We start from the raw sequence: 71,072 nt of genomic DNA, 5'->3' as shown, positions 1-71,072 counted from the left end.
ATCTGGCTTGGCCTTAGAAAAATCCCATTAAGTTTTCCAGTTTTAATCTAATGCAAACTTTAGATGCAATCACTGAACATCCAATGGAGGACAAACTCATAAAAATGACTAATAGCTCTAAGACTTAAAGTTAATTATATTTATAAAAAATTAAAAAAAAAATAGCTGCCCTGAGGGAGAAGCACATGGTAACCTTAACTGTTCTTGTTGCACTATGGCAGTTTGTAAGCACTTTGGATCTTTAGACCGGCTTGTGTCTCGAGTATTGCTGGGTTGAGACGACCGTTCTTGCAATGTGAACCGATGCTCGACCACAGTCGGCCATAACACTGGAAGGCTTGGGCTGACTTCATCCACCTCAAGCAATTTCACAACATCCCACTCACACATACAGACTCCCCTTGGTTCAAATCCCTTGTGTCCTCTCACTGCTCCTCATGTTAACTGCCCAGCTGATGAGAATCTATGCACGAAGACCTGCAGACAGATCATCAGGGTTGTTAAGCAATGAGTTTCAAAAACAGCCAGAAAAAAACAAAACAAAACTGTGGTTATCAAGAGACTAAGATGGAAGCCTCACCTTTGTCACAGGTACTGCTCTGCTTTTCCTGGGCAAAGTTTAGCCTGTTCTGCTCCACTGCAGTGCCGTTAGATTCGGGGCTGCTGCTGCGTGACGGGCTGCTCTCCTCGTTCTGGTATGCCATATCCAGATGCTGCTGGGCCAGTTTTAGGTGCCTGCGCAGCCTCTCCAGCTCCCGAGACGATGCCTCGTCCCCGAAAGACTCGCGACCTGAGTCTCCCAGGTTATCTCGAAATCCCAGTTTTCCAGATGGATCCTTCTTCAAAGCAGTGTGATAGCCTGGAGGCGCAGAGGGCTGGCGGCAGATGGAGGACCTCTGGCTGGCCAGAGCTGAGTGTCGTGGGGTGGGGTGCCGGGGCCGTGGCGTGCAAAAGCAGTCACGGATACCACTGATGCCAAGGTGCAGGATCTCCAACAGGGTAAAGAGGAGACACAAGGCGCTGACGGCATACATTATAAGCAGGAAGATAGTTTTCTCTGTTGGGCGTGACACGAAGCAATCCACTGTGTGCGGGCAAGGGGAACGTGTGCATACGTACGACGGTGCCACTTCCAGACCATAAAGGATGTACTGTCCAAACAGGAAGGAGGTCTCAAAGATGGCACGTGATAACAGCTGGAACACGTAGACCTTCATCAGGCCATCTCTCTTGATGCGACGGCGCCCGTCGTGCTTTTTCTTGGGCTTTTCCGCAACCTCCTTTTCCTTTTCTGGCTCAATTTCTTCAATGATCATAGGATCCTCCTCCCCATTGTCCTCCGCTTCCTCATAGTCCCTGTTAGCACCACGGCTCACTATAGGCATCCTCTTCCTGCCCTGGGGCCTGTAGTCATCGTCATCCATGCGAGCAATCTTGTGCATAGCAAACCCAAGGTACATGATGGTGGGAGTGGTGATCATAATCACCTGAAACACCCAGAAGCGAATGTGCGACAATGGCGCAAAGGCGTCATAGCATACGTTCTCGCAACCAGGTTGCTGCGTGTTACACACAAATTTACTCTGTTCATCGTAGTAGATCGACTCTCCTCCAACAACCGTCAGCACAATCCGAAAAACAATGAGGAGGGTGAGCCAGATCTTGCCCACAAAGGTGGAGTGATTGGAAATCTCATCCAAAAGGCGTGTGAGGAAGCTCCAACTCATTTTGTCTTTGGAACAGGAACACAGCTATGTCTGTGTAAGAGAAAAAAAAAAAAAAGCATATATCAAAGTTAATTTCTGGATGTCTTTACCAAGAAGCTGGCCCAACAACAGAAAGCGCGTGAAGGAATATGGGTCACTAAAATATGACCAAAAAAAGAAATACAGTAGTACTTAACATTTAAATACACTGTAGTAGGTGTATCATGTTTATGCAACACAAGGTGGTGCTATTATGCCACCCTCACAGTAGTACCCATTACAGCCATGAAGTAAAATCTGCAGGCATGTTCAGGCAAGGATCTGATATTGTCTGAATAGATGCAATCAAAATCATGTAACCACAGGCAGACTGCGATGTGCAGACAGTCTAACCAGCAGACATGGTACATGGTGTTTATCACAGCAAAAAAAGAAAGAAGAAAAAGCCCTGAGGTCAGACATTAAAAAAAAGAAGCATGCGCGTGTTAGTGTGAGGAAACTTCAGCAAGCAAAATTTCTGTCAAGCACCACATTTCCATGTTACGACACTGCTGTGCAAAGACACTGAAAGCTGTCTTCATCTTTTACAGAGTTCAGTGACATTCACAGAAGTTTAAGAAGTTACAAACTAATTCAGAGCCATGTGTGGTTGTTCTTAACTGAATTTTAGTAATCTGACAACAAGGTAGTAATGAAGAGCGTGAGTGGTTTCACACCTCATAACTTCAGCTGTGTAATTATCCAGAACTATAAACCAAGCTGCTGCACTTCAACCAGCTACATAAGGTACAAGTTTCTATTCAAACTCTTATGCTGCTTTTTGCCTCTGCCTTGAAACGACTCTGTTCATGTATCGGTCATAAAGACTGAAAAGCCTTTATTCAACTATATGAATCATAAAATAAAAAGTAGCGCTGTGCGAAAACCTCAAGTCAGCCCTCATTTCTTTAGTTGTTATCATGTGATGTATATACACTATATATTAAATATAATGTTTTGTTATCTATGTTAATAGTGAGATCAAAAGTCAATTGTTGTTGTGACCACCTTTATTCTTCAACACAACCTGAACTCTCAGGCTGAGACATTTCTGATGACAAATCCGTGCGCAGCAGATGGATCAACTGAAGGGCCAGATCCCTCTTCGCTGGATTTTTCCTATTTCTCAAGGTCATAACTTACAAATACTGTTAATCACCTGGTTTTTTTTGCCCTTTTGTCTTCCCTTTGACCAGTTTTCTCAATTTTTTTTAAGCTGAAGCCCAACGTATGCAAAGTTTTTAGCTTAACAGCCATGTGGGAAGCACTCTGTTGCTGCACAAACACTATTTCTTGTCTGTTGAACTTTTATCTGTGACCTTTTTCATCAACTCGACTAAAGAAATGGGAAATGACTTTTAACACTGTGTCATCATTGTTAGTTTTGTGCTTTTTATTCTTGACAAAGAACAGCTAGCACCCTACGGCAACATCAGCACAAAGGAATGGACTCGACTGATCCTGACATCACCATGCATTCTATTTATACTTTTTTTAAATTTATTTATTTCCTGCTCAATGCAACTAATTTATATCCAAATCTCCACTGCCAGGACATGGATGTGAGCAGAGAAACACGGCTGGAATGAAAAAAGCAACCCATGAGCTTGATGGAACAGATTCTGGATTTCCATCCTCCCATCCCTACTGTGAATATAAAAGCATGAAGTTTTGAATAACTTATATATTATGGTTACAAAAAACAAACAAACTAAAAAAAGAACATATTCACCACATCATACCACAGAGTTTATATAACATCCAAACATATCTTTAGAGTTTAAAAGTTGAAGCCAACTGCAAGTACCTCAAATCGGCATTCTTTCAAATGCCCAAAAGGGGGCGCTCTCTATAGTTTTAAAAAGATGGTTGTATTGAAGTCTGTGTGGAAACTACTCTCAGCTGACAAACTGCTCAGTTTTTCAGTCAGATCAGCTCATGGGTCATGTCGTCTGTGTGAAAGAACTTCCTTAGCTTGAGGTTTCGTGAGACTGTGCCAACGAGTGACGCCGTTATGCCGTGAAAAGAAACGCTGGACATGAAAGCCTCAAATTATTCACCCAGCACATTTGTAGGATTTATTCATAGCTTGGATTATGATACTTTTCCATCTACCCCCATGTTTTTAGCAGTGAGGGAGAAATCACGTTTAACATCATTTAAACGTTCATTCATAACTGCTGATTAAAAGTATACATGCACACCTGCAACAAGCCTTTTAGCTGATAATATGCTGTGTGGCTAAGAAAAACTGCATGCATGAAAAGACCAACTAGATCAAATAAGGGAAAAGTGACCCGAACGATTCCAACACCAACTACCACTGAAAAGCCTTCTAAAGATTACTCTCCTCAGCGCTCCAGCTCAATAAGTGGTTTGTTATACTGGGCAACTCTCCAGTGTGAGTGGTACTCATGTTTGACGCAGGGTTGGCAAGGACAAAAAACAAAACAACACAACAACTTCCCTAGATAAAGAACATTTTGCATTGTGCAGGAACAACTGGGTAATGACAATCAGATAAATGATCAGCAAGTTTGACGATTCAGTCTGAAACATTAACTACTAAATCAAACAATTATCTTCCTGCGTTTAGTCACTGCTCCCCTGTCAGTATCTCATCTGTGGTTTATGTTGTTGCTGTATGCAGCCATTTCATTTCTACATGCAAAGAGATGCAGCAACACAAAAGTGTGGTATCGCAACTGTTGGGTTTCCATGGAGATAACACATACTAAATATTTGTGAGAACTACCTTTACCCTCCATCTAAACTGAGCTATACTGTAGTTTTGTTGATGCAAAGCCAGAAGGACTAAAGGTCAAGATGATCCTCAGCTGCTTGAAATGTAGGTTAATAGTTAGTAAGAACTGACATTTTGTTCAAGTCTGAGTGCTGCCTCACAAGCAAGCCTAAAGCAAAAAGCTGGAAGTAGAAAGAGCTGAATTATGTAACTCTCAGCTGCTCTTGATAATTGAGCACTGGAATCAAAGAATGGTATGTAGATGGGCCTGTTGCTCATATCCTTATTTTTAGTTTTACAGCTCCTTCTCAGCACCACTATTCACTAGTCCATCACGTGCGAACTGCTAAGTTACTCAACAATTTATCAACTTTTACATAACAAAGATTGCCTAACAGAAATGCAGGACCTCGCTGGATCAAATTCCGAGCAGGGATTGGGATGAATAACAGACTCCATCAAAAACAATTTTTGGAATCGAGCTTATCACTTCCACTCATCAATGCTGGTACACTGCACATAACAAAACAAGGGACCTGAAGTCACGGCAGCGGAAGTGTTCATCCAAATTTTGATGAGTTTTTGTAGCGTTTCTACCCTGCTTTCAGTCTCCTTCAGCTGTGCTGACTCTGAAACCTCTCATGGGCCTACCCACCTATCAAAGAAACAGTAATGTAATGTAAAATCCATCTGCTTTCAATGACCACATTTTATATAGCTTGAACCTTACATATACTAGAGGGGGTGATGCAAACATCAGTATTAACAATTAAGATTTTGCAGAGACTCCCTAGATGCTTCCCACTCATCCCTCAAAAGACAAATGAGTTTCAGCCTTGTCTGCAGAGCCAGCCCGGGCCTGTCTGTGTGGTATTTGACAGAAAACAGGCTGCTTTCACCCAGTGGAGATTCAACACTGCTGCTGAACAGAGAGGGTTTTGTGCCACATCTGGGAGGCTCGCTGCAGTTAACCTTTCGGTACCCCATAGAAGCCCCTGTCCTGAAGCAGGGGGGAGAGACCGACAAGTAAGCAGGGACCGAGCAGACCTGAGTAAGGAGTGACTTCCGGTTAAGTTTAACGATAGAACCGGGTTTGGGGGAGAAAAGACATCCCAAACCATCCGCCCATCACAGCACAGTGAGTCACATCATAAAACCTACTTAATTAGTAAAACTGAGGAAGAGTAATGACAAGAAAACAAGAAAAATCATTTAAAAACCCAAATCCACGAATTCCGATATGAAATTTTAAGGAAGCTAATCCATTTGCAGGGAATAAAATTCCTCCTCGTGGCCAACGACTGGACACGTCGTCAGCGCGGTGCCCCGCGTGCTCCGTTAACGTTACCGACTGTTATCAAAGCAAACCGGTGGGCGACATTGTTTTTATAAATCCTGAAAACCGTTAAGAAAGTATCGATATTGCAGCTAATATCCCACATAAGCGTGTGTGGGCAGATTCCAGGGGGGAAAAAACCAGACGGTTCCTGACAGTCCAATCACAAAGTGGATGCAGATAAAAGTCCCGTTAAAACGAGATAAATAGTCCGCGTGCCAACGCAGCTGTAACTGCACATTCTGCTAATTAGATATCTTTGCCTTAATGTGCCGTAAGATTCCCCTTTTCTCTCTTTAATTAGCGCTCCCTGCTTTCACACTGTGCGCGTAAACTCTCGTTTAACGGATTTGTGCTGTAACGCACGGCTTATTAAAAACGCTGCAGTGACCTCCGACGCTTTACAATCACAGCCACCGGCGGACAGGCCCGAGAAGTTGAAGATAAAAGTCTAGTTAAAGCTCTTATTTGTTAGCCAAAGCTAAGAGAAGATGCTCCCGCGTCCCCGCCGCGCTTTGTCTGTGAGGTGTTTTACCTTCAGTTATGATTCCAGGTCTTCCTTTTCATTAAAGTCGTGGTCTTACGCAGGGTTTCTCTTTTAAATCAAAGTCCTCCCGCTCTTCATATTAAGCCATCCAGGTTTTTCTTCTTTTCCAACGAGGAGCTCGCGTCGTTTCTCCAGTTGTGTGTCGAACTGCTGGGCGAGGACAAAGAATATTCCCAAATCCCCCCTCCCCTCTTTTCTTCTCCTCCCAGTTCCAGCCAGGCACCCCACCCCCTTTCTGCGCAGCCTGGAGAACAGCATTAAACTGCCAGCATTCCTGATGCAATCTTTGCTTCGTCTTATAACTCCAGGCTGCTCAGGGTGAGAGGACCGAGAAATGTGTCGCAGGAGGAGCATTCTGGAAGCAAAGAATAAATCAGTTTTTTTACTGGAAAAAACAGAGAATGGGTTTAGTTCGCCGCTTAAATTTTGGCCTCGTAAAAAGGCTTTAATTGTTAACAACAGAGACAGCTTTATTGGAGGTGCTTGAGCCTGTCTGCAACCTGCAGAAGTTTCCATTTCTGTCCAAACTGGATAATTTCCAGGTATCCAAACTGAATTAAATGTCTCGATTTAAACTCCAAGTCAGAACAAACAGTTCCAAATCAGATGAATTTAAAACAGGCTTTAGATGTAATGACTCAGTCCATCTCTGACTCAGAGGTCCAGAAAAAAAATCAAACACACACACGTACAAACGAGGACTGACAGGTTCCAAAAAATTATAATAATGTCACACAGAAAAGCAGATGTGCAGTGCCTTCAAAGCTGAAAGTCACAGTAATTCAAGTGTTTTAGATATCCACGTTCAAGGAGCTGATTAAACACATCCAACAGATGCCAAAGAGATAAGATACCCATTGAGGAAGACATGCATCAGTTTGTCTCACTGTTCAGGTTAAACATGTCCACACATACACTGCAGTGTATTAAATCAGATCCCACAAAAGCAACTGGCCTGCAGCTAGAAGTCTGCAAACAGGATGATTTTCCTTACTGTCCTTATTTTCCCTTCAAAAAGAAATTTTTTGTACAAACAATGATTAAATTAAACTATGGCACAAGGAGCGATGCGTCACTAAAGCTTGTGATGCTTAGAAAACACTGCCATCGCTAGTTTCACAACTGACATCTGGACCTAATGTTGTGTAGCAGACCAAACACAAATCTGTTTTTTCACAGCACAATAACGTAGAAAAATATGTGAATTGACGCAAACTCTCTGGACACTGAGACACAGTGTCCAGCTGTGATTCTGCCAATGACTGTGGATTCTCCTTATGCCATAGGCAATTACGAATGGAGGACAAACTCAGCGTCAGCATCTGTGGGCAGATAGAGCTGAGTGCTTCATCTTCACTTGAATAAAGAGACAGAGCGAAAAGGGGCTTGGAGACAAAATGAGTTTTACTTCTCTATCTCCCATTGGCCGTTAGGGCTGAATATGGACTATATTTTCCATATGGGCTATGGAAAATATAGCATATAACTGGTATCCTTCATACATTAGAAGTTCCAGCAGCAGTATCGTAGTGTGCCATGAAAAAAGTGGCATCAAGCCATGAAGCAGCTGTCAACCATTGTTTTTCTAGAACAATACAGCCTGTTGAGAGTGGGTGCACCTCTTCCTGCTGATGCCAGCATTCGGAAGTTGTTGCTATCATAAGCCCCCTTCCTTTGTGTCACACTTTCTTTGCTAAGAAAAACATGTGTTTCCTGAGCCCTCCTTCAACACTTCTTTGAACCCACAGTAAACAACGTCGATTAGTCGACGTCAAAGGAGAGTTAAAGCTTTTAAGCCATGTTGTGTTTAAATCAAGACCTTCTGTGTGCCCTAATCTGACATTGGCTCTAAATGTTCTTATTTTATTTATTTATTTATTTTTTTTGGGGGGGGGGGGACGCGACACCCACCACGCATTATTGGCTTGCACTTAATCAAACCTGCTGAATTTGCAGTTGGCTGATGCTGCACTTTCGATACAGAAGTGACATGAATGAGGTATGCACGGTCACCCAGATTAAATATCGCAAGCATGCAGTCAGCATCAGTCTCCCAAGATAGTCACTCAAACTGAATGATGACATTGTTCTCCCTGGATTCCCTGAAATGCTGCTCTCCGTCGCTTCACCGCACCTCTCCAGAGAAAAATGCAGACAAAGCACATCTACTCTACTTTCTGCATCAAAGCTGCGAATGCACCGTCAGGCTGGGGGACAGTTGGGCTTCGTCTTATCTCTTTGATAAGTGCTCGCTGCTGGTGAGAGCAAACAAGGAGAAGGACTTATTATTTAATATCTGCTGCAAACAGAAGGTCAGTGGAGGAATGCAAAGCCCTTCCCCCTTTTCATGGTGAAGCCCGAGCTCTATTGTGAACCACAAGCATGCTTTTATTCATGGGGTGTAATGTGGGGTGCTCTGGGAAACTACATTGCAAATGACAGTGAGAGATAATGAGGAGGCAAGGAAGCCTGCCCTCACGGCCCCTTCAGACCACGAGCTGATGCTTGTCTTCTTGTTAAGCAAACATGCATGTCTGCATCAACAGAAAGCACCAGTGTCTGTTAAACACATTTGCAGTGTGCCTGTCTCTCTTCAGCTCCTTGGCATTCAGATGGGTGTTCACTCCTGTCCGGTCAGCTGGCTTGATAGCAACGAACACTGAAAATATTTGGATTTAGTATCTGGGTGACAATAAGTCTGCTAGGTGCTGAGAGCGCCTCGTCACATTTTAAAGAAGCATCTGCAAGCCAACAACACTGCCACAACACAGGAAGTGAGGCCTGTTAGGGAGTCACAACAGCTGGCTGTCAGTTTAACTGAGGCTCTCAATTTTCTGTAGATTAGTAAGCTTGCTGCTGGTTCTGCACTAGGAGTGATGCTACCAGTATGAGCTCTATCACATGAGTTAAAGACAATGAATTACAGGTAAATCTGGACTGGGATGTACATCCTCTCAACATGTATCATCAAAACACACAGACCCAGTTCAAAGGTCCTTTTGAGTTGGTAACAGCAGGTAATGTTGTCATGTAACTGATCAGTTTTGAAACGTATCAAAGCACTTTTAAAAGTAACTTTAATCAGTGCTGGCTAGGATCAAGGTTATTATAGTGAACTCAAACTAGACATGAAAAAGCATCATAGTTAATTCAAATAAAAATAAAAATTATGCTAACTGAAAGAAATGTGTAAATAAATAAATATGTAGCGGATTATTTTTTTAGTTTGAGCATCTTTAATCTGAAAAACAGTGTTGTTTCCTACCTGACGAGGTGTTGATGAACATGTATGTCCACTGCTCTTTTGTTCTGTGTTTCTATTGTAATACCTGTCCTTATCTTCCCAAATCACAACCCTGCTAAATGCCCTCCATACAATAACAATTAAAAGCTAAAAACAAACAAACAAACACTGAAACTAATAAAAATAAACTGAAACTGAACATTTTCAAAAATAAAAACTAAAGTGAAACAAGATAAAACTCACTCTGGAAACTAACACAAACTAAACGTAATTAAGAACAAAAAGTCAAAATGAAATAACAACGCAACAAAACCACAGCAGCACTGGTTGGAATACATCCTACAAGTTTGCAAATACAAACTGTAGACATTTTTCCATCCACGTCAAACATCTGTTGCCATGTTTGCCTGTAGAAACCGAACTTTTTCAGAAACAGTGTAGAAAAAAAGTGTTTGTCAGCACTTTTTCTGTGGATGGAGAAACTGGTCTCAGAGCAGATCTTGATTTACGGCTTAAAGCTGCTTGCTCAAGTGGCCTTTGATTACCCAGTGGGGGAGACTTGAACATTCCTGTGTTGTACTGCTGTTACAGTGTGGGCCACATGGTTTTTAAAAAACACAAATAGCTCTAAGTAATTAATCCGCACCCTTGCGGACAAGGTCTTACACCACTTGTTTATCACTGTTGTTGGGCTGTGCGTCTGTCCACTGGCTTTGCTGAAAATCTAAAAAAAAGAAAAGAAAGTAAAACACACACGCAGTCACACGCACGCACATACATCCGGCCTTTTGGATGTGGTGTTGCAACATAATATTCAACTCAAAATGTGAAAGGGCTTTGCTCAAGAGTTGCCCTCTTGTTTGCCTCAGAACCTGAGCCACTCTGAATCATACTCTTGTGATATTTGCTTTCCTGCCACAAACGCACACACGCACATACACTTTTGATGAAAGGGTCAACCCAGACTGGTTTTGTGCTTGAACGCTTGTGTAAGTTCAACTTGGTGAGCCATACTGTTCCTCTTTTGGGCAGTTTTAACAGAAAAAATATGTGTCACTCGGCAGGGTGCACTGATAAACTGTACTTGCTTATTTAACTTTTAGATCAGTTATGTGCAGTTAACCATCTTATTAGACATCCAGAGAAGAGATTCCCTTTCCCTCTGCATTAGCACCACCCTGACAGAGCAGATAAACCACAGAAGCACACAGACCCACACCATATTAAGGTCTTGTTAAGAGTTTTGCTTGCTGCACGCCCTTGCTGGTTTTCATTTTTTAAATCGCATTCTTGTGGCTGTCTCCCAGCTACAACACACACACACACATATACACAGAAAAATGCACAAGGGCGCGACTCATTTTATGAAATGGCATTAGCGCAGGGTTAACGTGGCAACCAACCAGCATGACTTTGGAAAAATAACCACCCTGTCTTCAGTGTGGCCCAGAGAAGAATTCCAGTCTCCTACAGCCTGACTGTCAGCTGTGTAACCTCTTTTGTTTTCTTCTAATAAGTAAGAAATGGTAAGTATTAATTCACTGCTTTTCACTCTCTTTCATACTCTGTGAAACTCTCTTCAGGTAGCTGATCCACTTGCACCTGTGAGGTTTTGGGCACTTACTTAAAATGACCCAGAATAATTCATTCCAGCAGTACCCAGAGTCCTAGCTGTAATATTATAATTCACAGTACAACAGGGAAGTGGAGCTTCCTGCCAAGAAGACTAATACTTTCCATCTGTGTGTTGTTTAGGAGCCAGTGTATCCCAAATAGTGCCTAATAAGGTTCTGCCTCAGATCAGAGTAACTCACTTCCACTCCACCTAATAATGCATCAGTAACAGAATGACGAGCTTATTAGCACCGGACAGGCATTTTAAAAGTTCACAGTTGTGCACATCAACATCTTATATGCATGCATGTGCACAACCAATGAAACAAAAAAAAGGAAAAAAGTATGCAGACAGGCCTAAAACTGTGCTGTATACCACACCTACGGCCCCATACATGGCAAAAAATAACCAGCTGTTAGTGCCAGGCCAAATGTAATTACAGCACCATGGCCACAAATTGCTTTTGGAATTAAAAAAGAAGAAAAAAAAAGTAGGCCTCGCTCTTGAGGCTGACTGGAAGTAATCAGCGTGTGCTAAAAAAATATGTGTTATGCCTTAGAATTTTCATCTCATTAATAAAATTAGATCAATGTGCTGTAATTGTATTCATTTTTAAGGAATGCGCAATTGAACATTGTTTTCGTTTCACATGTTTATTGATTTCGGTGACTTCTGAGCATTTGTCTTCACAGGTACTGCTTACTTCCTCACAGGTACGCAGCTCCTATCTCTTCCTCTCATCTCAGTTTAAGAACAATGCATTTTTGGGTGGTGGTGGGGAGGTAGAGTGACCAAGCACCCTGGGTGGTAAAAGTGGGGGTGGCTGGGTTTCATTTGCGAGGTCACCTTGTCTTGCTTTGGGGGGAGGGGGAGTGATGTTCTCAAAGTGTGGCTCTTTCTCAGGTTTTTCTTTTTGTTTTTTTATATCGAAATCTTTCCAGAATCTTTTTTAGAGGCGAAATTACCAAACATAAAATTCCTGAAGACACAAATCCCATTATGAAACCTCCTGTTTCTGTCATACAGTCAACATGAGCAGCACGCCTCGTCAGCATGGTGGGGTTACAGTTGGAGCAGACTGCACGTGGGACACACAAAAGAAGCCTTACGGAGGAGGGGTACTGAGTTACCATGGAAACAGACAGCCCTACCCCGGAGCAGATGGTGGTGGTTAGGGTATCAGGGGCTGGGTGTAGTGATGGCGGGATCCACAGATGATTATCTGTCCTGGGTTTCTGTTCTCAAACAACAGCTTCTGTGTCTTCGTTACAAAACAGGTGGCTCAGGTTTGTGTTATATTGTTAATGCACAACACGCACAACTTCATTGCATTTTACAATCTTCAACATACTTTATTTTTAATTTGAGCTAAAACTGGTTTGTCACTACTTGGAAGATTTTCATGATTCATTTTGGTGGATTACTTAGATTACTACAAGGAACTGAGAGCTGGGCTCACTGCTCTTACCCTGAAGAAATCCTTCTTTTGCATAACAACACTGGAAGATGCATGAGTCATCAGTTGTTGAACTGAAGGAAAGTTACTCACTGAAAAAACTTGCAGTCAGGAACTTGGAAAAAAAGAGTTTCTGTTTCTCTGATATGCAAATCTGCCTTTTACAAATATATATTTCTTCCTTTGCTTCCCTGACAGGCTGTATTTTATGGATAATTCACATTAAAAATAGACTAACTCTGAAAGCCATACAGTGATTACTAACTAGTGAGGCCTGTAGGGAATTTTACAGAGGAGCAATTGTCTTTAGCTGTTTTCAAGAAGTCAGGATGAAAATGATCAATCAATGAACACTGTAATTATACTGCCAACCTCAGGGATACTTCAACTGTGGGTATAGACCCATTTCAGGTGGGGTATGGCTGACTAGGGGAAGAATAAGAAGTTAATTGAAATCAATGTTATTTATATCAGAAGAAAAACTTATTTCACTAAAATTCAGCTTGGATCCTGTTTTTTGTCAGTGTTAACAATTCTGGCCTTTTGAAGTGAAGCATGTCTGAAAAGGTTTGGAAGAAAAACTGGTGTTTCTCAATCTCAAAATATTATATCAGAATCAGAAAGACTTTATTTATCTCCAAGGGGCAATTAAGATACAACAGAGCAGCATGACGTTGAAGATAAGGACAGGGCATAAACAGGCAATGTATGCCACACATACTTATGATAAACTCTAACTCAGCTTCCTACATGTTATATCCAACCAGTGCATGAAACGACATGCCCGGGGGATAGAGGGGGTAATCTTTTGGTGCCAAAGGCAGTCATTTGTAAACACTTCAAGGTGCTGGTGAGGATGGCCTCTGGGCTCTGCTGCTGCTTACGACACTCTGAGAAGCACGCTTCCTGCCATTTGGATTTTTGGCTTCCCTAAATGTAATTAAATGAGATAGAAAAAAAAGAGAATTGGTTATATGAATGAAGCATCATGTTAAATGTGTTACTCGTGTTTTGTTTTTAAAGCATTTTTAAGTGCAGCTGTGTGCATATTTCATCATTTGAAATAACTGAGGGCAAAAAATGTTATGGGAGTGTCACTTATCAGGCAGTTACCTCCATGCACTTTTGCATACTCTCCTTTAACGGGGCAATTGTGGCTCAAGAGTTGGGAGTTTGCCTTGTAATCGGAAGGTTGCTTGTTCGAGCCCCGGCTTGGACAGTCTCGGTTGTTGTGTCCTTGAGCAAGACACTTCACCCATTGCCTACTGGTGGTGGTCAGAGGGCCCGGTGGCGCCAGTGTCCGGCAGCCTTGTGTGTGTGTGTGTGTGTGTGTGTGTGTGTGTGTGTGTGTGTGTGTGTGTATCTGTAAAGCACTATACACAGGCCATTTTAACAGATTCTATTTGCACATTAGTCTGGTTTGGAGGACATTTAACTGTAAATTGTCTCTTTCTATATCTCTACGCACTTGCATGTGGTATAAATACCAACCAACTCCTTTGTCAGGTGGTGTGAGCAGAATCATCTGCAGCTCAACGTGGCAAAGACCAAGGAACTGATCGTGGACTTCAGGAAGACCAGGAAACACTTGACCCCTGTTTCAATTCAGGGGGTCAGTGTTGACATTGTGGAGGACTATAAATACCTTGGAGTACACATTGACAATAAACTGGACTGGGCTAAAAACACCACAGCACTTTACAGGAAGGGCCAGAGTCGTCTCTATTTTTTGAGGCGACTGAGGTCCTTCAACATCTGCCAGAAAATGCTGAGGATTTTCTATGAGTCTGTGGTGGCCAGTGCGATCCTCTATGCTGTTGCATGCTGGGGGAGCAGGCTGAGGGTCGCAGATGCCAACAGACTTAATAAACTAATCCGTAAGGCCAGCAATGTTGTGGGGATGGAGCTGGACTCCCTCAAGGTGGTGTCGGAGAGGCGGATGCTGTCCAAGATAAAGACAATGTTGGATAACACCTCCCACCCACTCCATGACATGCTGGTCAGTCACAGGAGCTCGTTCAGTGAGAGACTGAGATTACCGAAAAGCACCACTGAACGACACAGGAAATCATTCCTGCCTGTGGCCATCTCCCTGTACAACGCATCCACTTAACACACTGTTTGCTGCTACAACTACACATGTTTCTTTTCCAACTATTTATTTATGAGTGACTTATGTATGTATGTATGTATATATATGTATATATTGTACTATTCTTAGTTAGTGTATTGTCTGTCTTGTCTTAATGTTGGTTTAAAATGGAGCACTGTAACAAAAAATAATTTCCCCCAGGGATCAATAAAGTATTCTGATTCTGATTCTGATTCAAATAGCAAACTATGCTAGTAATTTTCCTACATTGAGCCTCTTAAACTCCCCCACATTCTCGTCACTCTGATGGCGTCATCATGACTGTGCAAAAGACTCAGAAATGCGTAAAAGTATTTTTTGGAGCAAGTCTTTGAGTGTGGCCAGACAGTGAGGAATTATGAGTGGGGTAAAAATGCTAAGATCACCCTTGATTCAGCAAGTACAGAACCTCTCCTCCTGGATGACAGGAAAATGGGAGCATCAATCAAAGCAGCCGTGCGGGATGGCAGAGGAGCAGAGGATTTGTGGCTACGGAGCCATGAAAATACAAAAATGAGGCCAAGCTTCAGTATCACTGCCAAGCGGAATAAGTCAAAATTAAATTACCCTGTAAATTCCTTGTCGTGCATGTTGGGGTAATAGTTAATATCAATCAACCATTTCAAACATGTCTGACTAATAAAGAGTGCTTATTGCCCTTTAACCTTTTTTTTTCAGGTTGATATCCAGTGACTGATGAGATTTCCGGTGATGAGATGCATGTCCGTAGAGTTATGGGTAGCTTGGACATGGTTTCTGTATCGCACATGTGTTTATTCCATCTGGCTCTGCTCATGTCTGAGTGGTGATGTCATGATAAGAGGCCTTTGGGTCTCACAGCTTCTTATTACACCATAACGCTGGGTCAAAGTTAGACTTTTGGAAGGTTGTGTTTAAGTGTGGGCAAAATTACAACGTTGAGTTACTTTTCCAAGTGGAAATAGTTCTCCCAACTGTTGGAGGACATGACTTGGGACATGAGCACAGCTGAAACTCAGGGCTCTGCCCTTAGTAAACAAGTGACTGAGAAAGCAAACAAAAGAATACCAGACTGCCTTTTTACAGTTATTCAGTGGGGATCATCCTCACCCCGTTGTTGCTGTAAGTGCAAACAGGGCAAGAGGTGTTAAACCTGATTCTATGTAAATGCCTCATCTCATTCTCATTCCTCTAAGCTGAAGTAAACATTACAGCAGAACCCTCAGAGCATTTTTAAGAAGAAGGTGAGGAAACTTGAAAGATGTGTCCAGAGCAGGCAACTGGGCACTTCTCAAGCCCAGATAAAATCCAGTTAATATACTGTAAGTGTAAGTGTCCACTGGCCAAGTAAGCAAGCATTAAACTTGAGTAGAAATATGCCACCAAAAACACAGTGACTTCCAGATGAGAATGGGAAATTCTTGTGGCCTTCTTTCAAGCTTTCCAGCCTGCAGAGACCTAATTGTCTGAGGATCCCATAAAAAAACAATACCCAGCTTCTCTTAAAAGAGAAGCTGGGTATTGTTATTCTAATTTCAGTTTACAAGTGTTTTATGCCTTTACAGAAAAAAAGTGCAGATTGACAGCACAAATGCAGAAAGGAGACGCGGAAAATCACTTCCTTTCAGCTCACAACAGCCAGTGGTCACCACATATAGCATGCTTCTCCGGTGATCACAGGAAAAAATGGAGGGAAATGCAACGCAGCTGTCAGCAGATTCAAATCAGTACGTGACCGAGCACAAGTGAGTATGCTGTCAAAAATGTGTTATTTGAGGTTTGAAACCCTCCTTTGTTTGGAAGTATCGGTTGGCCAGTTTCATGCTGTCATCCCACCAAACTTTTTGATAATAAAGTAAAAGCAGAAATTCTGCTTTAAATATAAAGTCATGGCCATGTAAATTAAAAGGGTAAGCAACAAGTCATCAGCAAGTGTGAGGACTTCTATAAAAGCCCAAGTGTTGACAGTTTGCTGGTCTGGAGCTTTCTGGTGTGAGTTAACACAATGCCACAGAGCAAAAACATCAGCAAGGAGCTTAGAGAAGCGACTGCTGTGGCTCATCAATCTGGGAAGGATTATGTAGCCTTTTCCAAACAATCTGAAGTCCATCCACAGTGAGAAAGATTATTCACAAGTAAAAGGTTTTCACGACAATTGCCAGGATCCAAGTTAGATGTCAGACTCTACAGGCCTCAGTTAGCATGTTAAATGTTCAATGATAGCTGTCGCACAGCTGACTGTGGAGTAAAATGTAAATAAATGCAGAATCCAATCATTTGCAAATCTCATAAACCATCTTTTAGTCACAATAAAACACTGAAGACATAGAAGACCGAGCAGTCCTGGGTCTTCTATGCAGTATTTGTTATTTCATGATGATCCTCCAGATGTTTTCAATTGGTGAAAGGTCTGGACTGCGGGCTAATTCAGCACCCGGACTCCTCTACTACAAAGGCATGTTATTGTAACAGATGCAGTTTGTGGTTTTGCACCCTCTTGCTGAAATACGCATGGATTTCCCTGAAAAAGACACCATCTGGATGGGAGAATATTTTGATCTGAATCCTGAATAGGTCATTCAGCAGGTGCAAGCGGCTAATTCTATAGGCGCTAACCACCGCCATGCCATCAGAGATCCAGACTTCTGAACTCATCCCTTATAACATGCTGGAAGGTTTCTTTCCACTTTAATCTAGAGAACCTAAGTCTACGAGTGTCTGTGCTTTCCAAAAAGAAATTCAAAAGAATTTCAGAGTTCAATCCGTTCAACCACAGAGCTGTTTTCCACTTTTCCTCTGTCCATTTTCAACGAGCTTTGGCCCAGAGAAGATGGTGGCATATCTGGATCATATGTATGCTTTCTGAAAGTGGTCCTGAGCTCACACAGTGATTCCCATGACAGAATCTTGCCTGTTTTTTTAATGCAGTGCTGGAAATACTGCCTGAGGGCTTGAAGATCATGGGCATCCAATATTGATTTTCAGCCTAGCCTCTTCTACACAGAGAATTCCCCAGATTCCCAAAATCATTTGATAATTTAATAGACCGTAGACGATGAGATATCCACAGTCTTAGGACCGTTATTCTGAAATTGTTCCACAATATGTTGAGGTGGGGTTTTTTATACAGACTGGTGAACTTCTGTCCATCTTTTCCTCTGAGAAGCTCTGGCTTTATAAGATGCTATTTTTTTATGCTCACTTACTTTAGCGATCAACTTACCGATTTAGTTGGAATATGTTCTTCCAGCAGTTTCTTTTGAGAACCACTTACTTTTCCATGAAACAGTAAAATGTCTCATTGTAAATATTTGATTTGTTTTCTTGTTCTATTGTGAATATTTTTTTTAATTTGTTTTTTTAAAAATTGAGGTTCCAGAAAAAGAATGAACAAGTATGGCTTGTTTGGACGGGTTGTCATGTGAAGGCCTCTCCTCTCTAAAAGGAACATGGCAGCATAACTTAGGTTTGCAAAGTTGCATCTGAACAAACCACAAGACTTAACAAGAGTGAACCATGAATATCCCTGTACGCCAGTTCTAGAGTCAAACATGTGGCGTCTGTCTCACAGCTAAAACTGGATCATGCAACAGGAAAATGATCCCAAGCAGACCACCAAATCTACAAAACAATGACTGGAAAAGAAAGACTCAAGATGTTGCAACGATCCAGTCAAAGTCCAGACCTCAAACTCATTGAAAGGCTGCAAAGGAACCTTTAAAAAGTTGTGCATAAACCAGTGCCCATAAACCTCAATGAAATGAAGCAGGTTTGTAAAGTACAGTGGTTGAACAGTTCTCCGCAACAATGTGAGAGACTGATAAAGTCATGCTGAAAAAGATGCTGTTAACTACACAAACTTCTATAAAGACCAGAAAACCTTAAAGAAACTCAGTAACTCAAAACTACAGTTCAGACTCATTGTCTGCTAAGGTAGGGAAAATATTAAATAGCTATATATGTGTATAATTACTGTGTTTAGTTAGTTTTGATGGTTAGTAAAGTTCCTGTCATGTCTGTGTGGGTACTCGGGCTTCTTTCCACAGTCCAAAGACATGTAGTTAGTGGGGTTAGGTGAAGTGCTGATTCTAAACTGGCCTCGGGTGAGAATAGTAGCCTTGATGGATGAATTCTGTGTTTAAGTATTTCTCATCAGCTGATCAATGGCAATGAACTTTTGTTCATGTTCATTCAGTGGAATCGATCTACGACAGTCTGAATATGTTGTCACATCTATGAAATGCTTCTTTCTTACGTCATTTCTGGTCACCGTCCAAATGAAAGTCTGGTGGTTCAGAGACAAGCAGAGTTTCCAGGCCAGATTGTCTAAGCCACCATGAGCAACCGTGGTCTCACCATGTGACTAACGCAGTGGGTTCATATGAGTTAAACACTTCACGCTTTTATATAGTCATGTGGAGAAGTTTCACGTAAGTCAGACCAACGAGGGGAGCAGCTGTTTATAAAACATCAAAATAGCTTTATAGTCACCACTGTTTCCAGCTCCCGAGCCTGTTTGTACAAGGAGTTGTAAAGTCAGCCTCCACTGATTGATTTTTTTTCCAAGTGAACTGAAATCCTCCCTGTTTAGTTTTCACAACCATTCAAACAGAGCCAACACTAACACAATATTTCCTGTGAGATTTAAACAGGTTGACTGGAGTACACAAAGAAGGGGGAGATTCGAGCCCCCCTTCGGTGTTAGTATTCTATATATATGTTATGTTATGTATGAGCATCTAAGACAAAGACAGAATTCAGCAAATTTGAAATGAAAATCTAATGTAAACAAAAAACAGGTTTGTGACTCTCCCTTACATGCTGATGATCTGGACTTTATGCTTGTTATCCTTGCCCTTTCCATTTCAGTGGTGTTATTCCTGATGACACACACCTCAGCGCTGATTCAAGTGGACAGTATTTTGTAACCTCCTTGTAGAGCGACAGGTACACTGGAAAAACGTATGAGGTGCATAAGCCAGCAAGCAGACAGGTCTGCTGATGCACCTGTGATCCATCACGGCGGCAGCATTAAGCTCCCCAGATGGCACAGCACCAACCAAGGGAGACTGGAGCAGCAAAAGATGAAGTGCATCTGTACAGGTCCACTATAAGGTCAGAGCAAAGTAAATCTTCAGCAGTTATAGACGAGGCTCTGTGTGGATCCTCAACTGTGGAGCGTCAAATGTCCTTGCTTTTAGAGCAGGCTAGCAAACAACAGCTAACTGAAACTAAGCAGTGTTGGTCAAGTTACTTGAAAAAAGTAATCAGTAACTAATTACTGATTACTTCCCCCAAAAAGTAATCCCGTTACTTTACTGATTACTTATTTTCAAAAGTAATTGATTACTTAGTTACTTAGTTACTTTTTAAAAACACGATTTACAACCTGAATAGGTGATAAAGCGATAGATCTTTCAGCCCAATTCTACTTTTTCTACATAATCCATCATACAAAATGTAATCAAATGGAAAAGTCTCTTTTTTAAAACTTGTTTTATTAGTTTTAATCTTTTAACTTTATGCATCAAGCAAAAATTTAATTATATGCAACATTCTCTGACTGGAAGAAATTAGTTTAACATTTAAACTTATTTTCTGCACATTCCAGCACATAAAATATATATTTTTTGTGTTTACACTCAATCTTTCAAATAGATGCAAGTAAAACACAGCAGAAAATAAATAAAGTCAAAGACTCAGCGGTCCTGTTGCTCTATTTTCACCTGTAAAGCAGGAGTTGGGTAGGCGGAGGTTTACCCTGGTGCAGGTGTGCCGCAGCGGTCAGTGGAAGAATCCGCGAGTTTCTCTGTGAGTTTCCCATTATATGTTAGCGCACTCGGTGCTTGCTTGGAAGTTTAGAGGTTTTTTCGCTGTAAAAAGAAGTTTTCTTCCCACGCACAACAGACACTAATGTTTTTGTCACTTTTTATGGAATCAAACTCAAAGTAAGGTCAGTACTTCCACGCTTTAAGCGCTGCACGCTCATACTCTCTCCCACAATCGATATGTGATCCATTGTTGATCTGCACACAGCTGTTGTCACGAACGTCACACTTGCTTATGTCACTGTCATGAGACATTCTCGCAAAAAAATCACGGTTTTAGTAACGCAGTAACGCAGCGTGCGGGAAAGTTACGGTAATCTAATTACCGTTTTTGCAATAGTAATCTCTTACTTTACTTACGTTACTTGAAAAAAGTAATCGGATTACAGTAACGCATTACTGCCCATCTCTGCTACTCAGTAATCAATAATACTCTAGTGCTATATTTTTGACTTACATTCAAATGTATAGTGTACATAATATAACAAACTCACATGCATCTGTCCTGAATAAGCTGCTAAAGGCTGATAGTGTATGGAATTATGTAGGGACTCATACGGTTCTGATTTTTGTGCATTCTTTGTGACAAAACCCACTTATTATGTTGAGTTTGTGGGATAAAGATTTTTAAGCAAAACCAGCTAACCCAAGACAAGGAAGGGTAGAAAGCAGCAATAGAGGAATTTAGTAGAGGGGGGAAGCAGGTTAACCACCAAAAGTTCACTAACTCAGCAAAGTACTGGGAAAATCAACAAAAGAGAGAAAGAACAAAGCCCAAGAGACTCAAAGGCACACAGACTAAATATGCACAGGGAAGAACAATGGCAGGAAATAAAACACACACCAGGAAAAAACCTACAGAATAAAATAACTTGAAGCACCACACAGACATACACATGTAGAGAACAGGCAGGTAGGAAGCACAAAAATACGAAAATAAAAACTAAGAGATACTTTTAAAACCACCGAATGTCTCTCATTCTTTCTGTTTGTTTTTGTGCCACCCTGACTGCAAAAACATCTTAGTGATGATGTTGTCTTTCACCTTCCATCTACTGAAGTTTAACTGTGGAAATGTCGACTTATATCAAAGACTGAACGGCATTATTAAAACAAATTGGGCATGTGTCCTTAGAATGTGATTCAGTGATAACATCCCTATTACTCTATTCAAGCCTAGGTTTTGGTAGCCAACAACAAGGAGCAAACATGATTATAAGTTGCACAAGAAACACCTGAGGCTCAAACAAAAACAGCTGTTTTGACTTTGATTCTTGGGAAAGGAGTGTGTGATTAAGTGCCTGTCTTTCCTGAGCTTTTGTAAAGTGGAAATTCAGGAATTGTGCTTGAGCAAAGTTAATATAGAGGGACAAACATGTAACTCTCACAGCATTACCGCAACTATGAAGGTGTGAAAAGTGCATTGAGAAAAATCCCCAATTACAGCTTGCAAAGCAGAGGTGGGTGAATTGATCCAAATATCAATAATATCGACACTAATACTGGTATTGGTATTAAATCGATATTAGTGCACTAGGATCAATAGTTTGTTTCTATCCTTTAAGTTCAAAATGTAGCCCACTGGACTGTGCTACATACAAAATATGAGGTTTTTTTGAAAATAAAAAAATAATCCAGAATAAACTCGTGTTCAGAATTTGCAGATTAATGATGCTCCATCTCATAAGTCACAACAAGCTACCTTTATAAGTTAAAAGTATCAGTATCTCTATTTTAATTGAATGAATATCAAAATTTACACTGTTGCACACCACTACTGTAAAGTTAAGTATCAATTAGTTAAGGAGCCCCAAACTGACTGTTTCACCAACAGCTGAAAAATATGGCAAAAGAATAAACCATGCATTAATGCAGATATTACTGTGTAAACAGTCAATATCATTCCAGCACAGTCCGAACAGTTTTAGGAAGGAGGAGGGTCCACGGAAGAATGAGGCTTCCAGGTCAGTGACTTAATCTTGCTATTAGTCAGATGGATCTTTTCCTTCTGCATGTCCTCTGGCACAACATGGGATTTATTGAATGTATTTCTGCAATAATTTATCGTATGTGGAGCGAAAGAGTCCACCACATGTCTGACTTTTGTTCTTTTGCCAATATCAATCATTGCTGAGTAATCTGTGATGAACTCAACTACAGAGGCACGACATATTTGTTTTATCTCACTCAGAGAACTACAATATCATGTGACCTGTCAGATTAATGAGGCCTGCTCACTCAGTTTACTGGCTCCCAAACATGGCTCCACCCACCATTATAATGCCTGTGCTCTGACTGCACCCTTTAGGGCAGGGTGTCAAACTCAAATACACAGTGGGCCAAAATTCAAAACTGGAACAAAGTCGCGGGCTAACATTAATATTTATTAAAAAAAAATCTTCCTCCAGATATAGGAATGAATCTTTTCTTATGGACTCAAATAAGTTTTGCTGGAAAACTGAATATGGAACAAGCAAAGCTTAATACTAAACAATATATATATTAGCTGTATAATACCAGTAGGCCAGCTCTAATAGTAATTTGGTATGGCTTCGTGGGCCAAATGTAATTAGGCTGCGGGCCAAATTTGGCCCGCGGGCCAGAGTTTGACACCTATGCTTTAGGGCATATTATACATGTTCACTATTAACCTTCTCACACTGAACATCAAAACTCCTTCCTTCTCACAAAATCCGTGCCACTTGTTTTTGTTTAGCGGGAGACATATGGGTGGGACAGCTCTTTTCTCAGTCACCTGACACTTTAGTTATGCGTTTTAGATGAAAGGTTGGGGTGAGGTCTCCAGAGAACCTGATATTATTTTTACAAACATGTTGTTCTAAGTCTGTAAAAGGATACTTGTGGCTCTGGATGGGACAGAACTAAACATTTTCTTCCTTTGCAAGCTCTTGGAAGAATTTGGCTCCATAACTGCACAACAGCCAATTTTTAAAAGAGTTTTTCAAGTGTTAAAAGTTAACATGTTGTATATAACTTGAATTACTTAAGAAGAAGAAGCGAAATGAGGCAGGGCTTACTCATTGTGCCTGTCAGCTCTCAAGACCCTCTTTGCTGCTTTCAAAGGAAAGAGCTGTGGGTTTTGTGGCCTGCCGATTCTCTTTTCATCAGCTTGTTTCCAGCTGTTTTTAGTAGAACAAACTTCTAATAAACTGACTGCTATAAATTGACAGTAAAATTATGCAATTAAAATCTAGAATTACTGCCTTGTGGTTGTATGATTTAAACAGGCAGTCAAATGCAGGCTTAAATTTATGTCTTGACTTATTTAATGGTCAAGGACCTTACTTAATTACTTGCATTGCAGTTTTTCTCAGCAGAGATGTCAATGGAGGAAGTGACACGAGGAAGGGGAGTCAAGAAATGTCTCACATGCAAAGTATGATCACCATTTCCCTTCTTTTCTATCTCACTGATAAAATGTGTCCTTGTCAAACATATGATGTCAGAGTGAAACTGTCCTTTTGTGACATTTTGTCACAGTTCGTGTTTGAATACTTGAAATATGAACAAAAGTGTGTTTGTGTGTTCCAAGCAAACAATTATAACATAATAACAGATATAACCATACAGCAGATGTTCCTGTAATCTCACGTTTACAACAACTAGACCACATTTTTTTGTGTTAACAGTGACTTTGATTTCCAATCTTTGATCATCAAAATGTAATCAGTTACTTCTTAACTCCAAATGAATGACTACCAGATTTGAAATAATTCATTTCACTATGAAGTGAATGATGGAAACACTCAGCGTCCTTTAACAGTAATATTCACTTTTTGTGAATCTGCAAAAATGGTGTTTTTTTTTTTTTTTAAAAGGGTTTTTTTATTTTTTGTTTTTAGTAAACAACTAATTTAGGGTCACTTTTAGTCACTTAGGGCCATCATGTGACAGTATAATCTTTGAATTTGGACAGTTGTCTGGCTTGGAAGGAGGACATTCTGGATCCCTCTCTTATAACGTGATAAGTCATCTCTATTAAGGCGTCACCCTTACTGTGCTGGGTCACTCGGACTAAATCATGATATATTTTAATCCTCCATGAAAGTAAAGATTAAAGCTCTCTATAAGCCTGTTGTGGGAACAAAGAAGTGGACTCATGCAGTTGTGGCAGTTCGTGATGCCTGGTCTGTACTGCATGTTCTGTACTCATAACCGCTACCAGCAGTTTGGAAATCATCCTACATCCTTCTCTGTGAGGACTGCTTTGTAAAATGACACACCAGTTTGAGTTACAGTGCAGGCAAAGCTCTGGCTCACTGCCACACTGCGAAGCTAAACCTGGAGAAACAAAAAGTGTTTACGAGTGAGGACTGAGTTGGGTTTAAAGTGTCCAATCACTCCGCATCGGTGTGCAAATGGCTCTAACAGGACATACACAACAAGCCTCAAAGCCCTGAGTCCCAAAGTTTTCCTATTGCTTTGAAAGACAATGGGACGCTCCCGACACCATCCCCCGTGACACCATCCAGCGGCTCCAGTTCACCGGCTTCACCTCCCCCACCAACCACAGCAGGAGCCTTTGCACAGCTGGCCACCTCAGAGGCTTTATTCAGGCTGAGTGTGCCTAAGTTTGTGTCAGGTAAAAACTAAACCTGTTGTTACACATGCACTTCACTTTTTTAGACATGCCAAACCAGAGCACACTTGAAAACCTCAAATGTGTAATACAGCAACTAACAGTGTGCCCTTTTTTATACACAAACATGTCAGAAATCTTCTTGTAAACACCCAAAGGAAATTTATATGTGATGAACATGATCTTAATACATCCATCTGACAGCAGTGTAAATCTGCAGACTATTGCAAATGAACTGAAAGTTCGTAACAAGGCAACAGTGTCCCAAATTCTTTCTCTATGGAACCCCTAACCTTTGTTAAGGCCCTTCATCAAACTTCCACACATATATCCATACTCAAGACCAGTTTACAGCCTAGCATGCATGCCTTTGCACTGTGACAGGAAACTAGAGTAACCCAGACCAAACGTCTGCAGGTGCAGGAAAAACATGCAAACCACATGCAGCGAAGTGCAGACAGGATGGAAAACTGAACTTTCTTACTGACTGAATGTTCATTTATTGGACCTCTAAAACTCAGATCTATTACTGCTTCTTATTTATGCATAGCTCCTGTATCTGGGCTTGCAAAAGTTTGTGAGCTAAGATCAATGACTGTAGAAATGGCTAAGATAAGATATTTTAGACTTAATTTGAATGGCTGAAAATACCTTTAATAACAAAGTAGTTAACCTTGGTTAAAATATGTTTCTGGATGTATATGCTGTGTCAAACTCAAGTTCAGTGCACAGTTAACATGGAAATCTACCCACTGCCTGAGGCATCTTGTGTGCATATCTTTGCGTTTGGACTTTATTATTTGTTGTTCCAAATATGAATATGGCAGTGCAAAGCAAAACAAAAACTCAAATCCTTGAATGATAAACAAGACTCTATTTCATGTAATTAAAGTCTTTAAATGTGTCAGTGGATTTGGCTAAAGAAAAAAATATGAGTACACAGCTATGATACCTATTTGCACACATTCAAACATATTCTATTTAAAGCTTCACTGTGGATGTTTGATCTACTAACTTCCTTTCTGGCTGTAAGTACGCTCTTTTTACCATCTTCCTGTATAAACTTGTTTGACGTCCGACACTATTTAAAGTCATCATGGCTAGAACATAATACTTACTTGGCCTGGCCCTCATTAAAAGACAACATCTGTTGTCTTTCAGAGAAAACAAATATTAGAGCAATTTTTGTATCACTCAAATATCTGCTTCCAATATGTTTTTCAAATTGAAGCTTTACATCTGACCTAACTTTATTCCTTTGAAGTTTGAAAAATGTCTACTGTACATCCCCACATGAAAACAACTTACATAACCATGAAACTGGTTATATAAGGGAGGGCCATATCGCTACAGAGGAAAACAAGACAAAGCTCAGCCACTTTGTGCAATTGGTCTGCACCCTGCTGGACTGTCTTCCAACGTTTCACTTTGAAAAATAAGGCGAGGGCTGAAGTTTTGCACAGGCATCACTGTGTCACATTTTAAATACTTCCACATGTAAATGTAATGAAAAATGTAAAATGTAACTACGACACACTTTAGCTGTACATCAATGTGCAGACCTGGAAGAAAGAAGCATGAATTTTGTTGTTGACTGGATTTACAGGACACTGCCGTATCACACGTGGTAGTCAGTAGGAACCAAAAAGTGAGCCGTCACTGTCACAACAAAGGTTTTACCGATGAGGGGGAGTGTACTCGTGCTACTGTTTTAAAATCCAGCTTAACCCGAGTTTAAATAGACACAACCTTTCGGCAGTGTGGTCACAAGCTAATCTCCAACCATCACGCACACAAAAACATAAGCAAACAGAGCAGGATGTGTAAACAGGAGTTCTGTATGGATGGTCTTATTACAAACTGACAGCTCATTAGGCACACAGGCCGCTTTGTGTGCTGGATTTCTCTTTTGTGACGTATCCTAGATTGAGGTATTAAAATAGCAAAGGTCTCCGTATGCCCTTGTATGGATCCTGAACAGAAGGGTGTTTTGTGACAGCTCCCTAATGTCACAGCTATCAGGCTAGAGCCCCTCAGAGATCAAGTATGGTAAGCAAATAACATCAATCTGGTCTTCAGTATCTTTAAATACAATTATGGTGACAAATGACCCCTTTTCAAACACATCTAGAAACAGAGTTAGTAACTTGTAAGAAATGTAACGGTAAAGGGATAAACTCATCCAGACATACTTATTTGTTTGTATTTGAGGTGTGTTTTCCTGTTGGCAGCCTCCAACATGTTTACTTGTGTGGGCCCGTCCTGGGAAAAATGCAAATTGGTTGACAGGTTTGGTTACTCCAAAAGAAAACAGTGATTTTAATGGTTTAAAGTAAAGAAATGAAAGACTTTTGTTCAGTCAGTGCAAACAAGTTTAACTGTACATTCAAAATCCCTGGAATATCTTAACATATAAAAAAGAAAGAAATTTCAGGAAAAATCCGTCAACACGAATTCCTCTCATCATACATTCATACATACACACATTTTTTACTTCTTATCTTGGACCAGCTCATAGGGGCAGTGTCTGAGCAGAGACGCCCAGACTTCCTTCACCCCAGCCACCTCTTCCAGCCCATCCACGTCATTCCCAAACCAGCTGAGAGATATAATCTCTCCTGCGAGCCCTGGGCTTGCCTCCATCCGATAAGACATTCCTTAAAAACCTCATCTAGGAGGCGTCCAGGAGGCATCGAAGTCAAAAGTTATGGTCAGGCTATTATAGACAAGACATGTGCAAGAAGGATATGTGCAAATGTGCCAATATAGTACAGGAACAAATACCCAAACCAGGTCAACTGGCTCCTTTTGATGTGCAGAAGCAGCGGTTCTACTCTGAGTCCCTTTCAAATGACCTCACTCTAAGGGAGAGTAGAGCCAACCTTCAGATTCTTTCAGTCACTACTCAGAGCTCATATCAGTCTAAATTCATAATCTCACAGGTGGTTAAATTGACAGCTCCATTTTTATGCTCAGCTCTCTCTCTCCCACAACAGATCAATACATCCCAGTTGCCCAGTCAGTCAGTCTGCACCAATCTGTCTGTCAGTCTCATGCTGCACTCGTACCAGCTTTAGAACAAGACCCCAAGGTGGGCCATTTACCCTTTTCTGGCTGAGAACCATAGTCATGGTTTTGGAGGTGCAAGCTGGAAATTTCCACCTGATGAAGCCAACAGAACCACCTCATGTGCAAAAAGCAAAGATGAAACGACTGCAGTTGTGACCGACTTAGCTTATGTGTGGAAGAAGAGTCAAATGACGTGTAGAAACTCTCCCTTTCTGTGAGTGCCTCATTCACATAGTCACAACAGCCTCAGTCAACGCTTTTATCTGACTGAGGTTTCAAGTTTTGTTTAATCTGATAACACACAAAACCCTGGCTCTTAAGAAAAATAACTTGCTACATAGTCCATCTCCCTGTGATGCTCTCCTCGTCTGTCTATGTTTGTATTTGCGCCAAGTTTGTGAGTTCTTGTGTTGCAGGGTTTTAATTGTAGTAGCAACTGGTGCAGTGGAGGTGGAGTATTAGTGTTAGTGGATTAGTGGAATACCATTGTATATTTGTCTGCCATTCACACCTTACGTCAGGTGACCTGATAGGATGAGGCAAAATCTCACAGTGGTTTCACCCCAGATCTGTGGCGATAATGACCCGAACGTTCCCCAAGCATTGGCTTATGTGACAAGGCGCATGATTAAGGGTAGGTCAACACCCATTAGGGTCTAAATACCTGTGATTCTCCAACTTCTGGTTGTAGAACTGAAGAAGCCTCTTGATGAGAGGTGTAGTGTCTTTACATAACTTAAACTCCAGTCACATTTTTTCCAAGCTCCTTACACTACCATGCTGTGGATGACTGAGAACCTACACAGACATTTTATGAGCCTTCATTACTTTTATCCTCATGTACCAAAAAACATGTTTTGTGTGAGCGTTGTATAAGTTTCTCGGAGATGGTGTTTTCTCATAAAGAAAACTTACTGGTGATCATCAGCATAGTCACTGTTTCTGAACTGAGGCTCTGTGTGTGTGTATGTGTGTATATATATATATATATAAAAAAAAAAAAAACACCCAGCACGCCCCTGCGGGCGGTTTATCCTTCAAGCTCGGGTCCTCTACCAGAGGCCTGGGAGCTTGAGGGTCCTGCGCAGTATCTTAGCTGTTCCCAGGACTGCGCTCTTCTGGACAGAGATTTCCGATGTTGTTCCCGGGATCTGCTGGAGCCACTCGCCTAGCTTGGGAGTCACCGCACCTAGTGCTCCGATTACCACGGGGACCACCGTTACCTTCACCCTCCACATCCTCTCGAGCTCTTCTCTGAGCCCTTGGTATTTCTCCAGCTTCTCGTGTTCCTTCTTCCTGATATTGCTGTCATTCGGAACCGCTACATCGATCACTACGGCCGTCTTCTTCTGTTTGTCTACCACCACTATGTCCGGTTGGTTAGCCACCACCATTTTGTCCGTCTGTATCTGGAAGTCCCACAGGATCTTAGCTCGGTCATTCTCCACCACCCTTGGGGGCATCTCCCATTTTGACCTCGGGACTTCCAGGTTGTACTCGGCACAGATGTTCCTGTACACTATGCCGGCCACTTGGTTATGGCGTTCCATGTATGTCTTTCCTGCTAGCATCTTGCACCCTGCTGTTATGTGCTGGATTGTCTCTGGGGCATCTTTACACAGCCTGCACCTGGGGTCTTGCCTGGTGTGATAGACCCCAGCCTCTATGGATCTTGTGCTCAGAGCTTGTTCTTGTGCTGCCATGATTAGTGCCTCTGTGCTGTCTTTCAGTCCAGCTATATATATATATATATATATAGCGAAATGCCCCCCTGGTGCATTTATAAGAATATAATCTGAAAGAGATCTAAATCTAGGAATTAAAAATAAATAATAACTTGCTAAATTTGGGTAAAATTAGGAGATAAATAGGTTATACAATACTATAATAATAACTATACAATACTAACTATACAAAAAAGACACGACAAAGACACTACGAAGTGGATTGTGCAGTAGGTATTGAATACTAGGTTCAAGTTATGGTCAGGATATTGTAGACAAGACATGTGCAAGATGGAAAATGTGCAAATATAGTATAATTTAGATGTGTGTTCTGTAACTATGTGACCGAGTGCAAATAAGCATATTGTTCCCAGGTCCAGTCTGTAGTGGGTTTGTGGAAGTTTTTGTTGTTTTTAAGTCTTTTGGTGAGTATTGTAAGGTGTTTGTGAAAGTCTTTGTGTATATCAGTCCTTCGGTGGTAGTTAGTTGAGAGCTCTGACTGCTTGGGGGAAGAAGCTTTTGCAGTGTCTGGCCATTACGGTTCTGATCCTGCAAAACCGTCTGCCAGATGGAAGGAGGGAGAACAGTGCGTGTGAGGGCTGGAAAGTGTCCTTCACTAAGCTGTTCAAACGTCGGATGATGTGTCTGTCGTAGAGTTGGGAGATGGATGGGAGAGGGCCTCCAATGATCCTCTCTGCTGTCCTCACTATCTGCTGCAGAAACTTCATTTCAGCAAAAATGCATTTCCTGTACCAGAAGGTGATGTAGCAGGAGAAGATGTTCTCAGTGGTTCCATGGTAAAATGATGGGAGGATGGGAGGAGGAAGACTTGCCTTCTTCAGTTTCCTAAGAAAGTAGAGACGTTGTTGGGCTTTCTTCGTGATGGTGGTGTTCAGGTTTCAGGAGGAGTCATCTGATATGTGCACACCCAGGAACTTCACACTGTGGACCATCTCAACAGCAGACTGTTGATGTGCAGTGGAGTGTGGGCCATTAAGCTCTTCCTGAAGTTAACAGCCATCTCTTTAGTCTTCTGAACATTTACAGGCAGGTTGTTATTCTGACACCAGTCCACCTGGTGTTGTACCTCCTCTCTGTGTTCAGTCTCAGTGTTTATATGCCTGGAAGTGTTTGATGTAACTAAGAGAGGCCTTGTTTTCTACTTTGTCATGTCAAGTTCTTGCAGATGAAGTTCTATAGAGCACGGCAGAAAAATATATCCCTATTGCCAAAGGATGTACTGAAAGGTTTTACAGTTTTAACCACTGTAAATGCAAGATTGTTTAACTATCTTCTCTGGGCATCTGTTGGGTTTTGTGGTCAGTGTTTCAGGCTAGAATCTGCTGATTAGACCAGCATGTGGTCCTACAGGTGGAGAAAGTCTTTAAATTGACACAGCAGGGTTATTATGGGAAGCGTTTAGATTTAGTATGTGCTGAGTAGGTAGAAGGGTGGTCAAGGGTCACGAGGATTCACAAGTGAATGAGCTCTATGGTGGTGATGTCAGAACACTCGAGGAACATCTGTGGTGGGATGGGCCTCCTAGATAACAGTGCTATTATTCAAACTCTCATTCGACTTTCGTTTCATGTGGTCACTTTGTGTAAGAACCACAAAAGCATTGTTTAACAGTGATACTCCTGAGTGGCTAGAGGTCTCTCATTAGTCATGTATCTGTGGATCAGCTTGATGTTCCATTCAAAGGTCAAAAAAGGAACAGAATCACATTTTCTTAAAACAGGGAACTTTGTAGAAACCTTCAGGGACTGATGCAGTAGGAGCTGCCTCCACCTCAATACAGCTAAAACCAAGGAGATAGTGATGGCTTTTAGAAGATCTAGGCCATTCCAATCATCAGTCTCCATACATGGGCAGGACACTGAGGTGGTGTACTCTTATACACCACCTCAGTGTCCTGACCACCACTCTTACTGGTGGTGGTCAGAGGGCCCGGTGGCGCCAGTGTCCGGCAGCCTCGCCTCTGTCAGTGCGCCCCAGGGTGGCTGTGGCTACAATGTAGCTTGCCATCACCAGTGTGTGAATGTGTGCGTGAATGGGTGGATGACTGGATATGTGAAGCGCTTTGGGGTCCTTAGGGACTAGTAAAGCGCTATATAAATACAGGCCATTTACCATTTACCATTTATAAATATCTGAGGGTCCTATTGAAAGACAAGAGGCCCAAGAGTACTGATTCTCTTTACAAGAAGGGGCAGTGCCACCTCGTCTTCTTGCAGCTGCTGAGGTTTTTTGGTGTGTGATGAGATACTGAATATGCATTTGATCATACTGTGGTGGCCAGTGCTCTGTTTTAATGCTGCTGTGTGTTGGGGCCCAGCTTAATGGTCAAAAACACTAAGCAACTGGGCAAGCTGGTGAAAAAAGCCACTGAACAAACTGAAATCTATAATGGACAATGTCAGATTTAAGTCCTTTTAAACATTATTTTTTTCGTTTATTTATTTATGGTTATGACTGGAGAGATGTTTGTGCATGGATGGAGCAGCCGGATGTTTGAATTTCGACTTGGGGATAAATAAACTATCTATCCTAAGAGTTTGAAAGCACATGATCTATTCTCTGAACACAGATAAGTGCTGCCCCCTACTGATGAAAATGTCAAAATTTTAAAAAGCGCACCAGTTCAAAAATACTGTATAATGACAACTTATCAAAAACATACTCCAAACATACTCCAAATGTTAAGTTTTAGATGATGATGATGATGAAGATGAACAAAGCTCCAGAATCTATGGAGGAGTTTCTGGATGTAAAACATTTGAAAACTTCACAGACTCTCATTGGACTATATCAGGCGCTCAACTTGTTTTTTGTTGCCCATATTGGATACTAAAAGTGAAGACAGGAAGTCTGGGGTTAAAGGTTTTATTTCTGGGGTTGGATTGCATATTACGTGAAAATTCAATAAATTCAACCACGCAAATGCAAAACTTGTGTGTCATTTGACATCCCCCTGAATTCTTAGTAAATTGGCAAATCTATATAAAGCAATATTGCAGAAGTTCTACATTTACACAGCTTTTGCTTATTCACAGTATTACATGTATACTCATGTACCAATGTGTGGGAAAAGAAGAAAGAAGAAAACTTAAATTTCTAGTGAAGTAAAGGTGAAAGATGTGCAAAATAAGACGATTCCCAAGGCCGCAGACATGCACACGGTAACTAAGCATCAAACAGGAAATACTAAGTTTAGAGGGGGTTTTTTTTTTGCCCTTGCTTGAAACTTCTAACAAGGAATTCCAAACAAGGCATTTTCTCTGATAAAAACACGTTACACAATAAAACAGAGGCAATGATAAGTTTCCATTTTGTGGGAAAAACCCCCAAATGAACAATTTTGAACTTCGATGGTTAAATGCAACATGGAGTGAAAGGCAGCACTAAAATGGAAACTGAGCTCCTTATCTGATGGGGCTCTGGTGACTGTATTAATGTAGACAATGTATTTTGCACGTGCAAATTATAAATAAATAAATAAATAAATAAATAAGAAGAAGAAAAAAAAACAGTTTATAGTTTAAATTATCTACATTTTCTGCCAAAGGATCAAATTAGACAAAGTGACTTTTACATAAAGTGCCTCACTGGTATAATGTTTCCTGTCTGACATTTACCTGAGAGATCTGTCAAAATGGTTTAGAAGACAACCTGTTGTCATCTTATTCATGTAGATCGCCACAGGCAGATAGTGTGTGTGGGTTTGCCCACTTCCCTTGAGCTGAACAATTTGCTAATAAAGCACCAGCAACACAGCTCTGCACAACCATTTCACAAGGACTTTAACCACATCTCTGAGCAAAAACAACACTCCTGACAAGGTGTTCAACTTGTGCACATCACAAAGAAACGATGGAGCAACAACTTTTCATACTTTTTGTTTTGAAGTGTTTTGTTCTCACCAATCAAGCTGTGAAAGGATCAGAGGTAATCAGTGGATATCTTTGACATTGGTGCACTTGTTGTGAATGTGAGCAAAAGAAAAGGGGACTATGGATGTGTGCTAGACTAAGAAATGGTTTTCTTGCAAATTTTATTTCTAAATATTATGACACAATGATGACTGCAACTTGCTGCTTTATTGTTAACTTGTCTTCATCTTAGTACTACCGACTAAAATAGTTGCAATAAGCACCATCTACTTTGTACTGTACTATTTCTACCTGTATCCTAGTATTAACACATTGTTATGTTTTGCCCGCCTGCAGGTCTTCTCCAATTTGGGCAATCTCAATTTAAATTACAGCTATGACGAGGATGAAGAAATGATTTCAGAATCTTCTCCTTGCAATAAAACAGTGCCTGGATTTAACAACATGGGGATGACCGTAGTCTACATTATCGTGTTTGTTTTCGCCATCGTAGGTAACAGTGTTGTTGTCTTTGTCGTTTTCAATATGAAGAAAAGTAAAACCAGCACTGACATCTACCTGATGCACCTGGCGATTGCAGACCTGCTCTTCTGTCTTACCCTGCCGTTCTGGGCTGTGAAATGTAATGCTGGCTGGATCTTTGGAAACTTCCTGTGCAAACTCCTCTCAGGCTTTCAGGAGGCATCTGCATACAGTGGCGTATTCCTGCTGGCATGCATCAGTGTGGACAGATACTTTGCCATTGTCAGAGCTACGCGGGTCCTGTCCTCCCATCACCTGTTGGTCAAAGTTATTTGCAGTATTGTGTGGCTGGTGGCTGTAATGTTGTCCTTACCTGTGGTGATTAAGAGGGAGAGCATAGATACTGAATTTGGAGTGTCCATTTGCTTTGAAAACGTTACTGGTGAAAGCAGCGATCGCTGGCGAGTGACTCTACGCGTTCTGCGGCATACACTGGGCTTCTTCCTGCCTCTGGTGGTCATGGCTGTCTGCTATGGCTGGACTGTGGTGACTTTGTTTCACACACGCAACCAACAAAAGCACAAAGCTATGCGTGTCATCTTGGCCATTGTGCTGGCATTCATTCTGTGCTGGCTGCCTTATAATGTCACTGTACTGATTGACACACTCATACAGGGAGGATCTCTGGAACTGACTACATGTGAAACTCATTACACAGTGATTGCCATGCTGAGTGTCACCGAAATTCTGGCCTTCATGCACTGTGCAGTGAATCCGGTGCTGTACGCCTTTGTTGGGCAGAAGTTCCGTAACCAGCTGCTCTCAGCTCTTTACAGACACGGCCTCATCAGCAAGAGGCTCCAGATGGCTTACAGGAAGGGCTCTGCTGGCAGTGTAGGCAGCTTAAGATCCAGAAACACCTCAGTCACAATGTAAAAAAGCCCTGATGGATGATTATTTACAGGCTCAGGTGGTGGTCATTTTTTAAAATGCATCTTCAACTGGTCAAATGTCCTCAAAGTGCAATGTACTAAAGATCCAGAAAGTACATTGATGCAAACCACATATACACCATCAGCCCTAAATAGCAAATTCAGAGAAAGTAATAACTAGACATGTCACGTTTTTTTACTCCATAACTGCTTTTGCAAGTCGTGTGAATTTCCAGGAACAGATATCGGGGGAGCGAATTGTCTTTTTCTTTCTTTTGCTGAGATTGAAAAGGTAGCAGAAAGCAGCATCGCTTGGCTTAAGATAAAATAGAAAACAGGAGAAAACATCTGTGTAGAACGAAATCTGGTGGTAAAAATAGTAATATGCAGATGTGTCTGGGTGTTAGCATTTCACACAGCCAGTTCAGCTGTTTCCTTTGGTTAACAGGAGGATTTTGTTTTCTAAATAACTGGTCAGTATTTCTCAGTTTAACTCATTCCATTCTATTACTAGAATTTCCAAACAATACCCAAAATGAACTTGGTTCATTAGTAACAATGTTGCTACCAGATTTGAAATAAAATAGTGAGTTCAGTGCCTCACCTGGATCTCTCGTGGTGTAATGTTTGGTGTAACTTTTGAAGTATTATTTCAGCACGAATATTGATTACTGAATCTAAGCAGTGAGAATTCAGAGAAAAAGAACGCAGGTGTTCAAGTTAAAAAGAGAATCAGATAACATGGTTAGCACTGTCATATAGCAAGAGAGTTCTGAGAAAGAAAGTCGGGGCCTTCCTGTGTGGAGCTTGCCTTGTCTGCCAGGGTTTCCTCTGGACACACTGGCTTTCTCCCACAGATATTCATGTTAACTTGTGCTGTAAATCACTTTAAGTGTTTAATAAAACCATAAAAGTGGTATAGAAATTTTAGTTTGACAGGTTTTGTGCTTTAAGCATTCACAAAAATATTGTTGCTGTACATGTTCTAATGACGCTTTAGTGTGTTTGTTCATTAAGAATAAAAAACATTTAAAAATCCAGTGTTGGTGTGATATTGTGCACATTATTCTGAGGCTGTCCAGTAAATATTGTTACCTTATTCTACGCAGTAGTGAAGAAAAAAAGTCTCAGTCTGATATTATCTTTCACACAGGAAGAAGCAGTGGTGAAATCTGCCATCTGTTTCAAAAACAAGTTGTGTTTGTTTCTTTGATGAAAAGGTTTCATTTAAGTAACAGAAACTCTGTAGAAACTGATAGTTTGTGTTGTAATCAGTGATGTGCGAATGAGTCTGCAAAGTGTTGCTTCAAAATTAAAACTGCATGATATATGTGCACCGCACTGTGCTTCAAAATTAAATGTCTCCATTATGCAAGCTTATTCTTGTGTTACTACTAAATATGTGTTTAGGAAAATGTGGTATATCCAGATTTGTTTCTATTCAAGCATATTTGTCAAATTCCGTCTGCAGCTAAACTCAAATAAACGTCGTCTCACACTTTGTGGTAGTCTGGCCATTTCCCTGTTTCCGGTTCTGCGTCTTGATGAATGAACAAGCTGTCTAAGAGGTATTTTTACCCGAACAATCATCTTTTGCACAACCTAATAAAGTGACTAAATCGACATTTGAGTATATTACAAAGGAAAGTTCAGCACTGTGGCAGAAAATCTTTTTGAAAATTCCTAAAGATAGAGATCTTCCTTGAAGAGGCAGACTTCAAAATGAAACTTTATTGCAGATCTCAGATTTAACGCCCCCACTACAGTCTCCACTCTGTTGGAGTTTTGTAACAGAATCAATCACATGTAAACACACATGTGATGGTTTCAAAGCACCTTTTCCAAAAACATGTGGAGCAGACCCACCAGCTGTAAGGCTTTTCTTCTGGGAGATGGAGCTGTATTTTGAGATAATCAACAGCATTCAGCACTGCCAACTTTAACCCCTGAACAGCCTAATAATTAACTAAAAGTAACTAAAATGCATGTGAGGGCAGCAGTGCATCAAATATTCTGCTGGAATTAAATTACTGGGAATATTTTGACAGAAGACTTGCACATGAAGGTTAAGAAATAAAAACAGAAAAAAATGAACAAAGCTTAGGTTCAAGAGTTCAACCAGCTCTTACAGGTGCTTCCTCACTTTCAGAGCTCTTAGATGTAATCAACGCTTCCTTTAGTTAACAGAACAGATGCATTTGCCCCTGGACTTACACAGAAAAAACACTTCCTAATAACAAATTTGTGGATCATCATGACACTAGAGGTTAACGCAGATAAGCAGGAACTGAAAGTGGCTGCAGTAAAAGGCAGAATGGGAGGAAGTTGCATATTTTAATCTCAAGACAATTAAGACAGCATTTGGTGACATGCATGTTCTAGACTTCAGGCCCTCATTGTTAGCAAAGGGTTTTAATCCAAGGATTAAAAAAATAAAGTTGTTTGAGCCTCTAAAGATGATGTGTGTGTTTGTGTGTGTCTGTGGGGGGTAAAAATAGCACAATACTTAATACAATCATTTTGGTAAAACTATTAAATTAACTTCAATCATATCTTGATTTTTTGTTAGACTTAAAACACCCTGTGGTGATGCACAGAGGCAAGACTGCACAAAAAGCATATTTCTGGAGCTGGAGCTGAATATACTTTGTGGTAAAAGGAATTACCACAAGAACACACCCACGCGCACACACAGGCTGCACAGTTGTGACCTTAGTCACAGAGAAGCAGAATGAAAAAGGAGAAGGAGGATGTCCCATATTAGGACATTTTTCATGCCAGTGGTGAGGCATCGTTTCCATATTCAGAGGAATTTATTTTTGCTTATCTGCGTAATAATTTTAAATCGATATTGTGTGACATTTTTGTTTTTAGTCAGCCTCTGCAACATAGTCAAAAACACCATGAAAACAGTCACTTCAAAACACAGGTGTACGCTAATCACAGAAAACACACTGATGCTCTGAATCCCACACAACTTGTTTGAAAGCAAAACAAAATACAAACAAAACATCATTGCATTTTATTCCACTATGTTAATACTATAAATAAAAACATTTGCTGCACAAATCAACACACAAAAGCTCATCAGCGTTTTGCCCCCCTGCAGGTCAAATGTCTGAGGGGAGGAGTACCAGATCCCCAGAATGTTGTGCTAAAATATTAACTATTAACTATTAACTACTGGGCTATTTCTAGTGTATTGATATGTGAGCTGTCCTTCACGGGTGGCCTTGTTTCCAGGACACGCTGATGTGCTTTGTCTTATATATTTTTGATGTGCTATATATATAATTATATATCTATATTTTAACTAAAAAGAAAAGCTGAAAAAATGCAAATAATGTCAGGAATACAAAACAAACAAAATAATGAGATATACAAGAAAAAGAAGCTAAAAGGAAGATGGAGGTATGTGTTCACTGTGAGAGTTGTTGCAATGCAGTGTTTTTAATAAATAAATAAAAATAAATAAACAAATAAATAAAAATAATAACTTTATCTGGTGATTAACCATTTGCATGAAAAAACAAACAAACAACAGAACTTTTGTCCGACTATAAAATCCAACCTTCTTTTCATGTGTTATACCAAGTATTGTGCAAAAATCTTGAGCCACCAGTTGTTTCTTTATATTTTATTCCCAAGAAGCCAGACTTTCTTATCATTTTTTTTACAGTGCTCAGTAGTTGATGTTGGTCTTTCAAAGTTATTTGCTGGAGATTGGAGATTTTAAAAAACATTTAGGTTCATTGTTACTAGCAGGTTGTCAGAAAAATACATACTTTGCCCATTTCTTTATCTGAATCTATAAAAAAATGCCAAAGATATCACAGTTCAACAGACATAAAATAGCATTTTTGCACCAATAAAGTCCTAAAGAGCTATTAGCTGAATCTTTGGCATACCTCAGCATGGTGTGCAGTGTGTCTCAGTTAGGTGCAGTAAGTGAAGCCGATGATCTTAAGAAATAAAGAAAACACACTGCCAATTCAGTAGTGTTTTCATGGATGGGCTTAACCAGAGCCTGGGCCTCTACGTTATTGAAACAGAAAAGATCATCATTACAGAGAACAGAACCAAAGGCAGAGACAAAGAAAGAGCTCTGAATGTCCTTCAGAAGAACCCTGGAGAACTACTGCTGAAGATACTTAAAGAAATTACAAAAGTTCGGACTCTTGAATTTTATGTTTGCTATAATTGTACAAACTCTATTTTTGCATGACAGACTTTATTTCCAGGTCTGTTTACGTGGAAATAAAGTCTTGAACGATATATAATATGTCGTTAACTTTTGCTCCTACAATCCTACAATCTAAACACATCTGGTACCTGCACTGCTATTTCCGGAGTGGGCGGGGAGAAGCCTGCGCGTAGGCCGATTCCATGTTACCATAGTAACAGCATAGCCGCAGCTCATCTGTTGGTTGTCCGCAGGAGCTGTGGAAAAACTGCGTTAAAGTGGTTGCTGGGCCATTTTTACGCGCCGCGGAGCTGCAGGGAGCATCTCAGGACCGGGCAGGTAACATGGAGCTGTAATGGTGGATCGTATTCCACCAGATAGCCTTTGAGGTCATGCTTTCACAGCGCAGAAGATAACGTTAGCGGTCAGACCCACAAATTGTGATCAAGCCTGCAGCAGAGTGCGTTACTATTGGAGTAAGACTTCCGCTTTATTTTCAAAATAAAACTACGTTCAATTCAATTTTATTTATATAGCGCCAAATCACAACAACAGCCGCCCCAAGGCGCTTTATATTGTACAGTATATCCTATAATAATAGATACAGAGAAAAAACCAACAATCATATGACCCATATGATAAAATTTTCTCATATTACTGTGAAATCAGAAATTGTGTCAAGCTGTAAATTAAAAAATATAAGTGCGTGAATGCTGATTTTTTTTATGTGTGCTGGTTAAAGTGGTTAACAATCGCAGTTAAGGGTCTTTAAATACTTAAAAACAACAGCGTTAGTAAGTGTTTCAATGTGAAGGCAGTTTAACACAGTTTTCCCCAATTTTATTTTTAATTTTTTCTCTTAGCAACCAGTTTAATAGTTTAAATATTCATTATAATATTTTCTGCTCCTTGTGCATGTGACATCAGATGGGCGAGGCTATTAACATCCAGTGTTGGGAAGGTTACTTTTAAAATGTATTCCACTACAGATTACAGAATACATGCCCCAAAATGTATTTTGTAACGTATTCCGTTACGTTACTCAATGACAGTAACGTATTCTGAATACTTTAGATTACTTAACATATTATCGTGCTTTTTACAACTACATGAATGTACTATTGCTGTGTGATTTATTACTATTACTGAAGGTCCGCGGCTCCGAACCTCTGGCTAATACTTCGGGTTCGTGTTGGGCTCGTAGCAGAAAAATAGCTTTTCTTTGTTGTCTGGGTCAACTTTGATTGCGAGAGAGACGAGAGACAGAGAGAGGCGTTGAAAGACTGCTCCAACGAACTTATTGTTTCGGGGGAAAACACAAACACAGTGTACAGTCGAGTCTTAATAGCGTGCTTACAACTGGGCTTTTGGCTGCAGTGGTTATTATTATATTTACATGCTTCCAGCTCCCGTTTCTGCTCGATGACAACTCGTACTTTTCTCCTTTTTCTCCCTCCATCGCTCACAGACACATAACGGGTATGGTAGTTCATTCTCCCTGCAGTGCGGACTACACTGCTCATGAGGCTACATTCTTTAGCGCTATGCCTGTAACACTCTGCCTATTGCATTCATATTAAATCACAGCCGTTTATTTTCCAACAGAAACCAAACTGCTCGGCATAGCTTAGCACAACAACATCAACAACAACAAAAAGAGCTCTCTCACCCAGGAAACACACAGTCGCAGAGAGCGCGCGTAGCTGTCAAACAAAACCCAAACAGTCCTGACCCGCCACAATATGAAACAGGAAAATACCGCCGTGTAATCCATTTATTTCAACAAAGTAACTGTATTCTAAATACCACCATTTTAAACGGTAACTGTAAATACAGTTACTCATATTTTGTATTTTAAATACGTAACGGTGGTACATGTATTCCGTTACTCCCCAACACTGTTAACATCATAGCATAATAACTTATATTAAAGAAACATTTCAAGGAAAGATTTTTCACTGTGTTAAACATTAACCAAAACCACCATTAAAAGAAATTTAAAAAAAAAAGCTGAAACTGTAACGGTGCGTACACACTGAACACGGTAGACGCGACCAGAGCTTCAGGTGTGAAAAACATCTCAGTGATATCTCTTATATCACTCCCCTTTAAATAGCTGTCCAGACAGAACAAAAGTGTACATTATTTGTTGAATTGTGTTTCTTATTTAATAAGCACTCCTTTTAGAGAACAGTTGATGACGAGCCTGAGGTAGAAAAAGTCTCTTACGAGAAATAACCTTAATGTAATAAGTTATATAATGTGTCTAGATAGAGTTATAGTGTTATTTTCCAGGAATTTCATTTTTTTATTTTATAATACTAGTCACAATAATAATTATTATAAGAAGAAAGTAATTAATGACTTATTAATAGCTTATCTGTAATTCACAGCTGTAATCACACTCTGAAAAGGCCTAGAAGTTGGCTCTTCGATCTAATCCTCAGTACACACTGCAGTAGCTGCACATCCTTAATATCTGCACAACCTGTGCAGTGTGAACAACACAGTTTACAGTACAATTTCAAGCATATATATTTAATTTGTGTTATATACTGGGAGTTATTCTATTTTATAACTTTATAATATATTCAATTATTTAATTTAGTTTAGACAGTTACTGTTCTTCCTTCTTCGAGCAACTATAACCACACAATTTCCTCAAGGTTTAATAAAGTATTCTGATTCTGATTCTCTTTGAGGTTTGACACCCGTTTTTCCACTTTTACTTTGAAAGAACACTCCCGAAACCGGAAGTTTAGATGCCACAAAGAGTAACATTGTAGCTGCGCTCTTTAGCCGTGTTTCTGTCACAGTTATAACTCGCTATTAATACTCTAACGCCGTAGCTGTAGTTGCTGTAATGAAGTAGCCGGGGGGGATTCGTGCCGGCGGGCTAAGAGCCGCAGAGATACGAGCATTGTTAGCTTTCATTTCTTTAATAGCAGCTGAGGTTAGCACAGGGTATTAGCTGCCCTTGGTTTCGATTCACGCTGTAGTTTGGTTCTCCAGCAGGTTCTGAAGGACTCACGATGTCTAATGATCTCGCTGGAGTGTGGGAGGTGGCGCTGAGTGATGGAGTTCACAGAATCGAGTTTGAACACGGGACCACCACCGGAAAGAGGGTCATCTACGTGGATGGAAAGGTGTGCAGTCATACTGTTAGCCGGGGAAACACTGGACGTGTTTTGCTGGACTAATCTTATTTATTAATTTATTTGATTTTATTTGAGTGTTTCTGAGGTCAGCCTCATCAGCTCCTGTGATTTTCTGATTTATGCTCCAGGAGGTCCTGAGGCGGGACTGGATGTTCAAACTGGTGGGGAAGGAAACTTTCAGCGTGGGCAGTTCAGACACCAAAGCCACTATCAATATAGATGCAGTCAGTGGCTTTGCCTATGAGTACACCCTGGAGATCAACGGGAAGAGCCTGAAGAAGTACATGGAGAACAGGTCAAAGGTCACCAGCACCTGGTTGCTCAACTTAGACGGCATTGACTGCAGAGTGGTCCTGGGTGAGCTCCTCTCAGTGTTTGTATCATTCAGCTCTTGTCCTTTTACTTCTGTTACTGTGACAGCTTATAATTATGATTTTTTTATTCATACAGAAAAGCTCTATATTCAAGATTCTGCAAAAATTATGCAAAAAAAACCCCTCCCAACAACCCAAAACATGATCTCATAGGAGAAAAGATGCAACTTATTTTATAGCTTTAATAGGTTATAAAATACAAATATATATCTAAGATACATAAAGCTTTAATTCATCTACATAGTCAGTCAGGATAGATATAGACCTGATATTTAGCACAGTGTGATTTATGCCACTTCACAGCCACCCTCTAATATTATGCAGTAGCTGAGCCTAAGCTCCTTAACTACTCTAAGCTTGGACCATATACAGCCGTGTCTGTGATCTGGGCGAGTTAATCCTTCATATAATTGTACTGCTTACAGTGGATCAAGTGGCAAACTGCCTTGAAAGCACATGTCGCAAATAACCACTGTGCATTGTCTGCATTTGTAACAGAGATATCCCAGCTGGGAAAGAATGGAAATATTAAACTAAACTTTATATTAAAAACAATCTCTGTGGTTTGTCTTTCACTGTATGTAGTACATTTTGTACTATGCTTTATCCAGCATGTCTTGTTCAACTATTCACACACATTCATACAAGCACTTCTACACCTAAGCGCTTTCCATCTAACAGTCACACTCTGATGAGCACATTGAAAAACAACTTGGGGTTAAGTATCATGCCTAAGAATGCTTTGGCATGTAGACTGAGACAGACAGGAAAATGTAAATTAATCCAGAAACACTTTGTTCAAAGGATTCTGGCAAGACACAGTAAATACAACTTTTATTAAAAGTCAGGTTATCATGTTAAATATTCATTACCCTGATGTTGATCAAGATAACTGTGGTTGTGATTTTTGCTGTAACTGAGCAGCCTGAATTTGGTTCTTGTTGAGAAACAGAAACAAACAAAGACTTGATTTATAGTAGTCAAACAGAGCTCAGCAACTCTTTGGAATAATATACAGCATGAACAGTATATTAGATTAGCACAAAGATAATATCTCTGTGAAATGAACTCTAATAGGCTGTAATTGTGTGTAATTACTCATTTACTCAGTATGCAGCAGCCAGTGTTCTGCCATTGGAGGCATTTTCCATTTTTCTTGTCTTTATAACTCAGTCTGTGCATAGACTCATGTGGTCCTGCAGGTCTGAAGTCTTTTCTCTTCCCTGCCTTCAGTGAAAGTAACTTTATTAGTTCTGTTTAGTGTTTCACTGCAGAGAGCAGATGAATGCAGATAAAGATTAAGGCAAACAAGGGCGTTGCTCAGATCAGACGTTGCATCGCCTTTCAGTCACAAAGTTAATGCTGTGGCTCTTTAACAAATGTCAGCTGTGGTTTTATAATGTCAAGCGGAGAATCCTGTGCTGGTGCAGACCATAAATCTGGCTCTTAGTTTGCAGAAACCACCTACAAGTGATTAAATACGCAGAATAGATATGAGTCAGACTAGGACTGGAAACCACAAGACAGATAAACTTTCTCATTCCAGCACCCAGCAACATTACACCTAAAGTTAAAGCTAGTCACTAACCTGCTCTCACTGGCTCAGCAGCTGTGTCTGGGCCAGTTTACTTACATTTTTTTTAAATGCTTATCTGGTAAATATTAATTTAAAAAAATCTGTCTTTTTACTTTCAGAGAAAGACACCATGGATGTTTGGTGTAACGGACAAAATATTGAGACTGCAGTAAGTAAAACATGAGTGACATAATACAGGTTGTTATTAGAGCAGCAGTTCCCTTAGTAACAGACCACTAGTCTGTGACCCGGGGACCCTGCAAGAGAGATGGTATAAATCATAGATTCATTAAAGAGTGCTTATGTTGATGGGAGGCATTCACATTAAGGATTAGGCTGTGTGTACTTGTTTTGTGTATTAAAATTTGGTTTGGATATTGTCTTTGTGTTCGGATATGTCATTTTATCTGGGGTGTTGGTCTTATTATATTGAATAGTTAACAACAGTTGTAAAACCATAAGTTGTTTACTGATGATTGTTTGTGTATTCCTGGTTGTTGTTTTATCTGCTCATTGCCTTTGAATATAAATTGATTGGTTGCTTGTGTGGTGCGGTGCATTGTTTTCTTTTGGGATATCATATTGGATCATTATTTTCGTTTGGAACAGGACGCTTCCTTTCTTAGTTCACGCTTTTGCGATTTGCGCCTGCAGGGTGAGTTTGTGGACGACGGCACAGAGACGCACTTCACACTCGGAGACCACAACTGCTGCGTGAAAGCTGTGAGCAGCGGGAAGAGACGAGACGGGATCATTCACACGCTGCTCGTGGACGGCACGGAGATCGCTGAATGCACAGAGTGAGCGTGACTGCGCCTGGATGACAGCAGAGATCTGGTTTTGTATCTGTGACGCCGAGTGAGGGCGCGAGGTGATTTAAAGCTGATAAAGTCAGGGACCAACTGAGAGAAACAATGCATTGCTGCTGTAGTGTGCGGAGTATATTAGCCATATATATACTGGTGAAAGCTGTCCTGTAAATAGCATAGCTGAAGACAAAAGCTAAGTTTGAGCAGTTTTAGAAGACCGAGGGCAGCTACTAATGCCAGAAACAAGCATTTACTGTCTCCAAATGTTCACACTGGATATTTGATGTGTGCACTGGTCTTTATAATCATATTAACACTATTAATCTCAGTAATATCATCAACACGGGAGTCCAGATGTGCCACATTATTCTCTCTCAGCCAGGGTTTTAACACGAGCAGCTGCTTTTGAAGAAGTACTGTATCACACAGCCAAATGTTACCAGTGAGCTGTCCCAGTAAACCCTCACCTCATTCTCTCTTACCTTTGTGCTAGCTTTCTTGTATTTTCAAATGTTGTGGAGTGGGAGGTTCAACAACGGGGTAACTTTATTCCTTGAATGTAGCAGTGGACTGGTTCCTGTTCTGGTGTTGGCCTGTTACATGCTTTGTGTTTCCATTGGTTAATTCTGTTGATATGAAGTGATTAGCTTCCAACAGCCTGCTGTTGATGTGTCAGAATATTTACAGGGTGCGTTGTTCTCAGTTTTCACTTAGGCATAAATCATTTACACAGCTGCAATCACTCACTGATGTCCAAACATACTTTAAAGACGTTCTGTTCTCTTTAGAAAGATCTGTGACTGTGTTGTGCTGTCAATTCATGAGGTAGTATCATAGAGTGTATGATGGACAAAGCCACTGTGATGTCACCCACATTTGTCAAAGCCACATTTTTGGACCCTTCAGCTGTCCACTGTGACCCTCTTAGGGTTTTTAAACCAGATGTCACAGAAGCGGGGTCGATCGGTCATTGCCCCCATTATCGTCTTTCTGAACATCATGTATTAGATATGATGTAAATGTAGTGATTGATACCACTGATTAATTAATGAAGTGTTTACCGAGGTCACAGCTCAAATGACAGAGGGCTCCTTTTCCACTGAAATCTGTTGAGTTTTTTTTCCTGCTAACTACAAGTACAGAAGTCTCCCCCTGCTGGCTATTAGAAAGAATGCAGGTTAAGGCATTTGCTTCATTTTACCAGTATGGAAGCTATGTCCATCTTATACATGCAGTCTATGGATAATACAGAATTTGAGCTAAAAATATTTTAATAAAATCATGGTTATTAAATATTAAGGATTTCTCCAGTGTATGTGAAGCAAATGTTTGGTAAGAGACGTTCACTAAGGCTGTACTCACACTAAGAAAGCTGTGCCATACCCGAGTATGTTTGTTTCCCATTTTCCAGTTTGTTTGACCAGACTGCTGCATGCTCCACCCCAGCAGGGTTACATGAACTGCCCCAGTCCAGGTTCAGTTGGACTCAACATGTGCATGTTATGTGACCACTAATCGTGCACAAGTACTTACATGTAACTCCAGCACTTGTTCAATGACAGCTGCCTGTGTGAAAATCACTGTGTTCAGCACTTCACAAATCTATAAGGCATATGAGAGGATGAAGTGTCAGCACTTTAAAATGAAACTGGATGCATAACATCATGAACGTCACTGTAGACACACACTGATGCACACTCTGAGCCCAGACTGTTAAGGGTGAGTGCAGGCGATCAGTGGAGTGGTGACAGCCATGATGTGTGTGAGTACATCCTCACTGTTAGAAATTGGAACCCAGATTTACTCAAACACTGAGCCAATCCAAACTGGGTTTAGGCATTAAAGAAAGTACTGTTGGTATCTAGAAAGAGAGCGCAGTGACAAGATGACATGTAGGAGATTTTGAACTGAGATTTTTGCCCCTGCTGCATATATTTCTATGAGTTCCTTTTTCTAGGTGCAAAATATACAGAGAATTCTTAAAGCTCACAAACTGATTTACTAATGTTTGCAACACAATTTATTGCTAATCCTGATAATATTTAATCCAGAATAAAACATGAAAATGTTTCCAATTGTTATTTTTGTGCTTGATATTAAAATGAGCTGACTGTGTGTGTGTGTTGGAAACATAATACGTTTTGTAAATCATTGGTAAAGCTAACCACACCTTTGAGCTCACATGCCGTTTTGCCCCATGTAGTAAATCTGGCCAACTTAGCAAACTTCATCTGCTGATGTCTGTGAAACTGAACTGAAATGCAGCTGAAAGCTTCGTGAAACGGACACACTATTTGTTTTTCCTGTCAAACTGTTTCAAGGGTCAAAGGTGAAAATGTTTCATGCTCAGTAGACTGTGACATTGTATAGTTATGATTACCTTCTCACTCTGTTTTTCATGTGTCGTGTATACAGGAATAATGTTTATACATGTATTTCATTTTGTAAGTTGTTTAAATTTTATTTTATTTTATTAAATTTGTGTAGTTGATCAGGTTTTGTTGTTGAGCTTTAAGTAAAAAAAAATCTGGACACACTTGAAGCTTTGCTGTGTTTAATAGTTGTTTTTCCATATTTCAGTAAATGTTGTTACAACAAAAATATAAAAACAAAACATAAAACAAGTCCAGATTCCTCAAACAAACAACAATTTTTAATTTTATTCTGACATCAACACAGGAAAACTGTAACTACTCATGTCCATTATGACTCATTCTCCCATTCATCATGGAGTTCACCACCACCATTGTTATTTTATGGACAAACAAAGTTAGATTAAAGTCTTTTCATATTTATTGTGGTATTTGCTGTTATAATCATGTCTAAATTTATGGAGTCATGAGATGCCACTAAACAAATGAACCCTTTCAATGTAAAAACTACAGTGTTGTTGATATAAAAACACACATTTTTAAGCTCAATCTTGATTTATTAACATATGATTGGTTCTACTCCTTGTAGTATTGCTATGATAAAATACATTTTGATAACTTGTTGCTTCCATTACTCAGCAATACATTATGAGAAAAATAAGCCCAGTCATTCCTTCATATTTTGCTCTTAATAATCATTATATTGAGTCTATGACTGACAAAAACAGTTATTTCTTTCTAATAGTAAATATGCTCATTAAAGATACCCTTCAATTAGTTACTTCAGGTTTCTACAGGTGATGATGTACCTGGGCAGGGCTTGATAACTACTAAATATGACTGAGATATCAGACCCGCCATTCACACTGTCAAACCTAACTTGGGGATCTTTCCCTACAGCAGGTGGCAGAATGAGACCTGGTTTACCCTTTATGGACTTCCCTGTCAGCACATCAGCTTCAACAAAGTACAGATACTGATCATTATTCTCCCTCCAAACTTCCATGGCCTTCTTCACATTCTTAGCAAAGTAGATACCCTCTCCACATTGTGGGTCTGAATCCAGAAAGAGATAAAAAAAAAAAGAAAGTATTATTTGTACATGACTTAATTATTAAATCCAGTGTACCTTTGATGTTATGCATATAAAAAGCATTATCATACCTTCTGGTGGTGCACACTCTGCATGGAAGCCAATTTGGCTAACCATCTCGCAGAACTGTGCAGGTATCTGCTGAAACATTTTCTCAGACGAGGAGCACCCCAACTGTTTTTTCTTGAGATCAAACAGCAGCTCCAGTGCAGGGTTCTCAACTTTGTCAATCTAAAAGTGTTTCATTTTGATATAAGGCATAAAGCTTATTTATATAACGTAAGAAATCAAATTGTGATCAGAAACTAAATCCTAAAGCTTCATTACAGCTTTAGGCCTGGTTTATTAAACACACTGTACCTTTAATATCCACAGACCAAGATTTCTGATAGCAAGTATTCTGCCTTTGAAGTCCCAGCTTGAGTTGTCCACTGTCTTTGTCTTTTTTTCTCTTTTAAGAGGCACTTCATTAGCTAACAGTTTGCACATTTCGTTCTCCTCCTCTGTGACAAACTCCTTCTGGGCAGTGCAGAGCATGGCCTCCACCTGTAATGCAGCAACTACAGCATCCTCAACTGAATCCCCTTCAACATTTAGGCAGGCGTGACCCTTGGTCAAAAACTCCTCGAACTTAACACCCTTTCTGGTTAGACGAGAGAGCTGCAGGTATTCCTTCTCACTGAGGTGCTGGATGAAGTTGTTACAGATAGTAACACAGGGAGAGGACTTGCAGAGAAGATGTGTAAGCCATTTTTTAGCCTCACTTGCAGACTCTTCAGATGGAGCACTCAGACTGATGTGTGGAGCTGGACGTCTGTTAAAACTGAGGTCTTCTTTTTCCATCAGAGCTAGTGGAGATTACAAGGAGACATTATCACTACCACTATCTTACTTATCTTTAACAATTTCTATGTAGCGTTAAACTTCATGGATAAAAATAACTTAAAAGTTCCTTAAACTTAAGCAAATACTAATTTTTGCTGTTAACAATGAGATATTCTATAAAGTTTGCAAATCATGTTACAACTGATGTATGTACATTTATGCCATTAGTTTGTATAATACAGTTTAATTAGTCTATTAATTATGTGTGATATGACATTGTTTGGTATCATAGCTGATAAGAGACAGTTTGCAAGAAAGGTTCCTTTACTGATCACTATTCTACTCCCCAGAGTATCAACACTGCCATTTAGTTAGAGTCACTACTATCTGAGGATATGCATACTTTTTCTTTTTAGTGCTGGCTCTTTCTGAACTGTGGCATTAATAGTAAGAATGGTCTTCCTGTCAACTAATTTTGGTGCCTGAATCTAACAAACAGCAGGACAAGTCAAAGTAAATTTTATAAAATGAAATAGCGGTAGCAAAACCCAGGAACAAATGGCACTTTGTGGGTTCACAGTCTTGTGATATATGCCAGTGCCATTCCACCTTTCTATTTGCTCTTTAAAACAAGAATTGTGAATTACACCTTTGCTATAAATACTATTTGTAATAAAGCTTGAAGGCTAAACTACAGATTTGGTAGATCTACGCTCCATACCTCACCTATGGCCACAAACTCTGCGTGAGTTAAAGAGTAAGATGGTGAAGGTTTCTGGGCTCTCCCAAAGAAAAAGGATGAGAAGCCCAGTCATACAGGAGAAGTTCAGTGTGGAGAAACTGCTTTTTGCATAGAAAAGAACTGGCTGAGTTGGTTCGAGGATCTGACTACAGTGACCTCTGGATGCCTCTTAGATGATATGGTTCGTACATGACCTCCCTGGAGTAGATCCCAGGGAAGAACAAGAACATGCTGGAGAATTTATGTCTCCCAGCTGGCATTGACCAGAGATGATGGAGGCAGTGACCAGGGTAAGGAAGGTGGGAGGGCATCAGCTGCAATTTACAATAATAATTTAGATAATGTTCTACAAACCAAATACAAATGAATTAGTAAATGCTGTTTGCAAACTTTACATAATTATTCCATAACATTTAAAAATCAATTTCAGACTTGTTAACAATGGTTATTATATAATTTCACCCACACAGCTACAATAGAACAGTTTTTAAAATAGTTTTCAATCTTCCAAGTAGGCAGTTTATAAATGAAACAAGTGTTTCAGAATTTTGAGCTTGTATAGTAACACGTGATTTTAGCGCAGTTATTTCAGTAATTGGAAGCAGAGTGAAAACACTTGGAGAGTGTGATAATGATCATTTAACCATTTTGTGAACTAATAAAGAATCACAATAAAGTCACCACAAGGAAAATTAAAAAACAAAAACCAAAGGTTGCTGCATCTTAAAAACTCTTTGTATCTGTTGTCTATCTGTGTGTAAATAAAGTGTCTGACAAAACTGAAATATTTTGCCATTACCAGGTGTAAAGCTGGAATGGGATGCCTTCTGTTGGAAAGATCTTATTTTATCCTCAAAAGCCTGAAAAGAAGTAGTCATTAATAAATATATTTAATCCTTACAGATTGGAGTTGGTATTATTTTAAAATCAAGGCAAGATTTTTTAAATCTAACCTGAAATGTGACAGAGTCTGAAGGAAATATGACAAAATAAATTTCCATCTTCCCTGTAAACATTTTGGCAAACTCAACCACGGCATCTGACATGATGTGTGCAACTTCTCTTTTATTGAACCCAAGGTTTCCACTGCCGATTGCAGGAAAGGCGATGGACTTGTGGCCATTTGTAGCTGCCATATTTAAACATTGCAATACTGAATCAAAAAGGACCTGTTATGAAAGAAGAAATGAAAAGACAAGGATATGAATTCTGTTTTTTCTATTTTATAATATAATGTTCAATTATAATGTACCTGTTGCGATGCCTGTTGTTCTTTACCAATACAGAAAGTGTGAAACACCTCTTTACACCACAGATTGTAACCTTGTGTGATGATAATGTGATTCCTCTGAGGAGCACTTCGTATTTCATGTTGCATTTTGTGACCAGCTTTGTTCAGCAAAGCAGCAGAGATCTGACCCTTGGTCAAGTCTTTGTTAGGTGATGCTGTGTTTACAATGACATCCACCTGAAAGGTGACAAAGGATTATAAATAAGAGTTTTAGAACAAAAATATATAGTAGATCATTAGTGTACGTATGCTCAGAAGCCCTAAAAATGTTTAATTGGAGCTTATAAATATAACATGCATGCACCAATTCACTATTACGATATAATGTTCTTTCTATTTTTAGTTGTATTTTGATATAGTTGTATTATTTATTTATTTTTTTTAGTTTTCTTATGACTTTTATGCGCTTTCATTCTGGTTTGTTTCCTTTATTTTTTTCTTTTTGGTTTGTTTTTTGCATCTCCAACAATAAAAATATACACTGATAATTTGATAAACATATGAGTAAAAAGAACTCGGAAAACACTGAAGTTAAAACATAATGAAGAAACAGTAAGATTCTTACCTTCTGATTTTCAATGTTATCCCTCTTCAGTGTTAGATTAACGCTCCAAATCTGGGTGGCAATGTCTGATGTTTTGGCAGTACCTTTGCTTTGTGCTGCAAGGCTGTGTGGCATTAACTGGTGAGGGGCCAGAATCTTATGGCAGGCCTTCATCATTTCTGTGACTGTTTGGTCATCATTGTTAGCAAAGAGTATCTCTTTAGGAAGATGGTTGAGGGAGTGAACATGTTCATAGTATTTTTTCACAGTTGACACTATAGTATCGGCACAATCTTGCAGGGGGTAGTTGAACAACCCAGAGCTTATAGCAGGAATAGCAACAGTGTCCAGACAATTTTCCCCAACTGTTTGCAGAATCCTCCAGATGGTCTTCTCCAACAGTAGTTTAGCATCAAAAAATTCTGACTGTGTGAAACCATATGACAAATGTGGGCCCACTGCATGAATTATGACGTTGCATGGTAAAGAGCCAGAAGTAGTGATAACTGCTTCACCTGTTTTTAAGGCACCATGCGTGGTGATGTGAATATCACTTTCCTTTTGGATTTGAGGACCACCAGCTTCACACAGAGCATAAGCAAGTCCACCACCATGCTGAAGATGGGAGTTGGCAGCATTCACAACAGCATCCACTTTTAAAGTGGTGAGATCAGCCTTCCACACAGACACCTCAATACCTGCAGGCAGCTTGACAGAAAACCTCTTCTCTTGGGCAACAGTCTGCCTCTTCTGCTGTACAAAGCTCATATCACTCTCAAAATCTACGCCTTCGATAGTTGCTGCACATCCAAATTTGCTTTTAAGGATGTCAGTCAGACCACGCCCACACCGTCGCACAATGTTAAGTGAGGATCCTTGAAGACGAATATCTAATTTACTGGCCATGGTTTCTACCAAGATCTATAAAAAAATGTTACATTAGAGGATCATACAAAGAGAAAAGCAACACACTTTTTACAGTAAATCCAAATCATATGCACTGACTGAGAACGAGTGATATAAATTTTAAAAATAAAATACTTTAACATGAAAGTCTCAGAATAATGAGATAACAGTAATTTTTGCTGAAAACTGTCCTTTAAGCTTACATAAGTATTCCATCAAAATCATTCATGACTCATTTTATTATCACATTGGTTCATAGCTGTAATTTGGAACAATCCTTTGTGCTTTCATTATAACAAGGACATTTCTAAGTGATCTCAACTGTTAGTAGAGTTAGCAGTATTATATTTAATAACATATTTAGTAGTTCTGAAGTTCAACGTTTTAGCAAATGCAGTGTATTGATATCAGAGTTTTGTACTCGCTAAAAATTAGTTTTGGCTTTGCCATCAGTCACCAAAATCTATGATCAGTCAGACTCTGGTTAAAGCAAAATGAATGTTATTGGAAGTGTCTTCAAAACATTTGAGATAAAAATATATATATAGATTTTATTAAGAAATCAAAATATGACTACTGAATTAATATTAACACGTTAATCACCATTCCATTGGTATTTATTGGCACAGTAATTATGGAGATGCATATAATGATGCATACAAATTGCCTATGAAGCCTCTGGTGCCGGTTTTACTGAAAACACAACTGCTGGCCTAACCACTCTCAGAGACACAATTTTGTGGAAAATAGTAATGTCACTAGAGAAAATAACTATCTTAACGTTTTTTTTGGGGGGGGGGGGGGGGGGGGGGGGGGGTTGGTATTATCAGGACTATAAAAAAATCGTACTTTGCAATGAGCAATAAATGTTGATGGCTGTGGGCAAGCTATGGTAAAATCTATAAATTGCTGTTAAACCGTCAGTGCAGCAGAGGGAGACAAAGACAAACAATGGCCAGTATTATGCCACTTAAATAATTTACCTGCTTCAGAAACAATAAGCTTTATATCTGCACACGTCTGTAGAATTTACAAATTCTTCAATGTGCTGAAATAGCTTTACATTGTCTTTGAAAAATGTGTTTCATAACAAAGAAAAAAGTTTATGAATCTCATTGTATCATGTTGGGGGGGGGGGGTGTAGTTCATGTATTACTTGTGCACGGCACTGCGTGCAGTCTATAATCCACAGACAGTGTAAACATCATAGCTTTTCTATTCTAACGTTCTTCATAACTTACTTTATCGGACAGGCCAGTATAAATGAAGAAAATGTCAAACATTTGACGTTTCTGCGTCCTTTTTATAACGTGAAACGCAGCACGAGCGACATAACACGCGACCAGTCAACAAAAGTTACTCTGTGCTGCCGAAACCTAATCCATGAATGTTTAACACATTTGACTAGCTTACATAAAAAAAAGTCGTTTAAACGAATTAAGAGGTTTATTGCGCAGAAGCCAGATACTCACCGTCGCACACTTTCAGCTGGAAAGTACCGAAGTGAAGGAGAAAGCGAAAGAATGAAAAGAGGGCGCGGACGTCTCCAAACTGCCTCCGTGGACTGCAGCCAAGTGTAAAAAGGTGTTTTTCAGGCCTTTCTCTGTAGCTGCACCCCGGTCTGAGCCAACCCTTCAAGGCCAAACGCCACAACACGCCAATAAAAACTGCGTTTCGTTTCACAGGAAACAAAAGTGAAACTAGTTCAGAGCAGACAGCAGCCGGCCTGTGAAGATGGCCGGCGTACACTCCTATCCTCTGCTCGTTGAGCTCGAAGAAACCAAAATACCCAGATTAAAAATCAAGTTAGTGAAATACTTTCAAAGTAAGAAATCTAACGGTGGTGGCGAGTGTGAGGTGGAGTATGAAAATGGCAGCAGGACGGCGATGGTGCGCTTCCGGAGAGAGGAGGGTAAGTTTGTCACAATAACGTCATGCTTGCTTTATTTAAGCAGCTACAATATTACTTATTATCAACGGAGTTATGTGGTGACATGTGTTTGTGCTGTGTCACAGATCAGAGAAACGTTCTGGCCAAAGAGTCGCATCAGATCAGTTTGGAAAAAGGCGTTTTGAAGCTGACGGTCCGCTTACCCACGGAAGAGAAATCATCACGGGTGCGAAAAGTTTGTCATGAATCATTTATCAACAACTGTTCTGTTCTGTGTACCTCAAATCTGTTCTTATATTGACGATGCTATTTATGAGATAAGGTTTCACTGTTGATAGTGCGCCGTGAAACCTGCGCGCCTCTAATTTCTGTCAGACCCTCCTGTTCTCAAAAGGAAATGAAATGCGAGAATATTCAATTATTCCTCAGCTTTGTGGGACCCTTGAGCCCCTCTACAGACTCCAAATTATCATTCAGTTCCATTGAAATCTGACCATGTTGATCTTTTACTGGAAGTCATGTGACTTTATAAAGCCAAAGCTGTGCTGCACACTGCTTCTCTTCCTGCCGTGCGGATATTGTAAAAGTCAAACTCACTGCTCGGAAAGCATTACTGGGTGCGGTTTTCCTGACAAAGCTGACAATGAATTTGTTTGCATGAATTATTTTTTGGACACACACACACACACATACACACACACACACACACACACACACACACACACACACACTCGCTCGCTATAATTCTAAACAAATGTGACTAACGTGTATTTTTTGTATTTTCTTTATACAGGAAACTCTGTCTGATAAAGATAAGAAGAAATGTAAGTACTGAGTGAGCAGAACTGTGTTTATAACCACTAGTCTAAAAGATCAGGAAGTCCTTTCACTTGTCCACCCCTATAGTTTATCTACTTTTAGTATACACCACTGTCCACTTTATTAGGTGCACCTTGTTAGTATCCTATTGGACCCAAATTCTGACCCTAACATACAAATATCATCAGATTAATCAGACATTGCTACACTTTCAAAAAAAAAATATTGTCCAGTTTTGGTGAGTCTGTATGAACTGTGGCCTCAGTTTTCTGTTCTTAGCTAACAGGAATGGAGAACAGTGTTGGTCTTCTGCTGTTGCAGCCCAGCTGCTTCAGTCTGTGACATGTTGTGTTTTTCAGCATCCCTCAGTTATAACAAGTCGTCTGACCATTATCCTCTGATGGCTGAGATCACCGAGCCATTGCTGCCCCACAGAACTGCTGCTCACTGCATATTTTCTCTTTTTTGACCATTCTCTATAAACCCTAGAGGTGGCTGTGTGGGAAAGCCCCAGAGCTTCTGAAATATTCTGATCCGCCCACCTAAACACCAACAACCACAATATATACTAGAAAATCTCTAGATTACACTCAGCAGGCTAACTGTGCCAATGTTAGCTATTACTGCAATACTTTGTACATCTTTGCTTTGAGCCATTACATGCTTTACTGATGGCTAAAGTTAGCGCCATTTGAAATCATTTAGTATCGTAGGTAAAGTAATTTCACAAGCTAGCATTTCTACTTGGTTATGATTTTACTACTGATGACTTTCACAAACAACATTCTGTTTTCCAGCTAGTTGTTAACTTAACACTTCACAAATCTAGCAGTGCTACTTTGTGACACTGGAAAAGCTGAGTTAACACAACAGCCCTGGGCGTCTGATTAATCAAGTGATCTCATCCACTCGAGGCAGGTTGTCTCAGGTAGTTTTCTCAGACATTCACTTTTTTTTCAGATGAGTAGCAACTCCCCACCACCAAACACAATTTGGAACTAATCAGTGTTTGTACTGTATTACACGTCCAGCATTTCCTATTTGGCTTGCCTTTCATTTATACTGTTTTAGTTGAGTTATTATTTGAAGTTAAATATTTGTATTTAACTGATGAATTCAATACGTGTGAGACCATGGAAAGTACCTCAGGTTCTGTGACCCTTTCTGAACTGTATTTGCTAGATAGCTTGTGATTTGTCTGTCTAGCTAGCATTAGTAAGAAGAAAACAAAACAAAGAAAAAATGAATCTGTGAATCAAAAATTAGACAAGCTGACAAGCTTTATGTGATAAAACTGCCTCTCTCTCAATAAAATATCCAAAGCTTCATGCTGTTTTAACATAGTGTGCTTTACACTTCAAGACTGGTCGGATACACTAGATGTCTCCTAGACATTACGTCAATAAGACCATACAAAGTCTGATTATTTTTTTAAGTCGATATTAATGATTATTCTTATTTTAATTAATTTATTGATTAGTGTGAAGCAATAGCTGTGAGTGAAACACCAAAATAAGTAATTAAAATATAAGTGTTTTAAGTCTTGCACTATCTAAAAAGTATATGTTTGTTACACTTGGCCACATTTGTCTTTAACAGCAGATGTTGCTGCAGACAAACAGGCAAGTGCTGATAAAAGCAACCCGACAGTTCAAACAGAAACAGAAGGCGGAGACGATGATACAGCAGATGAAGAGCCATGTTCCACCTCGGCCGTTTTAGGGAATATTCTTGATAATACCAACCAGGAGTTCTTGGAGATGCTGGTGGAAAACATCACTAAGTCTCATGACTTCACTTTGGAATTCTTTCCTGACATCTCCTCTGCTGTGGTGACTTTCCAGAGTGGAGAAGGTACCCATTTCAGAATGAAAAGTTCTTATTTATGATATGATAATATAAAGTTTAACCGGCCGTTTGATGCTGAAATCTGTATTGCATAACCAGGTCCAACACTCATTAACATAAAACAACATAAAAATATGCCACAAATGTAATAAAGGAATTTTCCAGGACAATGTGGCCATTTTATTTTCCTGAGTTAGAATGACAAAGTTTTCTAGCGCACTAATGCACAGGATAGCAAAGCAACACAGACTACTGGTAGTGTAATGTACCTTGCTAATTATAAATGTGCTGATACTTCATTCTGAAAAATGGGTGTACTCATTATTAAATCAACAAAGAAGATTTATCCTGCAGAATTGTTTTATTAAAAATGCCTTAAACCGTTTTTTAATCTCTATTTCACAGAAAATGCTAATTTTGTGGCAAAATGCCCCCAAAACAAAATGTTCACCAAGAAGGGATTTTCTGTTCAACCTCTCGAAGTCACAAAGCAAGTTCTAGTTGACGACATTCTACACTTCAGTGAAGAAGTTCTTCAGCTTTATTTTGAAAATGAAGGTGGGGATGTGGAAGAGGTCTTCCTTAATGAAGCGGAACAGTCTGCTGTCATCACATTTAAAGATCATCGAGGTAATTTATTTACACTACACTGTATGTTCCTGCAAACCTACAGTAATAACGTGTGAATAATAATATACAGTATGTTACATTCTTTTTTCCAGCTGTTCAAAAAATCTTCAAGAAGAAGCATTCCATAAAAAAGGAAGAAATCAGAGTTTATCCTTTTTATAAAAGTCTGGGAGTGGCCCTCTACGGCAAAGACAAACCTGCACTAAAACTTCCCGCTGCCATCTCAGAGCCCATTGACAGTGCTGTCCTCAGATACCTAGCTCAAAATAAATCAGCAGCAGAGACCATTTGCAGTGAAATGGACAAACACTTCTGCATCGTAAACCTCGGCCAAACCACTGTGACCTTGAGTCCTGTATCTTCTTTACTAAAGCAAAAGGATGCCAAAGCCATCCTCAAAGAGTGGACTGATACTGTGAAGTCAGCGTTTGCACAATCTGTGTCAAAGTTCAAATCTGTGAAGTTCTGTCCAGATTCAGATGCATTGAAAGAGTCTGAGAAAAAGATCAGAGAGATGTTACTGAATGAAAATGTGATTGTAGTACCTGATAAAGACAGAGGTGCTTTATCAGTGGCTGGTCCTGTTAGTGATGTCAACAGACTGGAGAAATCTCTTTCTGAAATTATTAACAAGATTGCAAAAACGATCCACAGGGACAAATCAAGTAAAACCGAAGAGATCAAAGTGTCACCATCAGTTTTTCATCTCCTGTGTCAGAATGGCCTCATGGACAAACTTCTACTTGTGTATCCAGAACTCAAATTGGCACCAGAGAGTCCTAATCTGAAAATAACTGGTTTAGGGGAAGAGATTAATGCAGCAAGCAAAGTTATATTTGATGCAGTACTTGCATTAAAACGACAGAATCTGGAAGTAGATAAAGATGTGCTTGAACTGTTGAAGGATGAGCAACAAGAGGAGCTTACAGGTGCTCTCCTCACATCTCATCAAATAAACGCAGCGTTTGAAATCAGTGGAAACAGGGTGCAGCTCCTTGCTGTGTCTGACACAGATCTGTCTCATGCTCAGGACCATCTAGGACAGCTGTTAACAACTCAGTACATTAATGTTGAAGACAGTAATGTTCTGAAGAAGCCAGAGTGGCAACAGCTGGTCAGTCACTTAGAGCAGGCTAACAGTAAGCCATGCAGAACTCGAATCAACACAACTGCTCAACAAGTCGTGGTGTCAGGCTACAAGGATAGTGCCATAAAGGTTCAGCATCAGCTTGGTGACTTCTTAACACAGAATGCTCACATTGAAGAAACTGTTGTGGTCAAAGCTAATGCTGTCGTTGAATACTTGAAACATTTCAACACATCTTGGATGGAGAAAGTGAAAGACAAGGTGAGAGTGTCCTACAGAAATGAGGCCATCTGTCTGAGTGGATCCAGAGTGAATGTGACACATTGCAAGACTGTGGTTGAAGGTGCCGTCTCTGCTGTAGTCTTTGACAGTCTGAATGTCTTCAAACCTGGAGTGAAGAAGCTCTTCCAGGAGAATGAAGCTTATTTTTCCACAATCAAAAATAAAACTGGTTGCCTGGTTCAACTAGTTGATAAGCCAGGTGGTGGACAAGACAACGTTAAACAAGTACCAACACCTTTATACCAACTTATGACACCTGAAGGAGTAGAAATCGCTGTTTCCAAGGCAGATATGTGCAGTTACCCAATGCAGGCAGTTGTCAATCCATCTAATCAAGACTTGAAACACAGAACTGGTCTTGCAGCAGCACTTTTGAAGGCTGCCGGCCCTCAGTTACAAGATGAATGTGACAAAGCATTTAAAAACAAGGGTCAGCTCAAGCCAGGAGACTGTGTCATAACAAATGCAAGAGGAAATCTTTGTTGCAAAAAAGTCATCCATGTTGTGGGACCCAAGTTTGAAAAAGATAAACATGAAAAAGCTTTGGCTCAGTTGAAAAAAGCTGTTAAAGGAAGTTTAGAACTTGCTGAGGCCCACGGATGCGTCTCAGTAGCTCTTCCATCTATTGGCAGAGGAATGCGCTGCTTTCCCCTCAAGCAGTGTGAACTCACCATTGTTAAAGCAGTGAAGGAGTATTGTGATGAGAACTATGATGACATCATCTTGCAGAAGATCCATTTTGTGAACAATGATGACATTGCTGTTCAGGATATGGTGGCTGCTGTCAGGCAGGAGTTTGGAAACCTCAGTGACTCTCATTCTCAACAAACTCCTCATCTCACTGCTCCCACACAACCAGTATCACAGCCTGCTGGATCTGACCTGTACTTAAATCATGTGCAGACCAAAGAAGGCGTGGACATCGTTCTTAAAAAGGGAAAAATAGAGTTTGCCACGGTAATTCAGATTTGTACTGTTATACCCAATTAAGCAAATAGTTACTTTGTCTGTTTCAGACAGGAACACAATGTGCAAGACTATTTAGCATTAACTATTAACACAGCTATAAAGTCTCTTGATGTTTATTTAATCTTTGGGTTTGAGCTTCTTTTGTTATTTTTATGTTTTGAGGTGTTTTTATATTGTTAGACATGATAAATATGTACTCATATTTATAAAACTTTGGGTTTTTTTTAGACGGAAGTGATTGTGAACACTGTATCTTCGGACCTTAATCTGGACAGATTTGCAGTTTCCAAAGCCATCTTGCGCGCAGCTGGACCCAAACTTCAGCAGTTAATAAATGCACAGGGTGCTACTGGAAATGTTGGTGAGATCATTGTTACTGAGGGCTGCCAACTAAAAAGCAAAAAAGTTTTTCATACAATTGCACCTCACTGGGATAATGGACAAGGCACATCTGAAAAGGTGATGAACCTCACAGTATAAGGTTAAAGAACCTGTTTGATCTAACTTTGATGGTCAATGTCATATTTTTAATTAAATGTCTTTAAACAGATAGTATTTATTCTTTGTCTTTCAGACTTTGAGGGGAATCTTTAAGGACTGCTTGGACAAGGCAGAAAGTAATAATCTAACCTCCATATCCTTATCAGCCATTGGCACTGGAAAAATGGGTTTTCCTAAAGATCTTGTAGCCTCTTTGATGTTGGACAATATTTTAGAGTTTTGCAAAAAGAAACACCCCAAGCATCTGAAGAAGGTTGTGATCGTACTTTACCCCAGTGATACACAAACTATCCAGGTAAGAAAAAATCACAAGCTTTGAAGCAACAACAATTCAGTGCTAAGCAGAAAAGTTTTTGAGCATTTTCCACCAGTGAAAGCTGCAAAGCTGTTATTGAACTTCAGTTTTGGTGTAATAATTGAATGTTTCAGTCAATAAAATCTCTCTTCTTTTCTGTCTGCAGGCTTTCAGTGATGAATTTCAGAAGAAGTTTCCCAGTGCTTCAAGTGGTTCAACAATTTCTACACAAAGTGAAGGCAGGCAACACTGTTTGTAGAGAGTAAAAAAAAAGTTGTCAGAAAAGTAAATACTCAAGTAAAGTACAGATACCTGAAGATTCAACATATGTATAGTAACCATGTATTTGTACTTTACTACTTCCCACCTCTGCTAAAAACTATATATTTTCTAAGAACTATAACATAACGCTGTTAAAAACATTTTGTACATTTGTAGTAACTGTTGAAATATACTATATTTTTTCCATATGCTAACTGACAATTATATCAGCATTCAAAATTTAGAAAGTGTACTATTGTAGTTCTTTTTTGCTGTTAATTAGTTCTTTTTATCAATTTCCAGGAGGCCCCTTCTCTAAAATCATCTCAACCTCAGACATGCACGAGACTAAAATGGGCAATGTGACTATACAGGTAGTAATAGGAGACATAACCAAGGAGACCGCTGATGTCGTTGTCAACTCCTCCAATGAAAACTTTACTCTTAAGACAGGTTAGTCATAGCATGAATGACAGTATTTGAGCTGTGCAAAACATTAATGGTGGTTTCTCATTGTTTTTTTCTGCTTTTAAACTAAATGTAAATATTTAGGTGCTGTATAGAGAATAATATTACATCAAAAGTCTTTGTATAAAGAACAGTCCACCCACAGTAATAATGATCCTTTAGATTATATGTATGTATTCAGTAGTGATGTAACATTTGCCTCCTCCAGGAGTGTCTAAAGCTATTCTAGAAGCAGCTGGTCCGGCTGTTGAAGTGGAATGCCGCAACCTTGGTAAGAAATCACTTATAATTTTATGATGCTATAACTCAGAAACATTGGCTACAATATAACAGTCTTGTTTTCCCAATAATAACTTGGAAGCTAAGTATTAGCACAAGACTGTCAAGAAAGAAGTATGCCCTTGTACATACTTACATAATTATTAAGGTTCTTTAACATCTCCCAACTTTGCTTTTAGGTGCTGAGCCCAACCAGGGCATGATATTGACAAGCCCTGGTAACCTGAAGTGTAAAAAGATCCTCCACTTGATTGGACAGACAGACCCAGTAAAAATCAACAAGACTGTGAAAGATGCACTCCAGATATGTGTGAAAAGCTCTTTTGCCTCTGTATCGTTTCCTGCCATTGGGACAGGTGAGATTTAGAAAGCGTTTTGTCACTGACAGGTCACATATCCAAATGCTACATTTATAAAGGCCTTCTTAGCACATAGGGTGCTGAATAATCCTCTAATGTCATCGGGTTAAGCAGTTTTCCTAAATGCATGACATGTTGCCCACTTACTATATTGACTTGCTCACGAGAGGGTATTGTATACCTCAATATAGTATACCTTTCATTGCATTTCTTGTCTTAATTTGCAGGCAACCTGTGTTTAGAAAAAAGTTAACATCGAGAAAGTCTATGGAGAAAATTTTGTGTGACCCCTGACAATTTAGATTCATGGTCACACTGATATTTTTGTTTTTACAATAATTTATTATTTTACTGTCTATGTTGTTCATCCCAGCAGTCTTTAATGTATGATTACTTTTTTTGTTTGTTTATTTTTTGTTTTGTTTTTAGGTCAAGGCAATGTAAAAGCAAGACTGGTGGCTGATGCCATGTTGGATGCAGTGACTGATGTGTTGAGCCAAAACACCTCCAGCCCCCTGACTACAGTTCGCATAGTTATTTTCCAGAAACCTATGCTTAAAGACTTCCACAGCAGTATGCAACAGAGGGAAGCTGCTGATCCCGATTCTAAGGATAAAGCAGGGTGGAGCTGGCTCAATAAAGTCAAATGTAAATACACAGAGCAAAGTAATTTTTGGTTTCACATTCCTATATCTTTAATCAGTTTCAAATGTTAAGTTCTCATGTTGTTTTTGAAATTTGTTCTTTCAGCATTCTTTATTGGTGGAAGTCCTGAAAAACAAAGGACAGAAAAAGATTTTGTCATTGACAGTCTGAAAGTGGAGGCTACTTGCTTCCACATTTGTGGTGACACACAAGCCAACGTTGACTGGGCTAAGAAATGGATAAATGACAAGATATCCCAAGAATATCACAGCATGGAAATTGGAGACAATGCCATCCATAGTTTCTCTGATGCAGATCGACAGAAAATTGTTGACATGCAGAAGACCATGGACATCAGCATAAGGACTGTGAGCAATAAGCCCAAAGCCACAATCACTATTGAAGGACTCAGCAGGGATGTGCTCAAAGCTAACACTGAAATCTATAAAATGATGAGCAGGGTGAGAGACGAGGAGGAACTAAACAGGAAAGTGGAGCTGGCCAGCGCTGCGGCAGACTGGCAGTATCAGCAGTCTGGGTTCCAGTTTCAGAGTTTTGATGAAATGACCAACTTCTACCTCGAGGAAGCACTGCAACAAAATTTACAAACTGTAAACGTTACAGTCAAGGGTCAAGATTACACTGTCACCATGCCAAAAGGACCTGCCACTGACAGCCAGGGAAATATCCTGGAGATAAAGAGAATTGACAAGCTAAAAGGTATTTTAATGATAGAAAGAGATTCAACCCTGTCAAAGTAGTAATAAGAGATCAGAAATCTGTTAGTATTTGAAATTTAGCATGATTTTTCTTACTAGTAGATATTTCAGTGCTTTCACTACTGAAAGCCTCTGCTCAAGAGCTAAAAAACTGAATTTGTTTATTTTGTGACTAGATGATCTTCCTGAGCACTGGGATCTCATGCAACCTAACGTCACCAGTCAGGCTTTCCCATTACAAGCTGGGACACAGGAGTATGATGAAATTCAGAACCTGTTCAAGACCTCGTGCAACAAAACCATCATCAAGGTAACATGAATTAATATTTTTTAAAAACATTTTAGGCAAATACATTTTCTGTGCTTTATATTCGGAACATAAATTCAAAATTACTATTACTATTACTAATTAATACTTTTTTTCAGATCGAGAGGATCCAAAACCCTGGATTGTGGAACAGTCTACAGGTTAAGAAGCGTGACATGGAAGTGAGAAATGGTCACCAGAACAATGAGAAACGTCTTTTCCATGGCACCTCCAAAGCCACTGTGCCAATTATTAATGATCGCGGTTTCAACAGGAGCTACGCAGGATTGAATGGTGAGGCGTTCGTGGCCATTTTTTTTGCTTTTGTCAGAGAGCTGATAATAGAGACATGGTGGGAAATGGGGATGCTGCTCCTAAAGATATATTTTAATTAGGGACATAGAAGCAAGCCAACCCATATGGAAAAGAAATAGTAAAAACATATATGATTTACTCATGAAAGTGGCCACTTTCATGAGTAAATCATATATAAATCATATAAGGCTTATATGATTTACTCATGAAAGTGGCCACTTTCTCATTACTTTCATATTTTTTTTTAGTAAGTATACAAAACATACAAGTTTCATTATATAATTTTTCAAGGGATCTTATATGTGTTTTCACTCTTGTACGCCTTTCATACAAGTTTCATACAAGACAGATAAAAACTTTATAAGATTTATATATATCTTTTCCATATGGGAAGAGGTCCCAGAAGGTTGGAAAATTAAAGAAAGAAAGAAGAAAATCAAAACAATGTTAATGCTAACTGAAAACATTATTAGTTTAAATTAAATATAGTTTTACATGCTTATTTGTTATTATATTTTTAAGAGCTGCAGGCTACAACACACCTTCAAAGTCAGCTTTAGTTCACATAGAAAGCAATGTACTGTTAACCTTCTGCTGTGTTGTCATAACTAGGGCTGGGTATCGTCACTGATTTCTAGAATAGATTAGATTCCAATTCACAAGGTCCTGAATCGATTCGATCCACGATTCGATTCGATTACATTTGAATCTGGGAAATTTTGCCTCAGACAGTCAGAAATATTATAATTGTGATCACGTATCAGTACATATCCATATTTTTATATCTATAAAAAGAAAGCTGAAACTTGTGTGACTTTATCAAAGGTGTGAGCATCACAGCAGAGGCCTTTGTGTCAAAGTAACTGAGGATAAAACAAAGAAAAACATGAAGGCAATTTTCCTGGCCTGGGATTTTATAGCAGATGACTTTAAAAATATTCTGCAGTAGATCAAAAACAAAAGAAAACCATTAATGAACGTATGAACATTACGTGATGCTGCTGAAGTGAAGCAAAGTTACAGAGACACAGCTAAGCATTTTGCAATTTTGCATAATTTTAAAAAGTTTAAATTTGTTCAGTATTGAACAGCAGAAATGAGGCTTTATTTTCGGAAGTAAGTAAAAGGGAAAAAAAAACACCAGCGCCCAACAGCGCTGTAAACAACGGCAGACTTGTGCGTAATAAGCAAGCGAATAATGTAGAAAACAGAGTTTTAGATGGGAAACTGTTCTTGACATACACTTAGAGAGAGAACGCGCTGTGCATGAAGTATGATTTTAGCGTGCTGGAAGCAAAACAGCAAAAGTCAGAGGGAATTCATGACAATATTCATGTGAAGCGAAATGTGAAGCGTAGTTTGGATCTTCTTTTGCTGCTGGTTCAGTCAATATTGTTTGGAGAGAGATAAAACCTGCAGCTTCAGAATCCAGCGCAAAAAGGACGCACCGAAACATCAGAACCAGTGAGCTGTCAGCTTTCCGCCCCGACCGTGTCCGTGCCGTCGGGTGAGAAAGGCGACATCTCACTGAGATGTCCACGCTTTGTGTTTACGTCTTTGTGCAGAATAAATTTATATATAAAAATCGATTAAGGATTTTAATGAATCGATTCACCATCCAAGCTAGAATAGATTTTAATCGATAGATCAATAAGCAAAACTCACCCCTAGTCATAACCATACAGAACAATTAAGTCAACATAGACAAATGCAGGACATTTGTTCTATGACCAATAATAATAAAAGAAAATATGTCACAGAACTTTTTCATTGACTTTCTGCTGCTCTTCCACTTTCAGCTACATGCTACGGCAAGGGCACGTATTTTGCTGTCAATGCTAGCTACTCTGCTCATGACACCTACTCCAAGCCAAGTCCAAATGGGGAGAAGTTTATGTACGTCTGCCGAGTTCTGACTGGTGACTTCACTCTTGGACAACAAGGCATGATTGTACCACCAGCGAAAGGCACCGTCTGCACTGACCTGTACGACAGTGTTGTGGACAAAAACCCCAATCCCACCATGTTTGTTGTCTTCCATGACACTCAGGCTTATCCTGAGTATTTGATTACATTTAACTAATGCAGCCAACGAGGAAGATCATAAATCATAACTTGATATTACCTATTGTGCTTATTTTTAGCTCGATATTTTTATTCTTGGACTGTACTCAAGCGGCTTTGCACAATTCACAGTTCCAAATAATCCTTCTATAGTGGGCTTATTGCAGCCCCTCAGTTCACCCTCTTCCTGAAACACCCCTTTTCTCCCTTGGCTTCTGTGCCCAAAGTCAGAAAGATGTGCATGACATTATTATATTAAGCAAACAGATTGGCACTGACACAATAAAGACTCACACGTAGAACAAACTGGAGGAATCAGCCTTCACAGCAGTCTTTAGCCTGAATTTTGGTTCAGGGATTATTTGTACACATGGTGTCTATTAAAATACCCACCCATGATCAATTAGCCTTTGATAGGCCTACCATACGGCAAAGCAAGAGTCCTGACAGCACAGCTCCTGGGAGCACTGGGAAACTCAAACCCCTACACCACAGTAACGCTGTGATTCATTGAATTTACTTTTTTCTTTTGTTCAAACTTCTATTCAGTGTTTTAGTTATTTTCTTTGAGCAAATGCCTTTCAACTACATTCATGTTGCAAGAGAAAACCAATCAAACCAAACAAATATTATACAATCAAACCAATCACAGATGCACTCGTTACACATTCTAAGATTTATTCAAGCATGGATTGTGGGAAAACTAGAAGTTTTTGAAAAAATCCAATTCCTTTTAGCATTTTATCTTGTCAATCAATAAAACAGAAGTGTGGTGAATGCAAATTTTGATTTGTTTTGTTTTTATACAACTTTTAGAATTGTTTGAAATTCATCATATCAGTGGCATTTTCTGTTTTTTTGTTTTTTTGTTTTTTTTTACCAGAATAAAGGTCTGTTTGCGGATACTTGTTTAAGTCTTTTATTGACATGCTAAGGTTTCGTGTATTCAAAGATGCGCAATCTCACGAGTCTGTAAAAATGAAAGTAGAAGGATAGATAGGTACACCTTTTAATCTTCTTTTTCCTTTAGAACTGGCCTAGTTCTTTATGGCATAGATTCAACAAAGTGCTGAAAACATTCCTCTGAATTTTGACATGACAGTATTGCACAGTTGCTGCACATTTGTCAGTTGCATATTCACAATGACAACCTCCCGTTCTACTACATGCCAAACATGCTCTGTCGGATGGAATTTACTTCATAATGAGAGGTAGAAGCCACAATAACATTTTCCAGAAGCCAGCAAAAGCCACAGACACAGACAGACTTAGGAGACCCAGACCATTCGCAACCCTCTAGAGTGCTGAAGGCCTGCGGCAGACATTCTGATGACAACTGTGTGACCACCCCAGCAGTCACACCTCTCCAGCCCCAAGGAGCTCCCAGATACCTGCAGCTCCTCTGTTGTTGTTCATCCTTCTTGCTCTAATAGACTGTATTCTGTGTTTAGATGCCACTGGCGGTATTGTCAAAAGCTCTTTAATTGTTTTATGTTTATTTTAGCAGCAGTAGTCTTCATACTGACAAAGAACACTAAAGATGGGATGTTTGCTTTGAGAATGTTAATGGAGAAGTATTGAGAAGGTCAGAAAGTTGAGGTTTTCAGGTTTTAACTTTAAATTTTGTTTTTTTGAGTCATAAGTTTAGAAAAAAAATTTGGATGCTCAAGCACCCCTAAATTTTATCATAGTACCCTAAAATAACTATAAGTATATAGTTCAAATTTGCTAACTTGTCTATCAGAGATGGTAAACGTTAGCATGAACACAGGTTTAAATGTCCTGTGTTCTGGATGTCATGGCATTACAGACCATTCACAGAGAGGAACTGCATGCTTTCACAACACAAGTGAGTCAGTGGTGTAGATTAAAAACACAGTTTTGCTTAAACAAGCAAAAGTGCAAATTCTTCTGATAATGGTCAATAATGTGACTTAAAGCATGAATTAAAAGTGTCTTTTTATGTATTTATATTCTCTAAATAACAAACAAAAGCTAATGTAGGCAAGATAATATTTATAAGATTATAGCTTATTTTAAACCTCTCAGGCTCAAATTAAGTTTTAGTTGCTAATGCACAACCAAGTCCTGCAGTGGTACTTCTGAGTACAAAAAACTCATAAAATATGTATGTGGGGTAATCAGGTTGTTAGTTTTTAACTGTTGCAAATCAGCAACGCCTGCCTCAAGAGGGTTAACCTAATCAATATTTTCCAGCCAAGGAGCTGATTTACTTTATTATTTTATTTTGTTAATGTTTCAGAGTCTGGATGAACTGTGTGTCATGCCTGTTTAGAGCACACTTATAGACAGTGAATTATAGTATAGACAGAAACGCTGACATATTGGAATTTACCTGTCAATGGCCAGGAGCAACTCACATCAAATTAGAATGTTGTTATTACCTTTATTGGGTTGTAAATTCTGTTTCACTGTTACCTTCTGGGAGTCAGCACAAAGATTAAGAGAGGAAGACAAAAAAAATAGGTGGTGAAGGGAGGATAAAGACAGCAAAGAGAGAGAGTGGAAACAGAAACAGGTAGAGTGGACACGTAATTCGAGTCTGTGCGTTTAAAAATACTATGGTAAAAGTTGAAGTACTGAAGCAACTCCTTCACTTAAGTAAAAAATTACCAGCTCTGAAATCTACTCAAAGTAAGAAAGTAAAAAGTAGCTCTTTGAAGGAAAATTCCATTAACAATTTTTGTACAAAGGTAACAGGGCCTTGTGCTATATTAATATAATAATAAAATGATATTAGTGAATGAGAATACAAAAAATTTCTAATCTGATTCTAGTTCTCACAAAAGCTTGAATCTGTTATGCAGGACACATACTGCACAGTAAAAGAGAATTTCTTTTAAAAAATAACTATTTTCTGTCGCCTACATTTTAGAGGGTCACTTTGCCTGCAAACCTAAAAAATGAGTACAGGTGTTACAGTGGGATTCAGCAGGTGGGTGAACACTAGGATCTGTGTAGTGGCTCACTGTGGAAAAAAGAATCACAACTCACAATAATTTCTAAAGTGAGCTTCAGTAGATTTTCTTAGTGTACAGGTTGTGATCAGCTGACCCACTGCTCTTTGTTTATTTATACAACTGAATTCAACAAGATGTCAGCAGTTTCAGTTTGTTATATCCCCTACACCAGGGGCCAGCGACCTTTAACACCCAAAGAGCCATTTGGACCCGGTTTCCACGCAAACGAAAACACTGGGAGCCGCAAATACCTTTTGATATCTAAAATGAAGATAACACTGCATATATTGTTTTTTACCTTTATGCTTTGTGTGAACAACTAAAGCGTGTTGCTTATGAAATCCATGAAGTGCTACAGAGAAAACTACATTTTATTTATGTAATTAACACATTTTGAACTCTTAAAGAAATAGAGTTCTTCAGGAAAAAGGAAAGACATCCAGCTGAACTAAAATGATCCATGTAGCAAAGAAAAACTGTTGTGAGCCGCCACCCTTATATCGCCTTTGGGTTTTGGAGCCTTGACCTGAAAAGCATGTTCATACAAACATCGTTGGGTCTGCCGTGGTATGTTTACAATGGGACTTCTGCTCCTGAACCTCTGCACACAGCGTCTGCAAATCGGGGGCTGTGCTCACTTTCATCTTTACACAGGACTGTAAGCTGTCATCTGTGAGGCGTGAACGGTGTTTGTTTTTAACATAGTTCACGGTGGAGAATAGTTGCTGACATAGTGTGGATCCGAAGATCCATAATTGGCCTACCTGGGGTTGAAAATCTCGATAAATGCACGGCGTTTTGGTGGGTAATTGTATGTGATGCTTATTTTGAGCGATGAAAAAATAATAGAATATAATTTGTAGTTTTAAATTGGAAGATTATTGTGATATTGAAATAGAAAAATAAAGTTAAAAAAGACCTAACATAAATAAAATACACTTCAGCTAATTACTTCTAATTTATTTTCTCAAACCACGCGGAGCTGCATTATAAGGACTAAAGAGCCGCATGCAGCTCCGGAAAGACAGGTTGCCGACCCCTTCCCTACACTAACAGTATATTGTCTTTATAATAGTATAAAGGTGGAATTCAGTGACTTAATCGAAACATCGTCAGCTTTAAATTAATATCTGCTATACTTGATGTAAACCTAAATCTGACCATGAGCACCACAG

General features: G+C 39.6%; 5 protein-coding genes across 8 annotated transcripts in view; 3 read left to right on the top strand and 2 right to left on the bottom strand.

The window, feature by feature from the left end:
• The window catches only part of gjc4b (gap junction protein gamma 4b), a 7,515-nt gene extending 953 nt beyond the window's left edge, over positions 1 to 6,562 (bottom strand). Inside the window, exons 1-3 of the mRNA XM_004559215.6 lie at positions 6,360 to 6,562; positions 581 to 1,757; positions 1 to 477 (exon numbers count right to left, since the gene is read on the bottom strand). The exon at positions 1 to 477 is cut by the window's left edge and continues 953 nt beyond it. Of these exons, the coding sequence (XP_004559272.3) occupies positions 464 to 477; positions 581 to 1,727 (1,161 nt within the window). The 5' untranslated portion in view covers positions 1,728 to 1,757; positions 6,360 to 6,562 and the 3' untranslated portion in view covers positions 1 to 463. The remainder of the gene's footprint in view (positions 478 to 580; positions 1,758 to 6,359) is intronic.
• Positions 6,563 to 33,825: 27,263 nt separating this feature from the next.
• cxcr2 (chemokine (C-X-C motif) receptor 2) lies at positions 33,826 to 36,344 on the top strand. Its single transcript, XM_004559214.4, has 2 exons — positions 33,826 to 33,965; positions 34,247 to 36,344. Exons 1-2 carry the CDS (start codon positions 33,891 to 33,893, stop codon positions 35,306 to 35,308), a joined length of 1,137 nt encoding a protein of 378 aa, XP_004559271.1. The 5' UTR covers positions 33,826 to 33,890; the 3' UTR covers positions 35,309 to 36,344.
• A 3,337-nt stretch (positions 36,345 to 39,681) lies between these two features.
• LOC112429921 (fas apoptotic inhibitory molecule 1) lies at positions 39,682 to 47,895 on the top strand. Of its 3 annotated transcripts, none has more exons than XM_024801278.2 (5): positions 39,682 to 39,826; positions 42,503 to 42,633; positions 42,774 to 43,002; positions 44,715 to 44,764; positions 45,250 to 47,895. In XM_024801278.2, exons 2-5 carry the CDS (start codon positions 42,520 to 42,522, stop codon positions 45,397 to 45,399), a joined length of 543 nt encoding a protein of 180 aa, XP_024657046.1. In that variant the 5' UTR covers positions 39,682 to 39,826; positions 42,503 to 42,519; the 3' UTR covers positions 45,400 to 47,895. The 3 variants fall into 3 exon arrangements, with proteins under 3 accessions (XP_024657046.1, XP_024657044.1, XP_024657047.1); XM_024801276.2 differs by having other exon boundaries at positions 42,500 to 42,633; XM_024801279.2 differs by lacking the exon at positions 39,682 to 39,826 and adding an exon at positions 39,888 to 39,963 and having other exon boundaries at positions 42,500 to 42,633.
• Positions 47,896 to 47,941: 46 nt separating this feature from the next.
• On the bottom strand, positions 47,942 to 54,739 carry parp9 (poly(ADP-ribose) polymerase family member 9). The gene is made up of 8 exons (XM_076875353.1): positions 54,650 to 54,739; positions 52,293 to 53,192; positions 51,689 to 51,904; positions 51,390 to 51,605; positions 51,236 to 51,296; positions 49,230 to 49,717; positions 48,941 to 49,100; positions 47,942 to 48,832 (listed from the first exon to the last, which is right to left on the bottom strand). The coding sequence occupies exons 2-8, from the start codon at positions 53,175 to 53,177 to the stop codon at positions 48,555 to 48,557; spliced, it is 2,304 nt and encodes a 767-aa protein (XP_076731468.1). The 5' UTR covers positions 53,178 to 53,192; positions 54,650 to 54,739; the 3' UTR covers positions 47,942 to 48,554.
• Positions 54,740 to 54,911: 172 nt separating this feature from the next.
• parp14rs1 (poly(ADP-ribose) polymerase family member 14-related sequence 1) lies at positions 54,912 to 67,819 on the top strand. Of its 2 annotated transcripts, none has more exons than XM_076875352.1 (17): positions 54,912 to 55,089; positions 55,194 to 55,294; positions 55,862 to 55,892; positions 57,490 to 57,741; positions 58,141 to 58,365; positions 58,458 to 60,691; positions 60,932 to 61,162; positions 61,278 to 61,499; positions 61,666 to 61,738; positions 62,064 to 62,213; positions 62,437 to 62,499; positions 62,687 to 62,863; positions 63,296 to 63,514; positions 63,617 to 64,231; positions 64,407 to 64,540; positions 64,657 to 64,831; positions 66,652 to 67,819. In XM_076875352.1, the coding sequence occupies exons 1-17, from the start codon at positions 54,912 to 54,914 to the stop codon at positions 66,933 to 66,935; spliced, it is 5,364 nt and encodes a 1,787-aa protein (XP_076731467.1). In that variant the 3' UTR covers positions 66,936 to 67,819. The 2 variants fall into 2 exon arrangements, with proteins under 2 accessions (XP_076731467.1, XP_076731466.1); XM_076875351.1 differs by having other exon boundaries at positions 57,487 to 57,741.
• Positions 67,820 to 71,072: the final 3,253 nt, after the last annotated feature.

This window comes from Maylandia zebra, linkage group LG16 (genome assembly GCF_041146795.1).
Source record: "Maylandia zebra isolate NMK-2024a linkage group LG16, Mzebra_GT3a, whole genome shotgun sequence".
NCBI classification, from domain to species: Eukaryota; Metazoa; Chordata; class Actinopteri; order Cichliformes; family Cichlidae; genus Maylandia; species Maylandia zebra.
Note: the sequence above shows the minus strand (reverse complement) of the source record. Positions and strands in the feature narration are given on the sequence as shown.

Bases quoted from the DNA above. Each gene is read 5' to 3' on its own strand.
- cxcr2 (XM_004559214.4), top strand. From the start codon at position 33,891: ATGGAGCAACAACTTTTCATACTTTTTGTTTTGAAGTGTTTTGTTCTC. The intron at 33,966-34,246 runs GTAATCAGTGGA...GCCCGCCTGCAG, and splicing joins AAGCTGTGAAAGGATCAGAG to GTCTTCTCCAATTTGGGCAA.
- LOC112429921 (XM_024801278.2), top strand. From the start codon at position 42,520: ATGTCTAATGATCTCGCTGGAGTGTGGGAGGTGGCGCTGAGTGATGGA. The intron at 43,003-44,714 runs GTGAGCTCCTCT...TTTTACTTTCAG, and splicing joins TGACTGCAGAGTGGTCCTGG to AGAAAGACACCATGGATGTT. The intron at 44,765-45,249 runs GTAAGTAAAACA...TTGCGCCTGCAG, and splicing joins GACAAAATATTGAGACTGCA to GGTGAGTTTGTGGACGACGG.
- parp9 (XM_076875353.1), bottom strand. From the start codon at position 53,177: ATGGCCAGTAAATTAGATATTCGTCTTCAAGGATCCTCACTTAACATT. The intron at 51,606-51,688 runs GTACATTATAAT...CTTTCATAACAG, and splicing joins AACAACAGGCATCGCAACAG to GTCCTTTTTGATTCAGTATT. The intron at 48,833-48,940 runs GTATGATAATGC...TTCTGGATTCAG, and splicing joins AGAGTGTGCACCACCAGAAG to ACCCACAATGTGGAGAGGGT.
- parp14rs1 (XM_076875351.1), top strand. From the start codon at position 54,912: ATGGCCGGCGTACACTCCTATCCTCTGCTCGTTGAGCTCGAAGAAACC. The intron at 55,893-57,486 runs GTAAGTACTGAG...TGTCTTTAACAG, and splicing joins TGATAAAGATAAGAAGAAAT to CAGATGTTGCTGCAGACAAA. The intron at 63,515-63,616 runs GTAAATACACAG...TTGTTCTTTCAG, and splicing joins CTGGCTCAATAAAGTCAAAT to CATTCTTTATTGGTGGAAGT.